The sequence below is a fragment of the Medicago sativa genome, chromosome 5 (assembly GCF_051527215.1).
Source record: "Medicago sativa cultivar Bolivia chromosome 5, Bolivia_mono, whole genome shotgun sequence".
Lineage (NCBI taxonomy): Eukaryota > Viridiplantae > Streptophyta > Magnoliopsida > Fabales > Fabaceae > Medicago > Medicago sativa.
The window spans coordinates 59,504,087-59,576,175 of NC_140753.1; the positions used below are offsets into that span (position 1 = coordinate 59,504,087).

At 32.7% G+C, this 72,089-nt stretch overlaps 6 protein-coding genes, 1 long non-coding RNA gene and 2 other non-coding genes across 9 annotated transcripts in view; 4 read left to right on the forward strand and 5 right to left on the reverse strand.

The window, feature by feature from the left end:
- Positions 1-2,799: 2,799 nt before the first annotated feature.
- Positions 2,800-5,246, reverse strand: LOC146923585 (2-methylpropanoate--CoA ligase CCL4-like). Its single transcript, XM_085708754.1, has one exon. The coding sequence runs from the start codon at positions 4,733-4,735 to the stop codon at positions 3,053-3,055; it is 1,683 nt and encodes a 560-aa protein (XP_085564880.1). The 5' UTR covers positions 4,736-5,246; the 3' UTR covers positions 2,800-3,052.
- An 11,348-nt stretch (positions 5,247-16,594) lies between these two features.
- On the forward strand, positions 16,595-20,854 carry LOC146923586 (protein LEAD-SENSITIVE 1-like). The gene is made up of 2 exons (XM_085708756.1): positions 16,595-16,792; positions 19,933-20,854. Exons 1-2 carry the CDS (start codon positions 16,699-16,701, stop codon positions 20,646-20,648), a joined length of 810 nt encoding a protein of 269 aa, XP_085564882.1. The 5' UTR covers positions 16,595-16,698; the 3' UTR covers positions 20,649-20,854.
- Positions 20,855-23,584: 2,730 nt separating this feature from the next.
- On the reverse strand, positions 23,585-23,656 carry TRNAC-GCA (transfer RNA cysteine (anticodon GCA)). Its single transcript has one exon. It is a non-coding gene; the product is annotated as a tRNA-Cys (tRNA).
- Positions 23,657-26,180: 2,524 nt separating this feature from the next.
- LOC146923588 (embryonic abundant protein VF30.1-like) lies at positions 26,181-27,652 on the forward strand. The gene is made up of 3 exons (XM_085708753.1): positions 26,181-26,260; positions 26,385-26,490; positions 26,725-27,652. Exons 1-3 carry the CDS (start codon positions 26,222-26,224, stop codon positions 27,384-27,386), a joined length of 807 nt encoding a protein of 268 aa, XP_085564879.1. The 5' UTR covers positions 26,181-26,221; the 3' UTR covers positions 27,387-27,652.
- A 5,371-nt stretch (positions 27,653-33,023) lies between these two features.
- On the reverse strand, positions 33,024-33,571 carry LOC146923589 (uncharacterized). The gene is made up of 2 exons (XR_015009799.1): positions 33,409-33,571; positions 33,024-33,301 (listed from the first exon to the last, which is right to left on the reverse strand). It is a non-coding gene; the product is annotated as an uncharacterized LOC146923589 (long non-coding RNA).
- Positions 33,572-33,857: 286 nt separating this feature from the next.
- LOC146923590 (embryonic abundant protein VF30.1-like) lies at positions 33,858-37,603 on the forward strand. Its single transcript, XM_085708755.1, has 4 exons — positions 33,858-34,103; positions 34,453-34,861; positions 36,286-36,394; positions 36,633-37,603. Exons 2-4 carry the CDS (start codon positions 34,823-34,825, stop codon positions 37,292-37,294), a joined length of 810 nt encoding a protein of 269 aa, XP_085564881.1. The 5' UTR covers positions 33,858-34,103; positions 34,453-34,822; the 3' UTR covers positions 37,295-37,603.
- Positions 37,604-42,871: 5,268 nt separating this feature from the next.
- On the forward strand, positions 42,872-47,083 carry LOC146923591 (protein LEAD-SENSITIVE 1-like). Its single transcript, XM_085708757.1, has 2 exons — positions 42,872-43,121; positions 46,149-47,083. Exons 1-2 carry the CDS (start codon positions 43,028-43,030, stop codon positions 46,844-46,846), a joined length of 792 nt encoding a protein of 263 aa, XP_085564883.1. The 5' UTR covers positions 42,872-43,027; the 3' UTR covers positions 46,847-47,083.
- A 1,971-nt stretch (positions 47,084-49,054) lies between these two features.
- On the reverse strand, positions 49,055-49,129 carry TRNAC-GCA (transfer RNA cysteine (anticodon GCA)). The gene has a single exon. It is a non-coding gene; the product is annotated as a tRNA-Cys (tRNA).
- An 18,690-nt stretch (positions 49,130-67,819) lies between these two features.
- LOC146923593 (auxin response factor 8-like) overlaps positions 67,820-72,089 on the reverse strand; it is a 9,971-nt gene continuing 5,701 nt past the window's right edge. Inside the window, exons 10-14 of the mRNA XM_085708758.1 lie at positions 70,860-70,935; positions 70,202-70,349; positions 68,931-69,928; positions 68,647-68,837; positions 67,820-68,292 (exon numbers count right to left, since the gene is read on the reverse strand). Coding sequence (XP_085564884.1) covers positions 68,115-68,292; positions 68,647-68,837; positions 68,931-69,928; positions 70,202-70,349; positions 70,860-70,935 — 1,591 coding nt within the window. The 3' untranslated portion in view covers positions 67,820-68,114. The remainder of the gene's footprint in view (positions 68,293-68,646; positions 68,838-68,930; positions 69,929-70,201; positions 70,350-70,859; positions 70,936-72,089) is intronic.

Consider the following 72,089-nt stretch of genomic DNA (forward strand, 5'->3'; position numbering starts at 1 on the left):
GAGAAGAAGAACGACACAAAGCAATTATACTGGTTCCTTCCACAATCCGGAAGTAGTCCAATCCCCCTTGCACTTCCAAGGAGATTTCACTAAGAGTAATATCTGATTACAATTGCTCAAGCACACCTGCAAGAGACTTCCTTTGCTCAAGCACACTTTGCAAGAGTCTTCCTTTGCTCAAGAACACAATCAAGAGACTTCCCTGCTCAAGCACAACTGCAAGAGACTTCTAACTAAACAAAATTACACAGAAAATTGTTTAAGGTTGAACACTTGATATAAAATCAGAGGTGCTCACAATACAAATCAGATACAGACTCAATAACTTAAGAATTTCTAAGATGAAACTTTGAGACACAGAAATTCTAAGTGAATGTAGAACAATTTCAGCAGAGGTTTGACACTTGTAAAAATGTTGTGAGTCTTTCGTTCAGCATTGCCAATTTTCTAAGTCTTCACTCCTTTATATAGAGGTGTGAAAGAGACGTTGTGAAATTGCCAGCACATCAAAGAGTCGTTGTTGAAGCTTGATCTTTCACCAATGATCTTTTGCCTGATTTGGTTGTTGTCCTATGAAGAACCAATTTGAAATCCATTCCTTATCCAAAGGAACATCTATGCAGGCGAAGCCGTATTCTGGAGCTGTTTTCTTGTCTTGTAGCGTGGACACAAAACAGAGTAGTGGAGAAGGTGGTTGTACAGTTCGTACAAAGTACAATGTCAATGCTTTCGTCCAAAATTGCAAGCACATGTCTTCAAACACCTTTGAAATGACCGTTGCAAAATTCCACTGATCTTTTGTTGTCCTTTGATAAATTTCGATCCATGACACAACTCTTGAATCCTTGAATTTCTCAAATTCAGTTGATCTTCAGCTTCTGGTGAAATGGCTTCTGATGAGGCAGCTTCTGATAATGCAGCTTCTGATGATGCAGCTTCTGATAACGCAACTTCTGGACCTTTTGTCTTCAGGAGCACTATTCTTCAGGAGCACTTTACTAACTTCAGGAGCGGCTTTACTTCAGGAGCGCTTATTCTCTTCAGGAGCAAGTTGCCTTCAGGAGCGTCTAAGCTTCAATTTTGTTGATTCCTTTTTGCTCTTTATTTGCTCATTCAGAACCAATAAATGATGTAACATTTTAATTATGGTCCTGTACACTTGAACAAATATTAGCTAGTCCAATTTACAATTTTTAATACCTTGTTATCATCAAAACTCCTTAAGGTTCATTGTTAAACACATTTTGTTCCAACAGTTTTTATTTGGGAAAGAACGGATTGTTGCGCAAAATTTCTTCTACACGTCATGTACATGTCACTCGGGACACTCTCGCGATTGGTTTTGTTGCGAGATATAGCATCACTATTGTTTATTTCTTAATTAACCCATTAGATGCACGTTCGTGAAATTCCACGAAATCTGTTTTCGCTGGAAATAGCAAAGCTCGCTCGTAAAAGTTTATAAGTTGCTTGAATGCTTCTCTAAATATGATGTTTGTCGTGCTTTCTTTATCCCTTTTCTTCGGTCTCTCTCCATTTTTTTCAAGGAAAAAATCTATTCCACATATGCACTTTTTTAACAGACTTTGATGTCAAGGACCAAAACAAAAAACATTTGATCTTTCAAGGACCAAAACAAAAAGATATACAAAGACGAAAACCAAAATCTTGCTAAATTACAAGGACTAGCCACATATTTAAGCCTAAATATAGATAAGATATACAAGACAAGATTTTGTCGTTGATCAAATATAAACATACAAGGGACAAATATATGTCATCAGTACATAAAAACACGAGGACTCCCTTATTTATTGCTAAATATAAAAACCATGGGACACATATTTGTCACAAACAAAAAAGAGAAAACTATTTTTTATTGATATTTAAGAAGGAAAACATCAAACAAGCTTTCGTTATTGATAAATATAAAAAATCCAAAAGATAAATATATGTCGCTGACACATAAAAAAACATGCGGCAGCCACTTTTTACTGACAAATATAAACAAACAAAAAAAGATACCTATTTTTGGTTGATACTATGACAAATATATATATTTTTTAAATATAATCAACACTTATTTCTTCTCCATTCCTCTTATACCAAAATTTGTTTACAATTTAGGATGGAGGGAGTAGAAGACGATTCGAAACTGATCCCTAAACCCTTGGGGAACAATTTTTAAGGTTTAGGCTACACTTCGCAACTAAAGTTGAAAAGAGAAAATGTTGTAAAGGAAAAAAATTGATCACATTTTTTGTATCATGTGTTTGATTTTAATTTTGGAAGGTCAAAAGTAATTTTGAAAGTTGTAAAATAAATTTTATCATATTTGGATGATTTAAAGGATAATGGATTTTGTTTGTGAAATTGATTATACTTGAAACTATAATTTGTAGACTTATAGTTTTTGGCTTATACAATTGATTTTTACTTAATGTATAATTTTAAATTCACTTATATAGAAATACATCCCAAACATAAATCATTTATCTTTTACTCACTTTTATCTGAATCAGTTCACTCAAATCTTATTTAAAATCAATTTCACGGGATCAATTCACTCAATCAAATCAAAACCAAACACAAACATAATTGGTTTTTGTCATGTTACATCCTGTTTTTGATGGAAGATGGTGGTGTTGTGGTCAAAATTATTTACAGCACTCGTATCACCAGAATGTTTAATTTTTTTGACTGAAAGAAAAGAATAAGCCCCAACAAAAACAAGAAAAAACTAGAAATTATTAGTAAAAGCCTAAAGAAAAACACAAACAACTTTAAATTCTGAAGCCATAGAGATAAAACTAAGAACTTGATTGTCTTCATCACATAGTACAAAATGACAAACCCCCACTCACTGTCACATAATGACATAAACATGATGAATAGGAAGAATCGTGCAAAACTCGACAGCACATTATTTAATTGTTCTTCATTGTATTCATTTGTTCAGCATCTTATGAATTTTATGGCATAGATTCATTTCATAGTACTATCACTATGTACTTTGGACCCACCCACATTTACAATACAAAATTCCCTTCATTCACATACGACTTTTTGTGACTGGATGCTTCCTAAGTGGTCCCATGTCCTTAGCAATTTTTCTAAGTACAAACTTCTGAATTTTCCCGGTAGAAGTCTTAGGAAGTTCATCTTTAAACACCACCGTTTTTGGAACCATATAATGCGGCAAATTCTTCCTACAGTACTCAAATATCTCTTTCTCCGTTGGTATATCCCTTTCCTTCAACCCTTCTTTCAAACTCACAAAAGCACACGGTGTCTCCCCCCAAAACTCATCCTCCCTCGCCACCACCGCCGCCTCATTCACCGCCGGATGTCCATACAAAACCGACTCAACCTCCACACTACTCAAATTCTCACCACCACTAATAATAACATCTTTTGACCTATCTTTAATCTCTAAATACCCATCTTCATGCATTACACCTACATCACCAGTGTAAAACCAACCCTTCTTAAAACAATTCTTTGTTCCTTCACTATCTTTCAAATACCCTAACATAACACAACCACCTCTCATAACAACTTCACCAAGCGTTGCTCCATCTCGTTTTACACTTTCACCATTGGGACCCACTACATCAACCTTTGTCATCCCTAGGGTTCTCACTCCTTGCCGTGACTTCAACCTTGCTCTCTCCGTCGCCGGTAACAAATTCCATTTCTTCTTCCATGTACAACAAACCACCAATCCACCTGTCTCCGTTAGCCCGTAACCATGACTCACTGTAAACCCTAAAGCTTCAGTACGGTGGAGAACCGCCGCAGGCGGCGGTGCTCCAGCTGTTAAAATATGGACAGTTTTTTGCAACGGTTTATTATCAGGTGAGTTAGTTAACATATTAAGAACCACCGGAGCACCACACATGTGTGTCACGTGATGTTTTCTGATGAGAGAAAAAACAATTTCAGCGTCGAATTTTCTTACACAGATGTTTGTTCCACCAACAGCTGCAATCCCCCACGGGAAGCTCCACCCGTTAGCATGGAACATAGGTAGCGTCCATAGATAAATCGGTTGTTTTGGAACCGTCCATTCGATTAAGGAATCAACGGTTATGATGAAAGTTCCACGGTGGGAATGAACTACACCTTTTGGTGACGACGTTGTTCCGGATGTGTAGTTGAGTAACATTGGGTCCCACTCTGAGTTTGGATAAACCCAGTTAAAATTTGGATCACCGGAAGCCATTAGATCTTCGTAAGTTGAAATGAAATCAACGGTGGAAGATGAAGAAACATTTTCGTATGTTTCAAATGTTTGGTCTTTGATGAGAATAAGGAGAGGTTTATGTTGTTTTGAAGGGAATAAGGATAAAGCTTGAAGAACAAGGTCACGTGCGGCGATGTCTACGAAAACGAGTTTGGATTCGCAGTGGAGGAGGATGGTGGAGATAATACGCGCGTCAAGGCGCGTGTTGATGTTGTTAAGGATAGCGCCGGTGAAGGGGACGGCGAAGTGGAGTTCATACATGGCGGGGATATTGGGAGCGACGACGGAGACGACGTTGCCACGGCGGATACCTAAGGAGGTGATGGCGGAGGCAAGTTGGAGGCATCGTTGGTGGGTTTGAGACCATGTGAAAACGGTGTCATTGTAGATGATGGAAGGTGTGTTTGGATAGATTGTTGATGTTCTTTCTAGGAAGGTGAGAGGGGTGAGTGGAGAGTTGTTTGCTTGGGTTGGTTTTAGTTGTTCCATTGACTTTGGTTTCTTGATAATTTGATGATGATGGTGGAAGATAAAGTGTGGTGAGTTAATGAATGATGATGGTGTTCCAATAAAATAGATTATCTAAGTGTTGGAGATAAGATAGATGACAAAGTGAAGGTGGGTGAATGGAGAAGAACAAAATGATATACTAGTAGTAGTGATGTGTCCGTGATGATGTGTATATTGGTTGGAGATATACACGTCATTTACAAATTTTACATCTCGAAGATAAATGACATTTGTATAAATTATTTTGGACAACAATTTTTAAGTTAGCTTCTTTATATCAATGTTATTTTTTTTAGACGGGGTATCATTCGCGTGCAATTGTGAAGACCAATTCTTCAAATATTGTGAGAGATCCAAATGGACGATAAGTTTTCTCTTTATATTGATGTTATTTTTTTGTAGACAGCGTATCATTTGTGTGCAATTGTGAAGACCAATTCTTCAAACGTTGTGAGAGATCCAAATGGACGATAAGTTTTCTCTAAAAGTTTTAACGTTCGTACATGTTTAAGGCTGGATTTGAACATATAATTTTTTTTATATTGATGATATGTTAATACTATTTTATTTTTTATTGTTTTTACCTAAAAAAATATATGGAAAAAGAGTTGTTCTCAAAATGTCTCGTGAATGCGTGTACGAATAATTTCTTTGGTCATTGAATAATTGATTTATTTGATCAAATAATATAGATTAGATACGTCAATTTTTCAATAAATATAAAAAATAAATTTTACTTATAATAATTATCGGAAGGAACACATTTTTAAAGAGAGAGAAGAACTTGGGTAGATGATCCTTAAAAAAAAACTTGGGTACATGATATATATATACAAATTTGATATTTTATTATTAATTAAAAAGATTCGTTGTTATACCCAAAAAAGTCCACATGAATGAGTCAAAACTATAATTTATTATTTTTCTGCTAGCTTTTTATTTATATTTGAATCTTCCCATTTCAATCTAATGTCGTGAATAGGGGTGTTCAAATCTAAATCGATTCAAAATAAAATTGCAAACCGATCTAAAAAATTGAAAACCGCTAAAAATCGAATATTTTGGGATGTTTTTAGATGTGGTTTTGTAAAAACCGCTGGGATCGGATTTCGGATCACTTTCTCAAAACCAAACTGAACCGTAAAAGTAAATATTAATACTAATTTATTCTTTTATTAGTATTATATATTGCATTAATACTAATTTTCATATTGTAATTTTATTTTTTTAATATATTTTTCATCAAACCTATTATTTTATCGTGTTTGTGTAATGTTAATATTAATATTAATAAAAAGTTATATTGTTTAATAAAAGTAAATAAAAAATATATATTTTGCATTTTGGATATCCAAAAATCGATCTAAATTAAACCGCATATATTTGGATCTGATCGGTTCGGATTTTTTTAGAATAGTCATCCAAACCGAACCGAATCGCATATGATTTTTATTTTGGATCGACTGACATTTTGTGTCAAAACCGATCCAAACCGCACAGCAAACACTCCTAGTCGTGAATGTGTTTGGATTATAGTACTGCATTTAGATTTTGATTCCATGCAATCTAGTTCCAATATAATGAAGGACTTTCTTTGACAAGTATTATGGAAGACTAGTAAACGAAAGTATGTTTAAAAAACAGAATTGATTAGAAAGAAAAAAAAAAGTGTTGAATGGCACAAGACTGCAGATTAACATAACTTATCTATTCTTTATACCGAAAAATTCCCAAATGAAAAGTCAAAACTATAAAAAGTACTAAAATAGACACATATTTGGATGCTTGATTAGATTCACTGTTCAGATATAAAATTCACATTTTTAGAGGCTTGATTAGTAAAAATGTTAGTTTTGACTACATGCAATGCAACCTGTATCCCATATTGCGGAAGATTATTTTTTGTCACCAAGTGGAGGACTAGCTAGCAAGCGAAAATATGCTCACAAAAGGGAATTATTTAGAACAAAAAGAAACAGATGAATACAAGTGATTGAACTCAAATAGTTAACAAATTTCATCAAAGAACGAGTTGTTTGGAAGAATCGAGTTTGATTTTTGGATGGAACAATTTTTTGCTAAATTTTATTTACCTTATAGTCGAACTCTAGACAAGTATGGTCGGTCTTTTCTCACCAAAGAAGCAAAGGGCTAACGAAAAAAGAAAAGGGATCTGTTATTTTAAAAAAATAGAGAGAGATTCTAGCCATTTTTTTATATGTAATTTAAATGTTATGCAATTTCGAATGATGTAAATCAATTTTTACAGCTTCATCTAACCAAAATAAATTATTTTGCTATGTCAACTTAAAAAAAAAAAAAATTATTTTGCTATGCACTCTATTCTTAGATGCGGAACACACAACCTTCCTTCATTCTTTGATGTCAATTCATGTCTTTTGTAGTTGTTCTAACGGCGTTACAAGACCAATGATCCATAAGGACAATCTGTTCAATAAGGGGGGAAAAAAATTAACCTTGGGTCAGTACATTCATACTAACTTCTATCATACCATGGAAGAGCTTGTCAGTGTTGTCACCATGGTCAGAAAAAGGTAAAAAAATGTCAATGTCAGTTTTCTTATTTGGCTTCTCAAACTATGGTTTAATGCTATTTCACTCTTACACTGTGTTTGGTAGAGGAGAATTAGGGGAGAGAGAAGTTGAGGGGAGAGAAGTTGAGGAGAAGTTGGCAATTTCTCTTGTTTGGCAGACAAAAGAAATAGGGGAGAGAGAGTTAAAACACGTGGGACCCACATGTTTTTATTTCTCTTCACATGAGCGAAGAAAGGCTGAGAAAGGGGTTTTTTTTTCAAATTTCCATATTTGCCCTTGTCTTCTTCATGTTTCAAACTCTGCAGAAATTTCAAAGACTGGTGGCTACATCCCCTTGTCTTCTCCGATTTAATTACCAGATTTTTATCTTATTTAATTTCTTGAATTGCTTTGCTTTAATTACATGTTTCTTGAATTGCTTTGCTTTAATTACATGAAAAAAGATAAGGGAGTAGATTTTTGGTAATAAACAAGCTTACGAGGGTGGGTGTTTTTTTTCTTCCTTTTCTTTACCTGTGAGTTCATTTTTTTTTTTAAGGTGTGAATTCCTTTCTTATTTTTTTGAAGGCGTGAGTTCATTTTTTATTAAAACATTACATTTGTCAAACTCATTGATAATTAAAATAACTAAACTATCTTAAAAAAAAGTAATATAATAACTTGTATTAATTAAATTATTTTTATGAGTTTTTAATCTCAAGGGTATTTTTGTACTTTTTGATATAATCAAAACTTCTCTCTTCTCTATTTCTTTTATCTTTCTCTTCTATCAAACAACCCCTCAAATCTACTCTATTTCTCACCTTTTTCTCTCTTCTCATACTCTCTCTTACCTATTTCTCTCTTCACAACTTCTCTTCTATACCAAACATACCCTTAGGTCTGCTGGTATTCCATCGAGTTAAAGTTTGTGCAGTAACACATGATTGAAATAACCATCGTGTTCCCCACCATCCCATCCATATTTGTAGGAAGAAGGAGTTGTGACTTGATATTCTACATGATCATGTTTCGTCAACCCTCTTCTTTGCCGATCTCGTATTCGTTGTGAAATCTTTCTCTGGTTCTTAAAAGTTATTGACTCGAGGTCCTCTTCGACAAACTTTAGTTTTCACCAGCAACAATATATTGACTTAGAAGTTGTGAGTTTGTTCAAAGAACTATTTTGCCGTTGTTTAATAATGTTAAATTTGTGTTATTTTAGATATATTTTACTAATTTAAATGAATGAATGTTAAAAAATTTAATCAATAAAAGTTAAATAATTGTAGTATTAATTATTATTTTTTTGGCTAGTAGTATTAATTATAGTCAACACTACATCATACAAAACTTATAGTCAATATACAAAATTACAAATAAACTAACTGTATCAATTAGAAGTATATTTTAAAAATGAAAACTGGCAAGCCTATACTAATATTAATTTAACAAGGCAGGCTGGTCTTTCAAAATAAAAAAAAAAAAAAAAATAGGGTGGTGTGGGGGCAATTTTTGCCTCTCCCTTCCCAACTTTGTCTCTAAAAAAAATGCACTCGTTTTAATTTAAGATTGAAATGAATGTTAGCGAATAGCAACACTCACTTTTGAATACTCTCTTTAACACTAACTCTTTTATTGAATTGAATCAATGTATGTCCCACCACTTTATGTGAGTTCTATTTCCAATATATAGACTCGCAATAATTTAAACCAATAAAAAAGTGAGTATTAGAGAAAGTGTTCAAAAGAGAGTGTTGCTGATACTAGAATTGAAATTTGGATCCTCATCCTCACTTTTGAGGAGGTTGTTGACTTTCTTACTGCACCTTAGTTGGATATTAAATAATAAAATTATAGGGTTAATTAAGTTTTTAGTCCCTATAAATATTCACAGTTTTGTTTTTAGTCCCTACAAAATAAAATCACACTTTTTAGTCTCTGTGACATTTTCCTTAAGCATTTTAGGGACCAAAACTGTCGATGGAAATTTTTTTTTTTGAAGAGACTAAAATGAATTATATTTCCACAACAAAAGCTCCCCCTAGCACAAGGTGCACCAGGGTGGAAACAACAAAGTCAGAACAATATTTACAGTCACAAAACAGTAAAACAGAAACAGAAATAACAATTAGCCTATGCCCAGAATGGAGAATGGACTAAGCCACCACGCATGATAATTGAAGGGAAGAGAAGTGTGTTTCTCCTTCAACCACATGAAAGATAGGGACTTAATTTTTTCTACAACCTGAGGAATTGAGTTGTGCTTGCCGTTAAATAACCTGTTATTTCTTTCCTTCCAAATCTCCCACGTAGTTGCAAACCAGATAACTTGGAGAATAGCACCACGAGCCTTCACATTACCACCATCTAAGGAAAACTGATGAAAATGATCAACCACACCAAGAGGGAAGGCCGTTGAGAAGCCCAGCCACCTCAATAAGAATTGCCAAACCGAGCCAAACGTAGAACAATGTAAGAACAAATGAGTGCTAGTTTCGACTGTGTTACATCCAGCAATACACAACCGAGAGTCAAAAGGAATTACACCACGATGAAGGAGATTATCCTTCGTTGGCAACCTATCACGAAACAGACGCCACACAAACAGCACGACCTTAAGAGGAACTTGTTGATTCCAAAGATTTGCCACCGCCACCGTAGAAACACCAATCGGTTGGGAAATTTGCGCTTTGTAAGCACTACGGACGGAAAAAACATGAGATGTTTCCAACTTCCAATGCCAAATATCAATTTTATCAACCTGTAAAGACACACTTTGAAGTAATAGGATTAGTTCCCCCACCCCATCCTCTTCCCACGCAAAAAGCCTCCTCCTCCACGACCAAGCCTGACCCTCCACCCCCCAACCTAACTGACACATATCAAAAACAGACAAGTCCTGAAACAGCGATAAATCAAATAATCTAGGAAACCTGTCACGAAGGGAGACTTCACCCACCCACACATCCGACCAAAAACGAGTATTTTTCCCACTGCCTATAACACGACTGACATTATGTCTAAACCAATCCTCCCTACAAAGAGCATGAACATCACGCCACCACAGTGATGCCTCACGCCCACCACCCCTCAACCTACCCTCCTCCATACCGTATCTAGCAGACAACATCTTAAACCACAAGCTCTCCCTCTCCATCAACATTCGCCAACACCACTTACCTAGTAAAGCGGTATTAAACTCCCTAATGCTCCTTACCCCCAAACCACCAACCTCCTTACTCCTGCAAACAGTATTCCAATCCACCCAAGATATTTTCCTGTGGTCCTCACTCCCCCCCCCCAAAAAAAAACAATTAAAAATAGATTCAATAGAGGAGATTATACCTGCTGGAGCCTTGAAAAAATAAAGCGCATAAACAGGCAGAGATGACAGGACAGACTTCAGTAAAACCAAGCGACCACCGAAGGATAAATGTTTAGAGTTCCAACTTGACAGTCTAGAGTTAATTCGATTAAGTAGAGGTTCCCAAAAAGCCAAACGCCTCGCATTACCCCCAATAGGTAACCCAAGATACACAAAAGGAACAGAGCCAACCTTGCAACTCAACACCATGGCCGCTTCTGATAACCAGGAAGTAGTGACATTAACCCCCACCAACTGACTCTTAGAGAAGTTCACCTTAAGACCTGACAGATTTTCAAAAAGCACAAGTACCGCCCGCGTAGCACGAATGTTAGCCCAATATTTCGTTCCCAAGATCAACGTATCATCTGCGAACTGAAGATGTGAAACAGTCACAGGTTCAATACTACCCACCGTGTAACCAGTAAATAAATTGTTATCAGACAAAGACTTCATCAAAACATTAAATCCTTCTGCAGCCAAAAGAAACAAGAAAGGAGAAAGGGGGTCACCCTGCCTCAACCCCCTTCCCAAAGGAAACTCTTCCGTCGGAGAGCCATTAACCAAAACAGAAGCGGTAGCCGACCCAACACATTCTTTAATCCACTTCCTCCACAGAGTCGAAAAACCCAATTTCAACATCACCTCTTGTAAGTAACCCCAATCAATTGAGTCATAAGCCTTCTCAAAATCAACTTTAAATAGTAACAACTCCTTCTTACACCTACGAGCTTCATCCACAATTTCATTTGCCACCAAAATGCCATCTAAGATCTGACGCCCCTTTATAAAAGCGGATTGAGAACCCGAAATAACTGAACCAATCACCAATCGAAGTCTATTAGCAAGTACTTTCGCCAAAATTTTATACAAACTACCAACCAAGGAGATTGGACGGAAGTCATTGAGCCGTTGAGGACTATCGACCTTAGGAATAAGAGCTATGAAAGTACTGATTATCCCCTTGGCCAATCTCCCATTTCTATGAAACTCCTGAAGGAAACGCATCAGATCATCCTTTAAAATATCCCAATTTTTTTTTATAAAACCAAAAGAGATTCCATCAGGGCCCGGACATTTGAAACTTTCACAATCCCACACTGCCGCCTTCACCTCTTCCACAGAGAAGGGTTTTATTAAGCCAACCCCCTCCCTGTGAGATAACAAACGAAAATTCAAAGCCTCCATAGTAGGGCGGTCAACACTGACTCCCTGAAAATGAGTTGAAAAGTGGGAGAACACAGCACCGCGTACATTATCAACACCTTCAATCACCACACCATTCACCAAGAAAAATGGGATAGCATTTCGACGTTTCCTAGAAGACATAATACCATGAAAAAATTTAGAATTTGCATCCCCTTCACGGAGCCATTGCATCCTTGACTGTTGCCAGGAAATACTAGTATTCATCCGGACTAAAGAAAACAACTCTTCCGTAAAACCATGAAGGTCCTCAACCTCAGCATCAAGTAAACCATCTGTCTCGCCTTTTACATCCAGATCAGAAATTCTATCTTTTAGAGACTGAATTTTAGCAGGTAAATTTTGAGAATGAGATTGATGCCACTCCCGCAGTGCCAATTTAATTAATTTAAATTTTTCCTTCAGCACAAATCCACCCCAACCTTCAACCTGAAAAGAATTCCATTTTTCACGGACAAAGCTATTGTAACCAGCAAAATTCTCCCAACACTTTAACATCCGCAGCGGTCTCGGCCCCCAATTCTCTTCATCAACAGACAGAACTAAATGACAGTGATCAGACAAGCCACGAGCCGAAGCCAACTGAAAACAATCAGGCCAAGTCAAACACCAGCTTTCAGACAAAAGAATACGATCAATACGACTCATCGACCTCCCGTCCCCACGAAACCAAGTATAACGACGGCCTCGAAGAGGGAGGTCAATCAAGGAGTTGCCGACAATAAACTGATTAAAAAGGGCGCTCCCTGATTGACTAACTGCAATTCCTACACTGTCGTTCCTCAACACACCAGACCACATTAAAGTCTCCACAAATACATACATTCTGATCAGGTACTGACAACAAATAATTTGAAATATTAATCCAGAGTGGCTGTTGACGAGTAACATCACAAGGTGCATAGACATTTAACATAACAAACTGTTCTCCCGTCTTCACAAAATTACCCACAATCACCAAAACATGCTCAAAAGACAAAGACGACCACACCACCACTTCCTTACTATCCCACAAAGTTACCAACCCACCGGACGCACCAATCGAAGGTTGAAAAGAAAAATCGACATCAACACCACCCCATAAAGACTGACTCAACTGAACATTTATACTAACTAACTTTGTCTCTTGAATACACAAAACCAAAGGTTTCTTCTCCCTCACCAATTGACACACCTCCCTCCTTTTCTCAAAACCACCTAAGCCCCGGACATTCCAAGAAATTATCTTCATCTAGACACACACCACACCACACCACGCCTCACCCCACCACCAAATTCACGACCTAATCCCCCTTCCCTCCACTCTCTGAATTGTTTCTACCCATCAAACTTGTTTTTTTTATCTCCCTTAAATTTAAGACCCACCGTTTTGCCAATATCACAAACATCATCGTTGACCACTTTGCTATTACCATGTAGAACCAACCAATTAGACCATTCATTATTAACTGAGGGAGTAGAATCACCCCGAGAAGACCCTTCTTCAGAAATTACCTTCACCTTAGAAACATTAGAAACCGATCTTCGTTTCTTCGTCGATTTTCGTAAAGCTCGAAGAATTTCTTGACGGTCTTTGTCTGAAAGTCTTGCAATACGCTTCAAATTTTGAACGCCATTACGTAGATAACCACCCCCCTTTTTCCTTGTAAATTGCTTAACCCGAGATGAAGATGATACCTTTTGAGGCTTTGAAATTGTTGGAAGAACACCGGAAATCTCATGCTTATATTTATTTACCCACTCCAAGCTCTACGGACCATTTTTCAAAGAACGATCCCGACAAGGCGGGCAAGATTTAGTACGTTTGACAATTCTTTTAGCTGAGCTTAAAAATTTATGAGTGTTGCTTGATCCACCACGTTCACCAACATTAGCACTAGGAATATTAGGAAGATGTGTTTGTGCAAAAGTAACTGGAACAGATACCTCCTTAACAATAGAAGCTGAAGCCGCTCCATGTATTGAAGAAAAAACTCCCTGCTGAAACACGGGTGCAGAGGGTGAACATTTACCTTCTGTTTCCACAATATCCACCTTGGAAGCTTCCTTACATAAAGTGACATCATCCTTTTTAATAGATGAAGTGTGTACATGCTGATCAATGTCGTCCTGTTTCCATGCATCTGAAATGTGTTGCAACAATTCGTTCACGTCTTCCCTTCCAAAGCCGTCAGCATGTTCTTCAGGTGAACCAGAATTCGCATCGTCTTGTGACACTTCATCATCTAAAAGGCACGCATCTTCACCCAATGAATAACCCCATTCTTCAATTATTTGGAAATCAAAAAGCACACCATCTATCATAACCTGAGCCCTTGAGTGAATAATAGCCAAAGATGTTGTTGACAATAACACCCTCGCATAATCCAATCGATCTCTATCCATAGTACTATCATCAACCCTCAACAAACATCCAACATCAAGCACACATAATTTAAAAAAAATCAATATTCCAAGCGTGAAGAGGTACACCATAAATTCTAACCCACGCACCACGTTGACCAATCACCGTATCCTTATTCCACGACATAGGATTGGAAAAAAAATTATTGAAAAAATTAGCAGCTTCTGACAACAAAGATTTAACATCCCCATCATCAATAGATCTCAAGAATACTTTATTAGCACCCATCGGAGTAATAACAAGCTTGTCAAAACCCGCATCAAAAATCCTCCTTTGTAACACTGGTATAGCTTCACCATTCAAAACAGACACTACCACACCCTTCGATGCCCAAGTAACATCATTACCTGAAGAATTATATTTAGGAATAAATACATGTTTAGGTTGCTCCTCAATTCTACTTGCCTTCCCACCCAAGTTCACTACCTCATCACTCCCTTTTTGAACTAGAGACAAAACCACCTTACTTTTTACTCCCTCGCTCTCCTTAACTTCCCCCATCTTTCTTTTTTCTCCCTCTGTATTTTTTTCTCCCTCAACCCTAGTAGCAACTTCTAGCTTCTTATTACCAAACCTATCAAAACTAGCCACCTTCGCCACCACCTTACAGTCCCCAAACCACACATTATTCAAGGCTTTCAGTAATTTATTGACATCCCGCACTTTACAAAAACGAACAAAACCAAACAGCCCGCCATTGACGTTCCGCTTACGAGCCAAATAAACATCCTCCATTATACCACAAACCTCGAAACCTTTATGTAATGACACATTGGAAATACCTTCCGGCACATTCGTAAAATAAAAAGACACAAAGTTTTTAAAATCAGTACCAGAATGTTCCACGGTGATTTCCTCCTGTCGATGAGTTGTAGGTTGTTTCAATGCTTGCTGGGGTCGTGCAGTATCACCATGGTGTAACACTTGAATTTTCTGATCATGGTTTTGCAATTTGGGCCACTCTTCCTCATATAACAGTCGCACATCAGTATCATGTCTTTCCTGCTGTTTGATGCGTGATGAATGTCTACCATTTCGTGATCCATAGTGTCGACCTGAATGTGAATACTTCAGAATGACTTGTCCATCTCTTGACACATCTGATTCAAAAATCTCTTTTTCATCGTCGGCCTCCCTGTAGCTCAATTCGGAACCGTACCTAACCCTAACCCTAGACCGTCTTCGCTGATGCTCCTCCCATGCTCCTCCGCGCCGCTGATCATCCAGAAACCTGTCCCGCTGTCTATCCACCTGTTCAGACGCTTTCCTCCTTCGCAGCCTCGCACCAGATACCTCTCCCCTAACCCCCCCATATGGTGGCACTCTGCTTGGACCCCAATCCCCCCCATAGTACCTCTCATCCGGTGATGGTGAATACCGGCGCGGTTGTCGACGGTGGAACCGACGGTAACCGCCTCTCACTCCCTCTCTGGACCACGCTCTCCTCTCACTCATTTTTTTTTTATAACTTAAAAAAAAAAAATTCGATGGAAATTTTTGACAGGGACTAAAAGTGCTGATGGAAAAATTTATAGGGACTAAAAATGATGATGAAAAATTTTATAGGGACTAAAAAGTGTGATTTTATTTTGTAGGGACTAAAAACAAAACTATGAATATTTATAGGGACTAAAAACTTATATTATATTAAAAACATTCTATTGAAAGGTGATTAAAATTTGTGATACATAATTAAGTATTAAACCTCTCAAAAAAAAGTATTAAATAATATGAAAAAGTGTAACAATATAAAGAAATTTTATTTTACTAATGGGAGGGTTTGAGTGCGAAATGAACTACAATAATATCTTGACTATCAAGATGTTAGTATCTTAACTATCAAGATATTATCAAATCAAATCGTAACAATAATCTCTTAATATAAAAAATATATATTTTTTAAATATAAAAATTATTTATACATTAAATATAAAAGATATTTACATATTCTAATATCAACATCTCACCCCACACTCCTACTCTAAATATTTGAAAAAATCCACACCCACACCATGTGAAAATAAATCAGGGTGGGTTTGAAATTTATGTTGCCATGCCAATTGAGCTTATATTTGATTAAAAATAAAAAGAGGTTATAGAATTTTGTAAAAGGAGCTTATATTTAAGTAGTAATAAAAATGGTCAATGGTGTCATTGGTCAAAATATTATAAAAACAACAATGTTATTAAAATTGGAAAATAAAAGTGGACAAAATCCAAAGCATAGATTCTATATTATTTTGTACTAAAGTACTTGTCTGTCACAAGTTATGTATTACTATTTTATTTTGAAGGCAAGTCAATCAAAAATGAAAACTTAACAGTTACACCGTGTGGAATATAATCAGAATCATATCAGATTCTGTTCTTCTTTCTTTCCCTTCCTTCCTTACTCTCAAAGGAATCCATTTCCATTTCCATTTCCAAAAAATGGGAGTGTTTTCCAATAAGATCGATCGAGAACAACTCAATCCTGGTGATCACATCTACTCATGGAGACAAGCATATATCTATGCTCATCATGGTATTTTTTTTTAAAATTTTTCATCTTTTTTATGTTTTACTTTCTGGGTATTTGTTTATCACTTTTGTTTTTGCTTTAGTTTCACATTATTGATTCTGGGTATTTTTTGTTTTGTCAACTTTGTGGTCTAGTTGTTTCACTGCTTTGTTGTTGTGTTGGAAAATTTTGTTTCATTGGTTCGGGTTAGTAGCGTAATTTAACCGCAATAGTTTGTAGTTAACTTGAAATTCAGCATGCTGAAGTAACATAACATAGTTGTTGTTGAGTTAAGGAAAATTGGTCGGAGATTTAATGATCATAGAGATAAATACAGGGATAGCAATAATGCTTATATGTTGTAAGCTTTGGATCTCCCCATATTTTTGAGGGAGAGTTGGTTCTTGCTTTGTGATGGTTATTGGAGTGATCTCATTGTGTTGTAGAACTCTTTGTTTACCAAGCACTAACACAATACATACGCGAATACGACTTGTAAGGTAAATATTGTCCACGGACTATAAACACATTTTTAGACATTATCTCATTCAATGTGAGACTCTTAACACACCCCCTCACGCACAAGATTGGACATCTGGAGCATGACCCGAATGATCGGATAGTGGCAGTCCAAATAATTTGGGTTATACTCTGATACCATTTTAGAATTTGAATTGGGCCTAACTCAACCCTTACATAGCCGATTTGTAAGGTGATAATTGTCTACCACTTATATAAACACATTTTTAGGCTTTCTCTCACCGAATTTTGAGATTCTTTAAAACGATTATGTGTAACTTTGTCGGACACTGAACACATCTTCAATGAAGTGTCATTGCTACATTGCGCTCGTGGCTGCTATCTTCTATAAAGGTGATAGGAAAATGATAAGGCTGGTACGAACACCTTAAAATGTTGTTTTAAAACTGAACTAGACAGTTCAATCGGTTGAACTGTGAATTGGTACTGGCCACGGTATGGTTATATGAGTGGTTCGGTCGCGGCCCTGTCCACGGTTTGGTTATTTGAGTGTTTCGACTGCGGTTTTGTTCTGGTTCAAGCAGTTTAAAACAGTTGAACCATGACCTATATTTCTTGTCAGTTTGATGTTTGGTTTGATTTTTTAAGCATTGCCTTAAACCTTGTGGTTTTTGATATTTACTCAAGCCTCACTGCCCATATTTTTGACAGACACCGATCTTTTATATTGAGTAGGGTTTGGGAGCCTGTGAGTCAATTCCTACCAGGTTGAGATTCAAAGTTCACATTATAGTTTAAAAAACTCATGAATACTTGATATTTTTTTGACGATGGATTTGTATTATAAATTTGTTTTACATGGAATTGCAAGTCATTGATGGCACTTATCATTTTTTACCAGTTAGCAGCAGAGCATCAATGATTCTGGAAGAAAATTTCTGTTTTAACCTTAGAAGCAAATGCATAAACCCACCAATCTTTATTTTTGCCTAGAAGCCCTTGTGCTCATGTTTATTTTACTAACTTTTATGTAAGTTTGGGCATTATCTACCTATATATAAAGGGGATATCAGATTTTGGTGTAGTTTCTTTTCTTCCAATTTTACCCTTCATTTGAACTATCTTACAATTTTTCCTTTATCAAATCAAATCGGTATAAGTTTTAAACATCTATACCTGTACTGTACATAAAGAGGATACCAGGTTTTGGTACTGCCATGTATTCTTTCAATCTTAACTTTCATTTAAACTATTTTGTTTTTCAACTTTTATCATTCTTTACTCAATCAAATTGTTTTTTTTAAATAATTGCATAAAACTTTATAATTTCTATTACTTCGGTCAAGAAAGCGGACCTGCATGCCAGTCTTTATAATGAAAGTCTTTTATTCTAGTTATTTCTCAAGGTTTTGAAAGTTTAACCCTTATGAAATAAATTGTTGTCAGTTTAATTTTTCAATGGAATGTAGTGATTATGGTATACCAATCCATTTTTTAAAATCTAACTAGACTATTTTATTCCTTTTCACTTCATTCTACCGTATATTTCTAATCTAAACATATTCAGGTTTTGTGTGAGAGTTGGGCGAGAAAAGGAGACTGGAGGGGTTTGAGGGGAAAAGGGATGGGATATGAGTCTTGTCTCTCCATAACCAGAGTTTTTGGAGGGGAGAGGAAGACTTATGATTATAATATCTTTATTTGACTGTATTGCAAAGAGGGAAGTGATTTTGGAAATTTTCCAAAGCCCTTCAACATCCTTCACAATTCATTTTTTGAGTTCCTCAAAATTTGGAGATTTTAGTCCTATGAAGAAAAATAAACTCTTATGTAAGGTGGGGGACTATCCTACCTTCCCTTTCTTCCTTGCTCTCCTCTCAACACCTCCACACCTTTCCCCTCCCAACTTCAAAATAGACCCTTAAGGGCCACTTGGAAGTGGCTTAAAATAGTATCTACGAAAAATAAGTCTTGAAATCCGCAAGAAATCTTAGACTCATGAATTTCATGCTTATGATTTAATTGCATCTTGTACATTAAGATATAGAAATTATGTGTTCTTTATAATCTGGCACATTTGGTTGATGTATTTGGTGAATCGTGTGTGAACAATTCATCACTATCACCAATGGTGGGTGAATCTCAGTCTTTGTTGTTTTATATTGCGCTTTTGTTCCTTAAATATGATTGAACTACGAAACTATATGGTAGTAGGATTTTCAAGTTTCAAGATATACATATCTACATGTGGACAAACATACAAGGTAAACACACTTTGTTTTGATATTGATGTGTGTTCCCCAATATTGTATTTGATATTTAATTAAGCTGGAAACTAACACTGTTAGCTGCACATTACGTAATCTATATATATTTAGGAATGTATGTATTGAACATCAATGGGGACAAAAATGTTGAGGTTGAATGCTTTGCAAGGCTTTTTTTTTTTTTTTTGTCAAAAAATTACATGCAAGGTTGAGACATTTCTCTTCTGATACTCGAAATTTGGGTACTCGAAAACCATTGATATTGTTGTGTTTATTAGTCCTTTAGTCCTCTTCATTACTCTAATTTTGGATAATTCAACTTGAAATGGAGTTAGAATCTGTGATGTTTATTTCTGTAGCGTTTGATGCTGAATTTGCCACACTGGTTTTGCCAACTGCTTGTGTTCAAAATTGCAGGAATATATGTTGGTGATGGAATGGTGCTCCACTTTACGAGGGGAGGGGGGCAAGAAATCGGAACAGGAACTGTGTTGGACCGTTTCCTTTGCAGTTCATCACCTGCCAATGCTACCGACACTCCATGCCCAAAATGCGGCGACCAAACTAAGACTGATGGTGTCATCTCTTCCTGTTTGGACTGTTTTCTCTCTGGTGATAGTCTATATCTCTTTGAGTATGGTGTCTCTCCTGCATATTTTCTAGCCAAAGCACGAGGCGGCACCTGCACCCTTGCAGTTTCTGATCCAACTGAAGATGTCCTTCGCCGCGCTTCATTTCTTTTTGAAAATGGATTTGGCGGTTACAATGTTTTCAATAATAATTGTGAAGACTTTGCAATTTACTGCAAAACAGGTCTGCTTATCATCACAAGCATCAGTGTAGGCCGTAGTGGACAAGCTGCGTCTTGCTTGGCAGCTGCTAGTGCTGTGATTTCTACACCACTTCGTTTTATGACCACTAGTTTCAGTGGCTTGGCTGCGGTTGGTTACGGCATGTACTGTGTCAGCCGACTGGTTTCCGATATTGGAGTTCGCCGCGATGTTTCCAAAGTTCCGGTGGAAAGGCTTGTAGCTATACCCGACATGGATGAACCTGAGAACGTGGGAGCGCTTATAGCTTCATCAGGCATCGATGAACCTGAGAAGACACCTGAGGTGACCAAAGAAGATTAGTGTTGGTTGGAACAACTCTCATGTTCAATTTTAATCTTATATGTATTTTAAATGTATGCTTTGTTGCTGAAGTTTAATTATCTCCCTCCAATATTTACTATTTACATTTGTGCATTTTCCTTACATATGGAAGATGTTATTCACAATCGATACTGTATCACTGACAATTAAGTTTTATTTAAGAACTGTGATTCTATGTTGCCTAACTTGGATGTAGGCATAGTATCTTGGTAGTTTTCTACATGTTCTGTGCTGGAAAATATTTCATATGAAATTGTTTAGGTGTTATTTTTTTGTAGGAGTAATAAATAATGCACACGGAACGAATATTCCATTAGCGAGAGAACATCCTCTCTATCACTAGCATTTTTGGTATGGGTCGTCGTCTCATATTAGGGTTATGTCATTCCTGTCTTTTAGAGACTATTTTACCTCCGTAATGGAGGCTCTTCTCCCCCGCAATTGGGGTATGCTTGCGAAAGATTCTTCACGACCCTTAATCTATGTCCACTCTGCCGGTTGGGTGTCTGCCCCACATGTAGATATGGGCATGTATCCTTAGGCTTGCGAAAGATTCTTCACGACCCTTAATTTACGCTTTTACATTGTTATGTTGGTATTTTTGTTTTTTTCAGTCTTATGTCAATTCTTGAATTTTGTGCCCAAGTTTAAGTTGTTTCATGTTACGCCATGGCGTTTGTTGGACAAGGATTCTCTATCTTTTGGGAGGGAACAAGAGTGACTTTAGGCAAAATTGAGGGTAAATAAAAGATTTAATGGTGTTAAAAATGGATGGAAAAAGAAGTGAGAGAAAGTAAGTCAAGAGAGAGATAGAGAGAAAGGTAGAGGATCCAAATCCGTGTTTGTTTGAAAGTCCCAATATTGTTAAACATTTTGGAATAGTATTTTGCACGACGAATTGTTAGTGTCCGCCACCAATTGCTGCATCCTACCCATCAAATAAATGGACTTTAGACATGTGGGGAGCTTGACTGAATCTGAGACAACATATAGTTGATTTATGCCTGCAAATGTAAAAAAAAAAAAAACTATTTATCAATATTAAATCATAGATCCTTTCTCCTTCGTCAATGATCAAATATGGAAGAAATTAGTTTAGTGAAACAAATTAGTTTATGCGTTAGGTTTTAGATATTGGTTTGATAGCGCCTTTTTTTTTATTTCTTACCTCTTAAAGTGTATATGATATTCAAGATTTGATTTGTTTGACTATTTATGTGATCTAAAATGTAGATAGGGAATGATCCAACACATTATGTCCAACCTATGTGTAAGAAAAATGATGTTTGAATATTAAAAATTTGATGCCACGTGTTTTTTTGTGTAATTTTAAAATGTGTGTAAAAACAAAAAATAGAAAACAATAGAGATATAAGATTAACACATAAAGTGTTTCAGAGTGTCACTATTACATTCAATGTCACGCTATTTTTTTTTGAATTTTTGTCAAAAAAAGAGATACAATACATGTAAAAGCAAATATTTTGTAGGAAGCTATAGCTGAATAATTCGATTGGTTATATAGTAAGATCTCATCCAACGAGATAAGGTTTGATCATAGTATAGTAGGTACTGTTTTTGCTTTTTTTATTTTCTTTTTATATATGCTGTTTTTGTTGTTCCAGTCACAAATTAGCAGTTGTTATTTATTTTTGAATATTCCATTATTAATTAGCAGTTGTTATTTATTTTTGAATATTCCATTATTAATTTTTGATTTTTTTAAAAAAGGTTCCGTCTACTGTAAACAATTTAAAAGGTTCCGTCTACTGTAAACAATTTACACGCTGTTATAATTTTTTGGCTTAATTGCACTTTTGCCCCCTATATTTTGCCAATTGTGCGATTTTACACCCCATTGTTTCAAACGAGCGATTTTGCACCCTATATTTTGCCAATTGTGCGATTTTGCACCCCATTATTTCAAACGAGCGATTTTGCACCCCATAGTTTTCCCCCTTTCTGCTTTTGCTCCCCAAAAAATCATAAAAATATTCAGTTTTTTTCCAAAAAATTTAAAAAATTAGAAAAAAAATCAGAAAATATAATCAGATTTTTTTTAAAATTCTGGAATTTAATTTTCAAAATACAAAAAAAAGTAAATATTCAAAATTTTAAAAAAATCTGACCTTTTTTTAAATTGGTATCCAGATTTTTAAAAATTAAATTTTTTTCCAGAATTTTTTTAAAAAATCTGACCTTTTTTTAAATTGGTATCCAGATTTTTAAAAACTAAATTTTTTTTCAGAATTTTTTTAAAAAAATCTGACCTTTTTTTCAAATTTTGAAAATTTACTTTTTTTGTATTTTGAAAATTAAATTCCAGAATTTTTAAAAAAATTTGATTATATTTTCTGATTTTTTTTCTAATTTTTTAATTTTTTTTTCGATTTTTTAAATTTTTTTGGAAAAAAACAGAATATTTTTTTGATTTTTTGGGTGCAAAATCAGAAAGGGGGAAAACTATGGGGTGCAAAATCGCTCGTTTGAAACAATGGGGTGCAAAATCGCACAATTGGCAAAATATAGGGTGCAAAATCGCTCGTTTGAAACAATGGGGTGTAAAATCGCACAATTGACAAAATATAGGGGGCAAAAGTGCAATTAAGCCTAATTTTTTTTAAATATAGCATAAAAATGAATTTTTAAAAAGGAGGGCTTTTATATATGCTGTTTTTGTTGTTCCAGTCACAAATTAGCAGTTGTTATTTATTTTTGAATATTCCATTATTAATTAGCAGTTGTTATTTATTTTTGAATATTCCATTATTAATTTTTGATTTTTTTAAAAAAGGTTCCGTCTACTGTAAACAATTTAAAAGGTTCCGTCTACTGTAAACAATTTACACGCTGTTATAATTTTTTTTTAAATATAGCATAAAAATGAATTTTTAAAAAGGAGGGCCTTAAAAAGGAGGGCCCAACCGGGTTCGAACCGGTGACCTCTTGATCTGCAGTCAAATGCTCTACCACTGAGCTATGGACCCAAGTGATATTTATTAGTTTCATTATCGTAATTTTATAAAAGAAAGAATAATAACTCATATTTAATGAAAAAATAGTCTACCTCAAAGATTTTAGAAATAAATGTACATCTTTTTTTTTAAGAGAAATAAATGTACATCTGTATTATATATAAATGAAAAAAAGGTTAAATATTATATATAAATGAAAAAAGGGTTAAATATATTTTCAGTATAAAAAATTTATTCACTTTTGGTCCCCTTTTTTTTTTTGACAAATCACTTTTGGTCCCTTGTTGCTTTTTATAGGGACTATTTTGGAGGATTAAAAGTATCCATTTTTTGTAAAAAGTTTTCAAAATAGGGATTATTTTTACAAACTACAATATTTGAAGGACTAAAATTACCATTAAAATTTTATAGGGACTAAACTTACAAATTCATGATTTTGTAGGGACTAATAACATATTTAACCTAAGAAAAATACATAAATTTTGTTCTCGTGATTTTAACTCAATTGATAGAAACATTGCATAATATATAGAGGTTGGGGTTCGAACCTCAGACATCCCATTTATTCAAATGTGAATTTATAGCCTCAAGGTTACTTAATAAAAAAAAACTCATTTTAAAAAAAATTATTTTATGGATATTATACAAAAATAAATATTTTTATTTTTTTAAATCTCTAATAAAAAACCTCTAATCATTTTAATATAAAATCTTTTTTTTAAAGGAAAATGATATTTCTCTAGACAAATAGCATCAAGAATTTTTCAAGACACAGCTGACAAGTTTTAATTGCATGATTTATTTGTGCACTTCCTATTTTTCAGCCACACCTCCTTGAATTGTGGCAAATAGTGCATTGTGATTGGCTGCTCCTTTTTCTTGAAGAATTCTTATTTTTCTAGAGATATAACATTGGGCAATTTCTACTGCACACTCGAAAATTTTGAGTGTACCGGTACACCCGTATATTTAAATAAATAGTTTAATGAATTATTTTCTTTAAAAAAAATATTTTCTATCATTTACAATTATAATAATTATATTTTATTTTTCAAAAGTGTCGGCAAAGAAAAATTCAAATTTTTTTAATTTTTATTACTCATAATAGTGAATATTGATTATTTTTTCAATAAAATGTTCAAAAATTTAGTATAATTTTTATAAAGTATGGAATGATGTTTTTTCTTATGGGATAATATTTTCTAAAATATAAAAGTCGATAAATATCTCTTTATTATATAAAAATTATCATTAACTTATTGATTTATGAAACAGGTGTACCGATACACCTTAATTTAAGGGTGTACCGTAGAAACTCCCATAACATTGCTCTTTTTTAAAACACCGAAACAATCGCATCTTTAGCCTTAAAATTTAATTTAGTCTTTTGATTCCTAAACACCTCGTTTACCAACTCGAGCCAAGCAGCAGGGTTGAGGCATAAACTAATAGACCGACCACTTGGGAGCAGGTAAGTTTGATAAAGTCTGTCTCCTTGATATAAATTTATCAACATGATACTCCCTGACACTCCATTGGAAAATTTGTAACTTTAGCAATTGCACACAAATTAAAAAATGTGGTTAATTTTTCACTATAAAGAAAAATTATGAATTATTTTGTTTTTTAAGGTGGAGTTATTTTGTAAAATTACTCTTTGGTATATGAATATGATAAGAGGTATAAAAGATAAAGTAAAATTAATATTTCATTGACATTGTAAAACGATGTACAAATTGAGATAATTTTTTTGTTATGATATATATTAAGAGACACATATAGTTTTTTATTTTATTTTGTTATCGGCCTAATAGCTATCACATACTCAAATAAAAACACACAAAAAAAGAGAAAATATGATGAATTGAATTCAAATTTGGGATTCCGTATAAAATATCCTCCCCATAAAACTACTTGACTGTCACAACGAGGTCGATACATCAAAGAGACGAGAAACTCTTCTATGGACACACCCACAAATGATAAATATTTGGGTACACTCACATCAAATGAAAAAATTTAAAACAAAAATTATTAGATCACATCAATCAACATTATTTAGTTTTATTCTCTTTTAATTTTTGCATTTGATGTGAGTGTGTCTAAATATTTATCTTTTATGGTTGTGTCTATAAAAAAGTTTTTCCAAAGAGACAACAATTAGGAGAATCAATGTGATGAATAATACCATAAGCTTTGGATGATATTATAATGACAACTTTCCTGCATGGAAGCCATTTGCACATAAAGTTGGTAACTCTATGCAATTGTACTGCACAAACTTTGCTAGAGAAATAATGAAGCTGAGCATGGACGCCACAAGGTAAAACAAATATATTTCACACCCTTTTGTAGACAACAATTAGGCTTGGAGATAATAATGAAGTTGTACTGCATGCACGACATGTGCTCAAGCTTTGCTAATTGCTACACACACTTGGAGGAAACAAAATAACAATATGACAAGTTTTGCATGCAACTATAGTACTGCATTTTCCTATATAATGGGAACCTTGTAACACTTACATACACACTTCACTAAACTTACATAGTTTTCACATCTTTATTGCTAGCCAAATGGAGTTTGCACGCGTCTCTGTTTTAGCTTTGTTTTGTGTATGTTACCTATTTTCTACTCTCTACCTTGATCATATGTATGCATGGATTTTGTTTGAAATAGCTCCTTAATTTTGAACCTAATGGCCAACACTAATATATAGTATGTGAACATTTTTTACAGCTGGTTTTTGTGGGAGTTGGTGCAACATCATCAGGAGAAGATTATTGGCAATCTGTTTGGCCAAACACTCCTCTGCCAAAGGCTTTCTCGGATCTATTGCTGCCTTGTTAGTAATATGCATTACATATTTTGAATTCTCATGATGATTATTTTTTTTGAACATAATTAATATATATATATATATACACACACACATAAAAATTACACATGAAAAAATGATAAGCGGACAACAAGTTGCACTGCGCCGCTAAACCATTTAATTAATGCATAATGAATTGGTGCCTTATAATAAAACTATTTGTAATGATTTGGAAATAATCATTTTGGCCTAATGTGGCAGATGGCAAAACTAATAACCTACCTATCAGAGCCGATGAATTGAACCAATACTCAACACTCTTTTTCGAACACGATCTTTATCCTGGAAAGAAAATGATCTTGGGTAACTCTCATTCTGTCGGAAAGATGGTACGCCCATTCACAAAACCAACACAAGGTGTCACAGATTCCATATGGCTCGCAAATAAAGAGAAACAAAGTCTTGATGACTTTTGTAACAGCCCAACTGCAACAGGAGAACACAAACATTGTGTATCATCCTTGGAATCGATGATTGATCATGTCATTTCACATTTTGGAACAACAAAGATCAAGGCTATTTCAAGTACCTTTGCCCAAAATCAAGACCAATATGAGGTGGAGGAAGTGAAAAAAGTTGGAGACAATGCAGTGATGTGTCATAGATTGAATTTCGAAAAAGTTGTATTCAATTGCCACCAAGTGCGTGCAACAACCGCTTACATGGTCTCATTGGCAGCCCTTGATGGAACTAAAACTAATGCTTTAACAGTTTGCCACCATGATACAAGAGGTATGAATCCTGAGTTGCTTTATGAAGCTCTCAAAGTCGACCCTGGAACCGTCCCTGTTTGCCATTTTATTGGCAATAAGGCTGCTGCTTGGGTACCTAACCATTCTGTTGATCATCCTTGTGTCATCTAGATGCTAACCAGTTATGCACATCATTTCTTTGTTCAATAATTTCGCACTAAATCCATGGTTGAGTTTGAGGACTTATGTTCAAACTTGACTTGCTTTATATATGTATGTGTGAAGAATATAATCATGATGTGCAAGTATCAGATGTACTCTAAATAAAACTAGTTAGTGCACTAGCATGTGTTGGTAGCTTAGTGTTCTATGGCCTGTACACTGATGTATGTTTGAAGTAGATAATGAAAAAAAAAAAAATGTTTTGTTTGATGTAATATATTGTTGATCTATATGCTTTTAAAGACTATGTTGTGGCTGCGAAATTGTTCATTCTTGTTAGGATTTAAATGATAACTGGCTATAAATTAATTGGTTGTTTCATTTTGTCAATTCAAAATAATAAATTGTAGCTCAGCTAGTAAAGTGAAATTGAACCGGGGTTGTGGTTCGAACCTCATATATCCCACTTATTTACCCTTTAAGTGAATTTGTTTAGCCGCTAAGCTACTTAAAAAAATGTGAAATTGAAACATAAAAGCATCAGAAATTGAATGACAATAAGTCAAAATATATTTCTTTATACATTTATTTTGTCTTAGTTTGACATGTTGGTTCTTTGGCAATTACGATGAAAGTTTTGTTAGCAATGAAAATTGTCAAGATAGATTAAGAAAACTGAATAATAAGTTTCTTACAAATAACTTCGGTGTTTACATCGAAAAATGTATCTTGGCACCGTCCCCTTGCCAATTAGTTTGGATAATTTACCCAAATTTTTGTCGCCTTATAACTAAATATCATACCTCACCATTGTAATTGTAAGAGTAAATTAATCTTTGAACAAGCTTTGCTGATGACTCTATTATAAAAGAATCAATTAACATGGATGGTACCACAAGCATTGTTGGATTTAATAACGAGTAAAAAGTAGAGAGAAAAAAAAAAGCAAATTGTAAATTCTAGCAAATACCCCTCTCAAATTAGAGAAAAGACAAAAAACTCTTTAAAATTGTCGCATGTCTTACGTCTTCCGTCGATTTTCTCTGTTAGTCAACATGACATGATCATTGAATGTTTATATGTAGCATTGTCACGTGGTCTAATAGGTAATGTCAAGTCATAGGGGTTATTTCAATTAACTCGATTTTTTTTCTTAAGACTAATTAACATTCAGACCTAAGAGCAAATAGCTCATGAAATTTTAGATTTATGTGCAAAACGTCTTATAAAATTGATAATAATCAAACAAATTGGTCCATGTGACAAACAATTTTTTGGCCACGTCATTATCTTTTGTTTTTTCTATGATCGGTAATTTTGCTAGTATTGGATGAAAGATACTAGTTTTTTGTCGCACAGGAAGGGTCATTTAATGCACATACAAGTCCAAGTTTACTTAATTTGCAGGAATGATAGCTAACATTTTGTTTGTGATAGTTTTAATTAGTCATGTTATTGTTAAGTTAATTTCTTCTCTAATTCAGGTTTATCAGGATATGACAGCTCCATTGTCCCATTATTTCATGTATAATGGCTATAACTCCTATCTCACTGGAAAATGGAAATCAACTCAGCAGTGATTTTAGTGATGTTCCCATTATTAAATGATGTGCTTGTTTTACATGACATTTTTATTGACTAGTCAAAACAATGCAAAATGGTTTTATGTTGATTTCCATGCAGCTATCGTGATTCATAAGATTATATGAGCATGAAAAATTACTACTTATTTGAAATATGTATGATTATGTTTCCCTTTTAATAACTCTACTTTATCATGCATGGTGTATCTTATATTAAGAGTGGAAGAATAAGTGATGAAACAAAACAAGTATTTTATATTTTAATTTGCAAAGCTATATTAGTTAGCTTATCACGAAGTAAATCACATGAATTTATATCTATATAAATCAAAATCAAAGGAAGTCACTAATGTTGTACATACACAATGAAGATGATAAGGTAATATATGTTATAGAAAATAATCTTGCTGCAGTAATATGAATTCAAATAAAATCTTCCATTGTAAAAGAAGTTGTATTCGTTGCAGTGCATGAGCGCCATTTGGACAAGGTAATACAAGCTAGCTTTGATACATTTTTGAAAACAACCACAAGCTAGCTTTGATACATTTTTGAGGCCATGTGCACAAGCTTTGCTACCAACTTTGGGTGAATGGTATAGTGGGTGCAATGTGCATGGACGACATATGGACAAGCTTTCACACCACTTGGATGGATCAATATCATTAATTGAACAATACGAAAAGGTACTTTGCATGCAAATGTAACTAGCTGTCCAATTTACCTATATAAGGGAACCTTATAACATTTTCAGATACACCTCACTAAGTTTCCATAGTTATAATTTCGTCATAGCCAGCCAAATGGAGTTTGCACATGTCTCAGTTTTACGCGTCAATCAATTTTTTATCAACTGCCAACTTTCATTGGCAATTATCTATTAAATTTTATAAATGCTATGATGAGTTTAATATAATTTAAACTGAAGATTAATGAAGGATAAAACTGAGAAATAAATAAACGATTAGAATTAAAATATAGGATTATATTTAAAAATTCAAAAAAATTGTGCGAGATGGTAAGGGATCTGTTCTATTTTATGGGTATTGGGTTTGATTCCAACCCTAGAAATGCAACAATGTTAAATCTTTTGGGAAGAGCTTTGCCAGCTCTTGTGATCCTATCCGATTCGAGGGATTAGTCTCACGAAAAAAAATGACCTTTAAAAAAATAACAGCAATGGTAGCCGTTAATAGGGATGACAAAAATTATAAGCGCATAAGATCAGCGGATAAAACCCACCATGGTATAAAGTAGATAGCTTAACTGTCATATGCAAATAAATACATTGATATTTTTAGTACTCTCAATTAATTAGTACATACGTGAAAGTAACGATATCCATACTCAGAGTTTATAACAATAATTTAGATATTCTTTAAAAAAAAACAATAATTTAGATATATAGTTTGTTGTGTTATTAATACTACATGAGAAATCAGTTTTTAAATTAAAAAAAAATGTGTTGGTAGCATATGCGCATAATAAATTAAATACAAAATTAAACAATACTTAAAAAATTAAAATTAAAATTAAAATTAATCTCATTGAATCAAATTATTTTGCAGTCAAAACTTGAACCCAGTTATGACGCTAAAAGATAAAGAAGTGATAACTAATTAAACCCTATTTAAAATTTTGGATATAAAGATAATATTTTGAAATGTGTAGGTGATTTAAATTTGGTGTAGTTTGTTGTGATATTTTTGCTAAATATAATATTTTATTTTCTGTTTTTCTGTTTTCTGTTTTTTGTCTGTTTTGTTTTTTGAGGGTCTTGGCTTAGTCCCCCCTCTTGTACTCTTTTTTCCCTTTTTTTAAATTTTTCTGAGATTGGCGGCATAGGATGGGAATTCTTCAGGGTGTCAACGTAGTTGAGATGTCGTTGCTTTCTCTTGATGCCTGTCTAATCTCCTGGCTTAGAAAAAAAATCGCTAAATAAAAATATTTAATTTTGTAAACATAAAAAAAAATTATGAAAATTCACATGAAAGTGGCATGCGTATACATAACAAGCAAAAAAAAAATATTAAAATTTGAATTATGATTAAAAAATTAAATTTATTGAAAAAATATGTTAAAATAAAACAAAAAAATATTAAAATTTGAATTATGATTAAAAAATTAAATTTATTGAAAAAATATGTTAAAATAAAATTAGAAAATTTAAAAATATAACGGGTAGTTTGTTGAGATATCTATGAATGATATATAAAATATTACTCCCTCCGTTCCTTTTTAAGTGTCTTTTTAGAAAATTAACACCAAAATAGCGATGTGTATTTTTGCATATTTTCTTTCTATTATACCCTCATTTTAATCCACCAATAAATTCCTATTTCACACACTTTATCTTTCCAATAAATTTAATATGTTATGTTTCTCTCGTAACAAACAATTATTATCTTTTCTCCAACAAATTTCTATTTTTTTGCGCGGTCTCTCTCTCATAACAAACAATTGTCAATTTTCTAAATAATTTGCACATCTTTTTAAGTATTGTAAGTCAATATAAAAATTATTTCAACTTCACATTTATCAAGTTAAGAAAAAATTAACTTTCTTCCAACTCCTTTAATCAAAGTTAAGGTTTCAACTAATGCTAGAGTCACTTGAAATTTTTAACAATTGTTACTCATCTTATTTATAGAATTTTAACTCTTCTTGAAACCATTGTTTGGAACAAAATTTTGTTTAAATTTGAAGATAACAAGAAACAAATTTTATTTAAAAAAAAAACAAACTTTGTTTAAAAAACAAACTTTAATTTTCCAAATAGATAGCATTGATTAGTTTTACTGAAAAAGATAAAAGTAATTGACAAAGGGTATAATTGACAAATTTTACCCATAAAATATCAAAAAGACAGTTAAATAGGAACGAAAAATTCACCCTAAAAAGATACTTAAAAAGGAACGGAGGGAGTAAAAATTAATTAAAAACTTAAATAAAATATTTATTGGATAAGATCAACGTAAAATATGAAGTTTGTTGAGATATTTATGCCAAATAAAATATCTGTTTTGAAAATAAAAAATAATAAAAATATTGAGAATAAACATTGAAGTGATTGTCATATTTTTTTTAATTTATACTAGCGCAAAGACGGGCACTTGCGTGCCTTTTTGCGCTAACGTTTGAAAATCATGAACAATATATTTTATAAAATTTTGATTTTGATTAAAACTAAAAATATAAATGTTTGTTGCTTTCAAGTTATAACAAACCAAACTAACCATGATTATCTATTTCAATGACACCAACAATGTAACAAAAAAAATAAATATAAATTCTTTGTTTTTAATAATGACACCAATAACAATCTTTATTATTGAAAAAGTTGTTTGAGGGTATAATTGGGATAATGAAAAAGTAAGTATAAATATACTCATCTAGTTTGTTACACTTTTTAAATGATTAATGAAAAAAAAATCAGACATATATATATATATATATATATATATATATATATATAGGGTTTTGTTACAAGTCACACCTTAAGGTGTGATTTTCACTTTTTAGTTATAACTTTGCTAAAAGACACCTTCATAAAAGTAAGTTGGTGTCTTTTCGCAAATGCTCATAGAGTAACTTGATAAAAGACACTTCATAAAAGGTGTCTTCTATCATAACACACACACACACACACACACATATATATATATATATATATATATATATATATATATATATATATATTCATATCGTGTTTGTTACATTTTTTTAATATTTAAATTCATTCTTATCTATTTGTTACATGTGTTATTTGTAATGAAAATTAATAGCATTTTTGAAAAGAGAAAAAAGTCAGTCCAAAAGAGTTGAAAGATGTTATTTATCTACTAGCGATGTGTCTGTCTTTTCGCTCTTTTTATTGCGTTACCGTGAAAATTATGAACGATATTTTTTTTATTAAAAATAAATTTATAAAATTTGAAGGAAGACAAAAAAATTATTAACTTAACTATCGAAGTTAGTGTTATAGATGGTAGGTTGGAAAGAAGGTATGATATGCTAGAATTGGAAGTCATTGTGATTTCACTAAATTAAAGAGAGAAGACTATTTAAATAATGCTACCTGCACCCTTATTTCATCATCATTGTCTTAAAATACAAAACGATAACTGATCAGTGAAAATACAATTATTGGGTGCCATCAATATAACTAATTCATCAAGAACTCATTGTCGCTACAAAACGTTTTTGTGCTCTCTTGAGTATGATACTCATAGAATCAAAGATATCTTCCAATAGTAACGCATTTCTGTTTAATGCACTTAATAGCAAAAAGCAAGGAATAGTTTGGTGGACAATCAATTTCTGATTGACACGCAATATATGCTGTAATGGAAAAAGACGATAAAACAATATTAACAAAACATGATTTAAGATTGTGTACAATCTACGATAAAGAAGGAATTTTTAGAAGGATAAATAAAATGGCTTACCACCAACTTCCGTTGCGACAAGAAATAAGAAAAGCAATAAGATCATAGCATAAACAAACTTGATAATTTCTGCCATTTCCCCCCAATTTGCATGTAAAAAAATAGAATATGATTTGATATATTTTTTTTTAAGCAAATATGATTTGATATATTTATAGTGTATAAAGTTCGCGTTCTCCTAAAAATAATTAAATAGTTTATATCACTTACAAAGTTGTAAAAACCCTTTTATAAAATTAGAATTGCTATTAAATGTCTCGTAAGTATAAAAATAATTAAATATGTTGTGTTTGTCCCTTTAACACACTTAGCAAGTAACACAACATATTTGTCAATCATATGAATTGATTTTCTTTTAACTACCTTTTCAATACATTTTATAACTTTTCATGATACTAAAGAGGAAAAAAAAAGGGTCATATATAGTAATTTGTTGGAATAATGTACCATGGGCGTGAGAACATATTTATGCACAACTAAAATGTATTGCATGAGCACAACTCAATTGGCAGGGGCATGACAATATTTTTCACATGTCTCACTTCTCCAAATTTAAAATGCGTAAGCTTTAACAACTAAACTACTTAACCACTGGGCTACTCCCTTTGCACATCCCTCCAAAAAAGTTGTAAATTTTTATTTCTGAAAATAATTTGATTGAAGTACTTATTTTGTTCGTGTTGTACTTTGATAAGGTATATATTACAATCTTTGGTATTGACATATCTGATTTTGATTAATTTATACAAAAGAATTAATACTTTACCACTTAAATATTAAAGTTTGTAGTAAGTCATTAATTTGTTGTTAATATTCCTATTGGTCATTTTTTTAAGTGTAGTGAGTTAACCAAATAACATCTTGTATTAACTATGTATTGACTGAAGTTCAAAAGAAAATTTAAAATTAAGTAAAATGAAATTTAATATATTTAGAGGAATGAAAAACATATTTAGCCCATGAATTAACCAAACAATTTTGACTCTAAATTAAATTGATCATGTACTTATTAGAATTTCATTACCCTTAATTTATTAAAATAAGTTGAGAATGGTGCCTCTACTCTTGGAGAATAAACATGAATGGTAGCACAAGCTTTGGAGATTAGCTGCATGGACACCATGTGCACAGCAGATTTCATAACTTGTGGAAATAACTATGGCATTACACAAACTTTATAGTGCATGGAAGCCATGTGGACAAGGTAAAACAAGCGCTTTTACACCTTTTTGGAGACAACCTCAAACTTTGGAGAGGGTCATGTTTTTGTGCTGCATGTACGACATGTGTAGTAATTTTTGCATGCAAATGTAACTACTTGTGCATTTACCTCTCTATATAATGGGCACAGTCTTAACAGTTTCATATACACCTCACTAAGCTTCTCTAGTCATCACTTCTTAATAGCCAGCCAATGGAGTTCGCTCATCTCTCGGTTTTAGCTTTGTTTTGTGTAAGCTACAAATTATTTTCTACTTACACATTCCATGCACTTAGGAAGTTTTTTTTTTCTTCAATATTAAGTAACTTTAATGTTGGTTTAAGAATTAATTTGTGAGTAGTGCTATATGGCACGACACATTTGTCGCACCATATGCACGGAAGCAGTATCACTAGCTTTAGCTTCATAACTCATGGCCTTGTGCTTTTCTCCAATGCCACCCTTAAGCCTCAAACCCTCTCAGCATGTTCTATCCTCTCTCTGTCTTGGATTTGACATTGGCTTTTTCCATGACTTTTAGAATTTTTTAAATTTTTTTTTTTTTATAGCATTTTGTTGTAATCGAAAAATGGAAAGAAAAATAATTGTACTATTTTATTTGCTTTCAAGGATAAGGCAGTGGTGATGGGTCTTGAAATTCCAATCAATCTAAAAAAAAATCAAATATTATTGTTTATGTTCTCTTGTGAAAAATCATTCAAATTAGATCGAATTTTTGTTTAATTTTTCAATGCCGAATCAAACCGTGTATATATACTTTAAGGGGCTGTCTTACGTGGTCTCGATTCAATGGTGGACCCTCATATTTTTGGTAGGTTTTAATAAAATAGTTTTTATTATCAATTTTTTCTTATAATAAAATTTATTTTTTATCAGAAATGGTAAGGATTCATATTATATACTCCAATATTTTAATCCTTATTTACCTTTTATTTTTTTAGCGGTAAAAGTTCAAGTTATTTTATTGACCAAATACCTCTTTTGGTCCTTAAAGTTTGACAAATATATTGTGTTAGTCGTTTAAGTTTTTAATGTTTCAAATAAGTCTTTAAGTTTTTTTAAGTTTCAAATAGGTCTTTTATGTTGTTAATTTAATGCACCTATTTGAAGTTTTTATGTTTCAAATAGGTACTTCAAAAGGGTAACGATGCATTAAATTACAACTTAAATGACCTATTTGATAGTTAAAAAACTTAAAGGACTAATCAGATATTTTTGTCAAACTTAAAGGACCAACAAAGGTATATAGCCTATTTTATTAGACAATAAGTCAATAATGCATGGCGGTACATCAATAAACAACTGGGAGCTAGTATTCAATGGGGCTGCCTATGCTAATCCTTATTTAATTTTTATTAGTATTGATTTTTTTTTCTTCCGGATATTAGTATTGATATATCACATTAATATAATATGTTATATATGCTTTGATTTTATTTTAAAGCAATTTGTTGAATTAAAAAAGATTAAAAGAAAAAGTTGAGCAATGGCATCAAAGAGAGAGAAGTTATCTCAAATAGTCAGTCAATCGTACATATTACACGAAAATATTGTCGCACACTTTAGCAATTTTCTTAATTTCTGCATGTTGTTATTAGGAATATTACTTTATTTTAAATCATCATTAATATGTAACGTGAACATTTTTTTTGCAGTTGGCTTTTGTGAGAATTGGTGCATCACCATCTTCGGCTGAAGATTATTGGCAATCTGTTTGGCCAAACACTCCTCTACCTAAGGCTTTTTTTGATCTACTTTTGCCTTGTAAGTACTAATATACATATATATCAATATTGTTTTATTTATGAATTAGTGCAACCCAACAACAATATGTGTCATGCTAACTTGTGCCCTAAGACACAAGTTAAGGTTTAAAAACAAGAATGTTTAAACTTTTAAAACATTGAATACATAATTTCTAAAAAAATATTTCTATCTTTAGCTCTTAGCTTGTGCCCTAATATCATGACTTTGGAATCATTTTTGGTTGTTAATGATGTAGATGGAAGAACCAATAGTCTGCCCATCAAAGCTGAAGAATTGAACCAATACTCGACACTCTTCTTTGAACATGATCTCTATCCAGGAAAGAAAATGATCTTGGGTAACGCTCAATCTAACGAAAAGATGTTACGGCCTTTCACAAAACCAAGACAAGGTGTCACTGATTCCATATGGCTAGCAAATAAAGAGAGACAAAGTCTTGATGACTTTTGTAACAGCCCAACTGCTAAAGGAGAACACAAACATTGTGTATCATCTTTGGAGTCGATGATCGATCATGTCATTTCGCATTTTGGAACGAAAAAGATTAAGGCGATTTCAAGTAACTTTGTCCAAAATCAAGACCAATATGTGGTTGAGGAAGTGAAAAGAGTTGGAGACAATGCAGTGATGTGTCATAGATTGAATTTCGAAAAAGTTGTATTCAATTGCCACCAAGTGCAAGCAACAACCGCTTACATGGTCTCATTGGCAGCCTCTGATGGAACTAAAGTTAATGCCTTAACGGTTTGCCACCATGATACAAGAGGTATGAATCCTGAGCTTCTCTATGAAGCTCTCAAGGTCGATCCTGGAACCGTTCCCGTTTGCCATTTCATCGGCAATAAGGCTGCTGCTTGGGTACCTAATCGATCTGACGATCATCCTTGTGTCATGTAGATGCTAACTAGCTTTGCACATCATATCTCATTCAATAACTTCATGTTAAAACCATGCTTGAAATATGAGGATTTTCCAACTTCATGGAACCCTCATGTTTAAACTGGTCTTACTTTTTAAGTTGTCTATGTTTGTATTGAGAAATGTGATGTGCAAGTATCTTTGTATCTCAAATAAAACTAGTTAGTTCCAATCATGTTGTGTATGTTTGCATGTGCTGGTAGCCTGGTATCTTATGGCTAGAACCGGATATCATGTAGCTAGTGCACTGATGTATGTTTGAATGAGAAGGAAAAAAATTGTGTTGGATATCTCTTGTTTATATATGGACTTCATCATATGACTTAGTTGTGGTTGAAAATATATTAGTCATAGTTAGGTTTGAAATTAGGCTGAATTATATTTCTTATCATACCTTATTTTTAAAGTAACTAAAATAGATAAAATAATGAATCACCTTGAAAATGCATTGGGAATTTCGATCATGAATTGCACGTTTATATCAAACTCAAACACATCGATCAATATAATGATGTCTTACAAATAAAGTCACTTCAACTCCTCTCGTGCAATAGAGAAAAAAAGAAATGATTCATAAATAATTTTGAAGAATCAACTTGACTCATACAAATATGAAATTTGTATCAATTTTGGCCTTTAGATTACCTCTATTTGTAGAGAAAATCATGTCATTGGGTAGCCATTTACGAACAAATATATAGAAATAGTGTTCGCATTTTCAATCAAAGGCTTCGTTGGTTTGAAGGCAGACACCCATACCCACTCATTGCATATTGCATTCTTCCGTGTTCGAGTCCCAACCTAAATTTTCAAAACTCTCATTATATACGGTTTCAACCATTAAGTTAAGAGGAAGTCTTACATAATCACAAATATTTAGGCGCATAGAAACGCAAAAATGCAAAAATACTAATCTCTTTATTATTTTAAAAATAATTTTTCTCAAGTGTTGAGTGTGTTTAAATAGAGTATGAGTTTCACACTAGTGTACCTTAGTATGTATAGGCCTATGATCATCGTGAAAAAAGATACCACAAACTTCGGAGATTGAAACTATGGTGCATGGATGCCAAGTACACACAAGTTTATTTTTTCTTTTCAAATGACCAGGTGCACAGAAGGTTGAGTGGTGATACATGTACACCCCCATGTGGCAATACACCCCTTACATCCACACAAAATTCTGACATGTGGTAAGGGAAAGGGAGAGAAGATGAAAGAGAAAGTGTGATTTTGAGATGAATTTACCAAAATGACCCTGATGCATGGGGTGTACAATGGGGTGTGTGGTTAAAGGGTGTTCATGTAACATTTTCCCAGAAGGTTAGTTAACTCTTGGAGACAACACCAGTACCTACCACACAAGCTTTACAGTGCAGATTTAACTACTTTTGGGGAGTGGATCCACTCCGGTGGAGATCCCTCCTGTTTTCTGCAGTGTCCCACTATCCACCTTTAATTACACTCTCTCTCCTTTTTTGATATTACAAACACATTATCTCACTTATTTAATGAAGGGTCTGGATTAGACATGAGAGAAAACCACAGGAGACAATCTCCTCCCCTACTTTTGTGCATTTATTTAAAATGGACATTAACACTCACCCCCACTATGTTTTCTATGCTCATCACTATAACCAGCCAATGGAGTTTTCTACACTAGCTTGACCACTTACACCCTCCGTTTCAAAATATAAGCAAAATTCACTTTTTAGGTTCATTCATTTAATGATGTATGTGGTTCATAATATGGACCACATACATCATTAAATGAATGAACCTAAAAAGTGAATTTTGCTTATATTTTAAAACGGAGGGAGTATACTTTTGGGTGCTTAAAAATAACGATGATTATCTCTCTTTATTTTTTGTGGGCATATGGTTTTTTTTTCAAATAGTTTTGTGGTTAGAATTCACCTTTTTCAAGGTGAATAAATGGGGTAAAATTTGGTAAATTTTTTAAATATGTTAGGATATTTGGTAAAATTGCTATGACATTTGACTACTTTATTACATTCATTAATATGTGTGCAGTTGGCTAAAGCGACACTCATTTTAAAACGGAGGGAGTATATCACAAAATATGTGGCTTATTCCTATCATGGAACAAGAAAATTACGATAAACATTTTGTTACATGAGATATAATTAGTGGATGGTAATTTTTCCGGCATGAACTTGTGTGGGAATTGGTACATCACCACCATTGGCATAACATTATTGACAATCTATTTGACCAAACACTCTTCAGCCTAAGGCTTTCTCATATGATAATATGAAATATATTTCTACTTATTTATGAGTTATGACGATTAATTTTTAACCATTTTACCTTTGAATTTTTTTTTTACCTTTTTAAATATGACTATAGTATTGGATATTAGATTAATTACAATGTTAGATATCAAATATGAAGTGGTGCCTCATGGTAAGATTATACGTAGTATATATCATAACTTATGAATCATTTTGCTCTTTAATGTGGTAGATGGCAAAACTAATAATATTATCATCGACCAGAGCTCAAGAAATAAACCAATAATACTCTTATTCCTCTCCAAAAAAAAAAACCAATAATACTCTACACTCTTTTTTGAACATGACCTCTACCTTAGAAAAAAATGATCTTGGCTAACACTCGTTCTATCAAAAACAAGACAATGTGTCATAGATTCCATATGACTGACTAGTAAATAAAGATAAATTAGTCTTGGATGACTTTTTACCTAACTAACTACTACAAGAGAACACAAACATTGTGTATCATCCTTGGAATCGGTAATTGATCATGTCATTTCATATTGTGGAACCGCAGAGATTAAGGCAATTTTAAGTACTTTTGTCATAAATCAAGACCAATATATGGTGGAGGAAGTGAAATGAGTTAGACAAAGTTGTGATGTGTCATAGATTAAATTTGGAAAATGTTGTTTCAATTTCCACCAAGTGCATGCCTCAACCATTTACATGGTCTCACTGGTGGGCCCTATGGAACGAAAGCTGAGACATTAATAGTTTGTCACGATGATGCAAGAGGTATATGAATCATGAGTTGCTTTATGGAATTCAAAGTCAGTCCTCAACCATTCTTGAATGCCATTTTATTGGAGTTGTCATCCGCTTCATTTTTCCTCTTCATTACTACAGTTTTGAAGAGTTTTGAAATACATGTTAAATAATTTAACCCACCAAACATCACATTATTATATTTATATTCTCAAAACATTAGCAATAGGAAAAATGGAGAGGGTTAAAAATGAAGAGGATATTGAATGTTTGGTTACTCAATCATCATGTTGACCATTCATGTGTCGTATAGATGCTAACTGGTTGGGTACACAATATCTCTCTTTCAAGAATTTCATGCTACAATCAGAAAATAACTCTCTAGGCTTTCATTTTTTTCCATACCATCCCTAAAAGATCAAAATACTCCCGTTGTCAGTTAACAACCGTTCGAGACTTTTTAAACCGATTTAAAAAGTAATTGAACCAAACTAAAAAGTGCCAAACGGAAGTTAAGTGTTATCCGGCCAACGATACCTGCGAAAAAGAGAAGTTTTTGAAGCGTGGAGAGTAATGTTCCTAAAATCATGCTTGACAGTTAAGGATTTTCACCTTCATGGAACCCTCATGTTGAAATTGGGCTTGTTTTGAAAAGTATATGTTTAGAGAACTGTGATGTGCAGGTATCAGATTCCATGTAAACTAAATAAAACTAGTTGGAATATGGTGTACCTTTGTATGTGCTGGTAGCTTATTCTATGGTCAATACGTTAATGTATGCTTTAAAATGATGATGAGAAAAAAATATTTTTTTTTGAACAAGCAATGAGAAAAAAATATTGTGTTTGGTCTTGTTGATATATGTGCTTTTAAAAGACTATGTTCTGGCTGGAAAAAATTCCATTCTTGTTAGGATATAAATTACAACTGGCTAAACAATTATAGATAAGTTGTTTGTTTTATTCCCTCGAAAAAAAAAAAAAAGTTGTTTGTTTTATTTTTAACTCAAAAGAATAAATGGTATCTCACATGACTTGTTTTAAAAATAAATAAAAATAAAATTAGCCAAAGCTTACACAAAATAGAATATTAACTTAGTTTTATATAAGATACTTGTAATAAAATGAAGGGTAAATTAGAAAACTAATTTTACAGATAGCTTTACCTGGAATTCTAACTTTGGTCTAATATTAACCTAGTTCAAAATAGTTCATTTGACTTACTAAATAGGCTAAACGGGCCTTAAAGCATACTTAAAAGTCCATTTCACTCCAAACAATTTTTAACAACATTAAAGCCTACTTAAAAGCATGTAACAACAAAGCCTATTACGGCAACGATAGCTAGAGAAAAAAGTGTTTCTATTTTTAATGCATGTAATTATTTTAATATAAAAAGTATTTTTTTAATAGATAGATAGATAGATAGATAGATAGTAATAGGCTGGTCTATCAAGCTTAACATGTTTTTTTGAAAACTTAAGCCTGACCTATTTAATTAAACATGCTTTTTATAAAGCCTAAGACTGGACCTCTATGTTAAACAGGCCAGACCAAACTATAGCAGGTCGGGCTGTACGCCCTCGTAGGTCGGCCTGACCTATTCCTAACCCTACCCACACCATGTGAAAATGGGAATTCTTGGCCAAAATCAGGGTGGGTTTGACCATGCCAATTAAGCTTATATTTGATTTAAAAAATGAAAGAGGTTTATATTTTGAAGAAATTTGTAAAAGGAACTTATAATTTAAGTAGTAATAAAAATGATCCAATGTTTATGGTAGTAATTTGTGATCCCATTTTTTAAGTAGTAATACCATGTTTCAATTATTAGAAAAGGTTAAGTCTTCCTAAAAAAAAATAAGTCTTATTCTTTATGGTGGCTTCAACCTTTGTTTTTGGGATTCATATGTGGTGGTCGAGCCTCCTTGTATGTTTGGGCATCAACTGATTTATATTTGTATTAAGTGCTGACTTTGTAAATTTTCCGGGGTCTCTTTAATACATCTTATGTCGAAGAGATTGTTTGTTAATGTTAATATATAGCATTTTTGCTTGTTAAAAAAAATCCCTTAAAAAAACGAAAGAAGTGTCATTCGGTCAAAATACAAAGATGTTTATTCCTTTTAAAAAAGAAAACAAAAGTGGACAAAATCCAAAGCATAGATTCTATATTAATATTATTTTATTTTGAAGGCAAGTCAATCAAAAATGAAAACTTAACAGTTACATGTTACGTATGAAGAAGAAATAGTTCAGCCTAATGAGGAGGTGATTTAAGCACAAGTTGAGAAGGAATTGGACTTGGAAGAAATTATTCCACAGACACGGGCCAAGAGGACTAGGCTAAGGCTCAAATGGTTGAATGGATATGTGATGTGACACTCAAATGGCTCAAATGGTAGTCCTAGTCCACTAGTAAGAAGGATCTAGAATAAAGTCCCCACTCTTCATTACTGTTTGGCTAAGAAGGATCTAGAATATGTAATAGCTTTAGTCTGTACTATCTCATATTGCTATATATGTATTGAATATTGGATGAAATAAAGATCAGATCAGAAAGAAAATTAATTATCTAGTCTCTTATTTGTTTTGGAAAGGAAAGGAGAATCTTTTATCCTTTTAAGCTTTGTTATTCCTTTCATTACACCGTGTGGAATATAATCAGAATCCATTTCCATTTCCATTTCCATTTCTGAAAACCAAAAATGGGATTGTTTTCCAATAAGATCAATCGTGAACAACTCAATCCTGGTGATCACATCTACACTTGGAGACAAGCATATATCTATGCTCATCATGGTATTTTTTTATTTTTTATGGTCAACTTTGTGGTCTAGTTGTTTTATTGCTTTGTTGTTGTGTTGGAAAATTTTGTTTCATTGGTTCGGGTTAATAGCGTAATTTAACCGCAATAGTTTGTAGTTAACTTGAAATTCAGCATGCTGAAGTAACATAACATAGTTGTTGTTGAGTTAAGGAAAATTGGTCGGAGATTTAGTGATCATAGAGATAAATACAGGGAGGGATAGATAACAACAATGCTTATATTTTGAAACCTTTGGATCTCCCCAGATTTTAGAGGGAGAGCTGGTTCTTGCTTTGTGGTGTTTCATTGCTTTGTTGTTGTGATAGAACTCTTTGTTTATCAAGCACTGACACGGACACATACTTGAATATGACACTGGCATATAGACACACTGGTAATAAATTTAAGGCCTAATGCATCTAAAGGTCAAATTTAATAAACAAGTCCTTTTTTATCCACCATTTGCCATGCCTAAAAAGATGACTAATTTTAAGTGGGTGTTAGGAGCCAGATTTTAGAATTAATTGGATAACATTTTAATGGTGGTCCAATTAATTGGATAGTGGTGGTCCAATTAATTCCGGATAACATTTTAGAATTTGAATTGGGTCTAACTCAACTCTTACATAACGGATTTGTAAGGCGATAATTGTCCACCAATTATATAAACACATTTTTAGGCTTTCTCTCATCGAGTTTTGAGACTCTTTAAAACGATTATGTGTAACTTTGTCAGATACTGAACACATCTTCAATGAAGTGTCATTGGCTCATTGCTACATTGCGCTCATGGCTTCTATAAAGGAGATAGGAAAATGATAAGGCTAGTACGGACACCATAAAATGCTGTTTTAAAACTGAACTAGACAGTTCAATCGGTTGAACTGTGAATCAGTACTGTCCACGGTTTGGTTATGAGTGGTTCAGTCGCGGTACTACCCACAAGTTTGGTTGTTTGAGCATTTCGATTGTGGTTTTGTTCTGGTTCAAGCAGTTTAAAACAGTTGAACCATGACCTATATGCCTTGTCAATTTGATGTCTGGTTCGGTTTTTTAAACATTGCCTTAAACCTTGTGGTTTTGATATTTACTCAAGCCTCACAGCCCATATTTCTGACAGATACCGATCTTTTATATTGAGTAGGGATGGGGAACCTGTGAGTTAAGTCCTACCAGGTTGAGATTAGAAGTTCACATTATAGTTTAAAAAACTCATAAATTACTTGATATTTCTTTTGATGATGGATTTTGTGTTATAAATTTGTTTTACATGGAATTGCAAGTCATTGGTGGCACTTATGATTTTTTACCAGTTAGCAGCAGAGCACCAATGAAACTGGAAGAAAATTCCTGTAAGCCCTAGTGCTCATGTTTATTTTACTAACTTTATTTAATTTGGGCATTATCTACCTATATGTAAAGGGGATATCAAATTTTGGTGTAGTTTATTTTCTTCCAATTTTACCCTTCATTTGAAATATCTTATAATTTTTGCTTTATCAAATCAAATCGGTATAAGTTTTAAACATCTATACCTGTACTGTACTGTACTGTTCTGTACATAAGGAGGATACCAAGTTTTGGTACTGCCATTTATTCTTTCAATTTTAACTTTCATTTAAACTATTTTGTTTTTCAATTTTTATGATTCTTTACTCAATCAAATTGTTTTTTTTTAAATAATCGCATAAAACTTTATAATTTCTATTACTTCTTCTGTCAAGAAAGTGGACCTGCATGCCAGTCTTTATAACGAAAGTTTTTTATTCTAGTTATTTCTCAAGGTTTTGAAAGTTTAACCCTCATGAAATAAATTGTTGTCAGTTTAATTTTTCAGTGGAATGTAATGATTATGAGATACCATCCATTTTTTAAAATCTAACTAGACTATTTTATTCCTTTTCACTTCATTCTACCGTATATCACTAATCTAACCATATTCAGGTTTTGTACGAGAGTTGAGCGAGAAAAGGAGACTGGAGGGGTTTGAGGTGAAAAGGTGTGGGATATGAGTACAGACTCTCCATAACCAGAGTTTTTGGAGGGGAGAGGATTCATTTTTGAGCTCCTCAAAATTTGAAGATTTTAGTCCTATGTAGAAAAATAAACTCTTATGTAAGGTGGGGGACTATCCTCCCTTCCCTTTCTTCCTTGCTTTCCTCTCAACACCTCCACACCTTTCCCCTCCTAACTCCAAAATAGACCCTTAGGGGCCACTTCGACGTGGCTTAAAAATAGTATCTAGGAAAAGTAAGTCTTGAAATCTGCAGGAAATCTTAGACTCGTGCATTTCATGCTTATGATTTAATTGCATCTTGTACATTAAGATATAGAAATTACGTGTCCTTTATAATCTGGCAAGTTTGGTTGAGGTATTTGGTGAACCGTGTGTGAACAATTCATCTCTATCACCAATAGTGGGTGAATCTCTCTCAGTCGTTGTTGTTTTATATTGCGCTTTTGTTCCTTAAATATGATTGAACTATGGAACTATTTGGTAGTAGGATTTTCAAGTTTTAAGATATATGTATCTACATATGGACAAGCATACAAGGTAAACCCATACTTTGTTTTGATATATCTACATATGGATAAAAATACAAGGTAAACACACACTTTGTTTTGATATTGATGTTTGTGCCCCAATATTGTATTTGATATTTAATTAAGCTGGAAACTAGCACTGTTAGCTGCACATTACGTAATCTATAGATATTTAGGAATGTATGTATTGAACATCAATGGGGACAAAAATGTTGAGGTTGAATGCTTTGCAAGGCTTTTTTTTTGGTCAAAAAATTACATGTAAGGTTGAGACATTTCTCTTCTGATACTCGAAATTTGGGTACTCGAAAACCATTGATATTGTTGCGTTTATTAGTCCTTTAGTCCTCTTCATTACTCTAATTTTGGAAAATTCAACTTGAAATAGAGTTGGAATCTGTGATGCTTGTTTCTGTGGTGTTTGATGCTGAATTTGTCACACTGGTTTTGCCAACTGCTTGTGTTCAAAATTACAGGAATATATGTTGGCGATGGAATGGTGCTCCACTTTACGAGGGGAGGGGGGCAAGAAATCGGAACAGGAACCGTGTTGGACCGTTTCCTTTGCAGTTCATTACCTGCTAATGCTACCGACACTCCATGCCCAAAATGCGGCGATCAAAATAAGACTGGTGGTGTCATCTTTTCCTGTTTGGACTGTTTTCTCTCTGGTGATAGTCTATATCTCTTTGAGTATGGTGTCTCTGCTGCATATTTTCTAGCCAAAGCACGAGGCGGGACCTGCACCCTTGCAGTTTCTGATCCAACTGAAGATGTCCTTCACCGCGCTTCATTTCTTTCTGAAAATGGATTTGGCGGTTACAATGTTTTCAATAATAACTGTGAAGACTTTGCAATTTACTGCAAAACAGGTCTGCTTATCAGTGTAGGCCGTAGTGGACAAGCTGCATCTTGCTTGGCAGCAGCTAAAGCTGTGATTTCTACACAACTTCGTATTATGACTAGTTTCAGTGGCTTGGCTGCGGTTGGTTACAGCATGTACTGTGTCAACCGATTGGTTTCCGATGTTGGAGTTCGCCGCGATGTTTCCAAAGTTCCGGTGGAAAAGCTTGTAGCTTTACCCGACATAGATGAACCTGAGAACGTGGGAGCGCTTATAGCTTCATCGGGCATCGATGAACCTGAGAAGACAACTGAGGTGACCAAAGATTAGTGTTTTGTTGGAACAACTCTCATGTTCAATTTTAAGCTTATATGTAAAGCTTCTATGTATTTTAAATGTATGCTTTGTTGCTGAAGTTTAATCATCTCCCTCGAGTATTTACTGTTTACATTTGTGCATTTTCCTTACGTATGGAAGATGTTATTCACAATCGATACTGTATCACTGACAATTAAGTTTTATTTAAGAACTGTGATTCTATGTTGCCTAACTTGGATATAGGCATAATCTCCTGGTAGTTTTCTACATGTTCTGTGCTGGAAAATATTTCATATGAAATTGTTTAGGTGTTATTTTTTTGCAGGAGTAATAAATAATGCACATGGAACAAATATTCCATTAGCTAGAGAACATCCTCTCTATCACTAGCATTTTTCATATGGGTCGTCGTCTCATATTAGGGTTATGTCCCTCCAGTCTTTAAGAGACCTTTTTACTTCTTTAATGGAGGCTCTTCTCCCCCGCAGTTGGAGTATGCTTGCGAAACATTCTTCACGGCACTTAATCTATGTCCACTCTGCCGGTTGGGTGTCTGCCCCACATGTAATTATGGGCATGTACCGGCCACTAACTAAGCCACAGTGAAAATTTTGTGGTTTGTTATTATTATCTCTTGGTTTACGCTCTTACATTGTTATGTCAATTCTTGCATTTTGTGCCTCAGATTAAGTTGTTTCATGTTTGCACCCATGGTGTTTGTTGGACAAGGATTCTCTATCTTTTGGGAGGGAACAATAGAGTGACTTTAGGCGAGGGAAAAAGAAGTGAGAGAAAGTAAATCAAGAGAGATAGGTAGAGGATCTAAATCCGTGTTTGTTTGAAAGTCTCAATATTGTTAAACATTTTGGAATAGTATTTTGTGCGAAGAATTGATGTCTGCCACCAATTGCTGCATCCTACCCATCAAATAAATGGACTATAGACATGCGGTGAGCTTGGCCGAATCCGAGACAACATATAGTTGATTTGTTCCTGCAAATGTCAACAAAAAAAGAAACTATCAATATTAAATCATAGATCCCTTCTCCTTCGTCAATGATCAAATGCGGAAGAAATTAGTTTAGTGGAACAAATTAGTTTATGTGTTAGGTTTTAGATATTGGTTTGATAGCTCCTTTTTTTTATTTCTTACCTCTTAAAGTGTATATGATGTTCAAGATTTGATTTGTTTGGCTATTTATGTTGATCTAAAATGTAGATAGGGAATGATCCAACACATTTATGTCCAACCTATGTGTAAGAAAAATGATGTTAGAATATTAAAAAATTTATGTCACGTATTTTTCTGCGTGTAAAAAGAAAAGAAAACAAGAGATTAACACATAAGGTGTTTCAAAGTGTCAATATTTTTTTTCTAACATGACAAAATGAAATATATTACCACATAAAAACAAGTCTCCTCCCTAACACAAGGTGTGTAAGATTGAGCAAAACAGTGTTACATCATGGAACCGAAAGAAAAAACAGAATATTTCAGTCAAGACCAACACAAGCATAGGGATGTTTCAACCACATTAAATGACCAAAATGAAAATTAATATTTTGAACTTTCAGCCACCAATAGGTAAAAACTTTCACTTTATCCATCAACTTTGGAATAGATTTAGATTTATTGTTAAAGAGTCTGATATTCTTTTCTGTTCACTATATTGAAACACAACAAAGCCATATTAGCTTTAAAAATGAACGTCGTCGTTTTGAACCTTCTGTAGAATAAACAAATTGAGTAAAATGGTCTTCAGATAATATGGTTGACTTGTAATGATTGATATTTGTTTTAGCTAATGAATACATTACTATTTTGGGTGAATGAATAAACTTGTTTTACAGCAAAAAAAACAAGTATTTTTGTCAAAAACAAGTAATTTTTGTCAAAAAAGAGATACAATACATGTAAAAGCAAATCTTTTGTAGGAAGCTATAGCCGAATAATTCGATTGGTTATGTAGCAAGATTTTTGCTTTTTTTTTAGATGCTGTTTTTGTTGTTCCTCACAAATTAGCAGTTTTGATTTATGTTTTTGGTTACATATTTATTTTGAAAACATGTAAATATTTTTTTTCAAATTGTCCTTAAAAAACCATGTAGATCTGAATATTCCATTATTAATTTTTGAATTTTTTAAAAAAATTTCCACGATTTACACGTTATAACTTTTTTTTTTGTCGAAATTGTTATAACAAAAATGAATTTTTTAAAAGGGCCCAACCGGGTTCGAACGAAGGGTGACCTCTTGATCTGCAGTCAAATGCTTTACCACTGAGCTATGGACCCAAATGATATTTAATAGTATCATTAGCGTAATTTAATAAAAGAAACAATAATAAATCATATTTAATGAAAAAATAGTCAAATTATGAGACTTTACTCGAAGATTTTAGAAATGTACATCTGTACTATATATAAAAGAAAAATTGGTTAAATATGTTTTTAGTCTCTATAAAATTACAAGTTTTTAAGTTAGTCTCTACAAATTTTTTATTTACTTTTGGTCTCTATTTGCATTTTATAGGGACTATTTTGGAGGACTAAAAATATCCATTTTTTTGTAAAAAGTTTTCAAAATATGGACTATTTTTACAAACTACAATATTTTGAAGGATTAAAATTACCATTAAAATTTTATAGAGACTAAACTTAAAAATTCATGATTTTGTAGGGACTAAAATCATATTTAACCCCAAGAAAAATACATAAATTTTGGCTGATTTTTTTCCCATTTCAGTTTTACCTTTCATTTAAAATATTTTTCATTATTTATCCTTTTTATAATATCACTTAAATTATTAATTAAAAAATAGTTAAATATCATTAAAATAGGAACAACCTTACTATAATAGGAACAATATTATCTATAACAATAATATGCAGGGGAATGAGAGATTTTGGGTTAGATTTTTCGTTATTCCAATTATATTCATAAACACGTGCTCCTACAATAATGATATATCGATTGTAGGACAAGAGTTTAAACGTCACAAATATCTATACATATAGTTTTAATGAAAATTTAAATCTTATAAAAAAAAATATTGTTCATAATTTACACATGTTAGCGTAATAAAAAGAGTAGACAAATGAACACTAAATGTCCGTGTAACGCTAGTGTGAAATAGTGTACATAAACAGCATCAAAATATATGATTCCTCGAAAAACACCACGGTACATGCATCAATTGGACATGTACCGGTATATTAAGTTTTTAAATCAATTATCAAATGAGATTTTTTTGAAAAAAAAACTACTTCATGTTACTGAATAAATTATAGTAACTTTTTTTTAAGAAGGTAAAATGGAATTATAGTAACTAAAAATTATTTTTTAAAATGTCAATGAAATAAATTTAACTTTTTGTGAAATTTTATTATTCATAATAGTGAATGTTGAATTTTTTTACGATAAAATGTAAAAATTTAGTATATTACTTATAAACATTGACATTATATTTTTCTTATGAAATTATATTTTTAAAAATACAAAAGTCGATAAATAGATATTTGATATATAACAACAATGATCGTTTGTTTAGAAAGCAAATATATAAAAATACTGTAGTTTCTATCTTTCAAAAAAATACTGTAATTTCTAAATGTATAAAAAATACTTCTATTTGTTTATAACTGTTTGGTAAATGTCATTCTCTTGTGAATTTGTGACATTAATTTGTGTCATGACACAAATTTATAGTGTATTTTGAGATGTTACTTCAATCAACATTGTAACTTATAAATATACTTATCATTTTGTCCCTCATTAACTTCATTGGAATATATATATCCTTATTTATTAATTTTGTTAAGTCCGCAGCAACTTAACCTAATATTTTCCCTGTCATTTGCTGTATTAGATTAGCGGTAATTTACCTAACAAATTTCATCTAAAAATATGCATCGCACCAATTTCATTCCTATCCTCTTGCCTTTTATTTTGACAATATTTTGTCCACTTATTTAATACTAAAAAAAATGCATCTCACAAATTTCATGCCTTTTTTGACAATATTTTGTACATTTATTTAATGTACACTTATTTAATACTAAAAAAATGCATCGCACCAATTTCATGCCTTTTTTTAACAATATTTTGTACACTTTATTTTTTGAAGGAATATTTTGTAAACTTTTTTAATACTAAAAAAAATGCATCGCACCAATTTCATTCCTATCATGTTGCCTTTTTTTTTTTTACAATAATGCTCTTTGTTGCTATCATCTGAATCATCACCATCATCCTCTAAAATGACTTGTTTGAAACGATTCAAAAACTAAAAGGAGTTGTTTGGGACTTTTGAAACTTAAAGGACTTGTTTGAGACTTTTGAAACTTAAAGGCTCACTTTGAGAAAAACAAAAAACTTAAAGGACCTTTAGATGCATTTGACCTATTAAATCTTTATATCATTTTATATTTATCAATTAGTTCAACCGTTTATTTTACTAAATTTAAACCTTTAAATTCAATCAAATGTGTTATCATATAACTTTATATAATTTTATACTTGTCAAAAAAAAAACTTTATCCTACAATATTTCTCAAACAGAGTATGTATTCACAGCTGCCACTTTAACATTTATGGTCCTTTTGTTTCGGATTTTTTTTAAACAAAATAATTTTTGTCTTTTTTAAGTGTTTGTTTAGGATTTTAAAAAAAACTATTTTCTCATAAAAATTTATTTTGACTCTAAAATAAAAAGCTATTAGGATTAATTTTCCCAAGATCTTTTTTTTTTTCAAAAACAATAACACATGTACAAGTTAAAACTCGTGTTTTTTTGTTCTCGTGGGTTTAACTCAGTTGATAGGGATATTGTATAATACTCCCTCTGGTCACATTTATAAGCAACTTTTACTTTTTAAGATTCATTAAATAAGTGATGTATCTAAAACATAATATAGTCTAGATACGTCACTTATTTAATGAATCTAAAAAAGCAAAAGTTGCTTATAAATGTGACCGGAGGGAGTATATGCATAGGTCGGGGTTCGAACCTCGGACACCCCACTTATTCACCTTAAAAATGTGAATTTACAACCTCTAGGTTACTTAATAAAAAAAAACTCATTTTTAAAAAAATGATTTTTATAGATAATAAACTATTTTTATTTTTTTTAACCTCTAAAAAACTCTAAATCATTTTAATATAAAATCTTTTTTAGCCTTAAAGTTTAATTTAGTCTTTTGATTCCTAAGCACCTCCTTTACCAATTCAAGCCAAGGAGCAGGGTTTGAGGCATGAAACTCAAACCAATAGACCGACCACTTGGGAGCATGTAAGTTCGATTAAGTCTGTCACCTTGATATAAATTTATCAACAATGATACTCCCTCCGACCCTCCAGTGAAAAATTTGTAACTTTAGCAATTGAACACAAATTAAAAAATGTTGTTAATTTGTAAAGTTATACTCTTCATTAATGGTATATAATATGATAAGAGGTGTAAAAGAAAAGGTAAAATCAATATCTCATTGACATTGTAAAACGATATACAAATTGAAATGATTTTTTTGTTATGATATATATTAAGAGACACGTAAAGTATTTTATTTTATTTTTTTATCGGCCTAATAGCTATCATATACTTAAATAAACACACATAAGAAAGAAAAAAATATGATGAATTGAATTCAAATTTGGGATTCCGTATAAAATATCATCCCCGTAAAACTACTTGACTGTCACAACGAGGTCGATACATCAAAGAGAGAAACTCTTCTATAGATACAACCATAAATGATAAATAGTTGGACACGCTTGAAAAAATTTAAAATTAAAATAATTAGATCACATCAATCAACATCATTTAGTTTTATTTTTTTTTTATTTTTCCATTTGATGTGAATGTGTCACAAAACCAAGACAAGGTGTCACTGATTCCATATGGCTAGCAAATAAAGAGAGACAAAGTCTTGATGACTTTTGTAACAGCCCAACTGCTAAAGGAGAACACAAACATTGTGTATCATCTTTGGAGTCGATGATCGATCATGTCATTTCGCATTTTGGAACGAAAAAGATTAAGGCGATTTCAAGTAACTTTGTCCAAAATCAAGACCAACTAGTGTAATGACCCGTGCCAAGCACGGGAAATAAAAAAACTTTTGTTTTATCAAATGTATAGATTTTATATTATTTTATCTTAATGTTATAAGTGGTTGTAATTTAAATTTGATATGGAAAAAAATCATCTTAATTTTGTTTATTTTGTATACATTTTGGAATATCTAAACACTGCACATAACGATTAAAGTATTTGGAGTTATACTTATACTAATTATTTGTAGTTTAAGATGTTGACCATTCTTAATCTCAGTAAACGTTAGATTTTTTTATATAACAGTTAGTGTCACATGCATACACTTAGTCGGTAAATGCAAACGTTAAATTTTTTACGGGTGTGTATAAACACAGTTTGGGCTACAGAAACGCCGATTGTTATTTGTTTTTAATTTTTACAAAATCAATGGTCTAATGTAAATATTGTATTTTAGGGTAACAACGATGTAAAAAAAAGGTTCCGCGGACTGTTACACCTGAAAAATGCATCAATTAAAATTCAATGGCAGGAGGATCTGCTTATATAGAAATTGCATGCCCTGTAATGACCAGTATGCCTTACAAAGAAATTAAAAAAAAACGACTTCCAAACAATACGCAACTTTAGTTTTCTAAATTATAGCAACAATAATTCTAAAACAAAACCAAGGATCATACTTTTTGAAAAACTTCACGATACACAACATTTGTGGTCTCCTTGCAAACATTATTATCTTCATCTAGGATGAGCATCTTCAAACCTTTTCTAGAAATAACTCGAGAGACATCGACATAAAGTTGTCCATGCGTGAAGACGGGCTTAGGAAGAAAAAACCCCACTCGAGATAAAGATTGACCCTGGCTTTTATTTATTGTCATTGCAAAACAAAGCGTTAATGGATATTGTTTGCGCCTGAATTTGAAGGGTAGTCCTGGATCACTCGGAATAAGATTCATCCTGGGAATGAATACCCTGGTACCTGCCCTTTTTCCTGTAATTACGGTAGCAGCTATCGTGCTCTTCCCTAGATGTGTAACTGTCAGCCTCGTACCATTACACAGTCCATTAGCCTGATCGATGTTTCTCATCAGCATAACTGGACATCCCACCTTTAGTTTCAACCGGTGATTTGGAATTCCAGAGCTGTTAATACCATTAAGAAATTCGGTTGTGAACCACTCGCTTTGGACATCAGAATTTTCACCCGATCGACAAACATAATCAGAGCTTAAATACTCTTTCTCTTCACCTGGAATCAGCGACATCATATATTCGTTAACATGCTGAACTGAATCAAGCGTCGGTGCGAGTATTCCCCTTTCTTGGAAAAATACCTGGTCACCAAGGTTATCATTCAGATCGGGATACACAAAGTCTATAAGTGACATCAATGGATTTGTTGTGTCCGATATCAGCAAATCTTCAGGAATTTCTACCTTCATTTCACCATTCTCATATGAAACATCGTTACCGTCTCCAATTGAGAGTATCCATTTGCCAAAATTAGCAATTTCTTCCTGCTCTGCAGGTATCAAAGATGCACCCAATCTCATATGAACAGTAAGCCTCAACACATTACAATAAGCCCATAACTTTGACGAATTGACTGAGGCATCAACAATATCTGGCCTCGTTCCTCCTCGGACAACAGGCAATATCTACCTAAAATCACCACCCAAAACTATTGTCATTCCACCAAAAGGTTTAAGTGTGTTTAGGGGATCATTCTTGGACATGATATCACGCAATGATCGGTCAACTGCCTCGAAACACCATTGGTGCATCATAGGAATCTCATCCCAAATTATCAACTTTGCAGCACGCACAAGGTCTGCCCTAGGACTATCCTTTTCCATCGTAAGCGATGATGCCTCATTAATCTCAATAGGGACTGTCAGCATCGAGTGCGCGGTTCTTCCACCTGGTAATAGAAGAGCCGTTATACCGCTGGATGCAGCATTCAATAAAATTAACCCCTTCGATCTAACAGCAGCCGACAATGTTTTCCATATAAAGGTTTTTCCAGTACCACCGTAACCATATAAGAAAAAAAAACCACCGTCTCAGAACAAACAGACTCCATGATCTTGTCATGCACGCATCTTTGTTCATCAGTCAGCATAAGTAACATATCAGCGTGTGTCTTTTCCAATTCATCTTTGTTGTAACTTAGCTCATCAACGATAAGCTTGTTTGTGAAAGTTGGAATGTCTGCTGCGTTTGGCCTGGGCATAGATTTGAACTCAGTAAGCGACTGTCTATTTTCCTGAAGCAGCATTTCAATTTGAATCAAACACAGGTTCTTCAAGTCATCGTCACCGATATGCAGATCTTCATATTAAATGTAAAGTCACGAAATTAATATTAACACCCTTGCATGCATATGTGTGCATGTTGAAGAGAAAGAAAAAATATTAGCTTTATATGAGAATCTTTTATATTTAAACATATCAGCTTAAAAAATATGGAAAATGTTGAATGGTATCGTAGAGTTAGTAACTCTTAGTTTGTTCTTTATTATATCCTAAAAAAGTATCTCTTAACTACTTAAACTACTCTAATCAGCCTTTACTATATCCTAAAAAACATACCCCTCAAAAACAACCTTGTCATCAAGGTTGGAATGTGCTAAATTTCTTAATGTTAATAGTCTTCAAATGTAACACCCTTTTCCCTATTTTTTTATTAGTGAAGTACTGTTTTTCTTCACATCTTCAACAATAACATGAGTAGTTTCTCTCCACTTCCTTTGCATAAGCTTTTCATTTTGAGTAAAAGAGAGATAATTGATCTCAGAACCATTTGAATTAAATTATTTGTCTAAGAAACTTTTATAAAAATAATTGCCTCGTCCATGTCATTTGCACCCTGATACTAAACTCGTTGTCACAGAATTCCAAGTAATTTTGACTTGTGTTGCTTCAAAAACAACAACAAAGGAGTACGCAAAGAGAAGTGCAGTGGAGACAACACTAACAAAGCGTATCTCAGTGGAGACATGTTTTTACTTTGAAGTTTTATGTTACCTCTTAATGCATTTTAAGTGCAGCTTTTCCTTTTAAAGTTTCATAATGACACGCCATTTGTTCTAATTCTCATCAATGACAATTACAACATGTTCTAGCCTTAAAAAAAAATATCATTAGTTCTTGAAACATGCCTATTTTCATTTCTGTCTTTGTCATAAAAACTAAAAATGATAGTAAGAGAATATATGCAATGCAACGGAAATTAACGTACTTATTTTATTTACTCGAACAATTTACGTATTTATTTAAGTTTAACTATATATATATATATATATATATATATATTTTAAATTGAATATCAATCTACACAAAGTTAGTGAATATTTAAGTTATTTGATATATAAATCAGTATAAATTTAAAGTAACTTTAGTATAAATTGTAAAGTTTTTTTTACAAAAAAATAGAACTCGTAATTTTGTGTAATTTTTGTAAAAAATATTATATAGTTTTATTAAGATATTTGCTTTTACAAATATAAAGTATATGTAGTTTACAACTATATTTTATTTTAAATTAGTATCTTTATCCTAACTAATAAATTGTTTCAAGGGGTTGAATAGTTCAAATGGTTTGAGTTAAGGAATAAGAAGTTTGAGATATTGTGGTCAAACTGAAACGAAAGAGTAAAGATTAATCTAACAACAAATTACTAACATTTGTCGATCATTAAAATAAAGGACAATTGTTTCAATCTCTCCAACATAATGATATTTGCACCAAGAATATTTTACATTGACATTTCAAACAAAAAAAAAAATTTACATTTACTATTGTCAAATTCACTTTTTAAAAATGGTTTTTTGATAAGATCCATGGTAGCTCATGTTCCTATTATGATTGGCTTGTGAAACTTAGACATGGCAATAAAACCTGTTCACACGGATACCCGTCTGAACTCATCTCGATTTGACGGGTTTTCTCCTTTAACTGGCTTTGGATTTTCCACAATTTCAAAATACGGATATGGTGCGGATAATAGAGATATAGATACTCACTACGAACCCGTATCAAATGTAGAAATATATTGATATGTAACATGCAAGTCTCTAAATATTATCCCTACTTTTGAGATATTTTTGAACTTTTAATCACTGTAATCATTACCATAGTTTAAAATTGACTGATTACCTTATGGAGAGGTCTGTTTGATATCAAATGTGGTATTGGGTGTTTTCCCATTTCAACACTTCTTTTAACTTGTGTTCTTGAATCTGATGAGAATAGTTATAGTTTCTATCCTCCTCTCTAATGCCTATCATGTTCAAGTATGATAATATATATCTCATAACATTCATTAAATAAGTTTTGAAAATACTACTTCCATTTACCCTTTATATCTCTTTCCTGAACAATAAAATTACTCTTTTCCATTATAATAAACTTCACTTGATCCATATATCTTTTCCTACTTTTTTGTCCCGTAGTAATAATATATAAACTTTTCTCCCTCATTGGCATGTAAGAATTGGTATAACTCATCAAAAGCTTGTGATCTTGCTGCGTTCAATGCCTCCCTTTCTTAGCTCTCTTATAATTTTCCTAAATATGTACTTTTGAACCTATGCCACACTTTAAAACATTCTCTTTTGATTTTCACTTTAATCTGAACATTTTGGTTCCACCAAGATTCTTTACTCCTAGCTAGGTTCAAAATCTATTAATTCTCCTAGTGTCTCTTTTGCTGCTTTGCTAATCACATATATCATCTTGTTCCACATATTATTTTCGCTTCTATGTAATTTTGCACAACCTTCCTTTAAAATCTTTTGTAGGAAAACATTATGTTTTTCATCCTTTAAATGCCACGACTTGATCCTTGTATCTCAATCATGACATCTCATCTTCGCTCTTCTCTTAACCCTTACATCCATAACCAATATTATATGTTGGATAATCAAACTCTCTCTAGGTAAAACTGTAAGTCTAAACAAATATTTATGTCAGAATTCCCAATAAGAAATAAATCTATCTGAGAACATGATATCTCACTCTTGTATGTAATGATATTCCCTTTTCTTTTCATAAAGTAAGATTAAAAGACAACACAAAATCTAGGATGGATTTACCGAATGCATTTTTCTCCCCAAGGCTATACCCTCATTCACGCCTTCAAAATTATCAAACACTCCTTACATGCTCATTTAGATCCCTTCCTAGAAAGATATTCTTATTGTGGTATATCTTGAATTAAGCCTTTCAAATCCTTCCAAAATTTTACTTTAGGATATTCTTCCAAACATACCTAAGGTGAGTAAACACTAATAACATTAAAGATGTCTTATTTCCTTTCAAAAAAATAAATTAAAGATGTCTTGTTAAACTACAAATTTGTGGGCTACAATCCAATCTCCTATCCTCTTTACATTCACAATATCTTTTTTTCATTCTTATCCTCAATAATGTCTACACCATTTCTCGATCTAACTATTCCAGTTTAACAATGCTTAAATACTGAACTATCTAATTCTTTCACCTTTTCACCCACCCACTTAGTTTCTTGTTGGCACATAAAATTAATCTTCCTCCTAGTCATAACGTCAATGATTTCCATATATGTTCAAGTAAGGGTGCCTTTATTCCATGTTCAAAAACAGATCATACTCTCATGAACTAACTTCTTTACCCACACTTGTTCACAAAGGTGTGGGACCCTTCCTTATTTTTTACTTCATTCAGGCATCGATGTATCCACCTTTGCTCATTTAACATTGTACTTGAGCTATACAACACGTTTCTTCTAGGCACTGACCTAATGTTCACACTATTATATACTTGGTCCATGCCATAAAGATTCAAAGTGTTTCAATTAAATTCAAGTGTTCAAATTTTAAACAGTAGAATCTAGTCCAAGTCTTGAAATTTTTATAACATTTAATTAAAGAGTTTTTATATCATGTATAAATTTGCACATGTTAAGAAGTTTAAAGTAGTATGGTTGATTTGGAACTTGTGTATTTTCTATTGCATCAAGTAATAGATTACAATGAAAACCGACCCATCATGTGAACACATGTAGGCGTGGATACAAAAGCATGTTTGCTTATTTTGAAATAGATCTCGTCATTGATAATTAATTTTTTTCATACCCATAACGATCATAAAATTATATTTGCTTAAATTTAATTTTTTTTGAATGATTTTTTTTAATTAGACGACGAATGAATTGAATGATTCTATTTCCTATGTTAGTGGTCATTTACATTGATATATCTTATTTCCCTCATCAATGGAACTCTATTCAGTTAATTAAAAAACAATGACATATTGAAAGTGCCCATCCCACTTTTACTAAAAAAAAAAAAAAACAGGAGAAAAACAGGTATATTTTTATTTTATTTTTTAGGAAAAAGAATTGTTTGCTTGGTATAATATGAGTTAGAGTGGCCATTGTACTCTCTTTTATTATGTATTATTTTTCATATTAAAACTCAAAACCTTTTTATATCAAAAAAAAAAACTCAAAACCTTTAAATATCCAATTTTATTCATTTTTCTTCTGATAAAATATATTTTTTAATTTCGATTTAATGCACATTAGGATAATAGAAATAATTTCCTTTTAATGATTTCTATAATAAAAAAATTCATAATAAAAACACTAAAAATGGAAATTCTTGTAAATAAAAAACTATAATAATCATTTATAAGTATAATAGAAATTTCAACAACTAATTAATTAGCTTATCATTAACTTTCATTTTAAATTTAAGGGTGGCCATTGTTTTTCTGTTAAACTTTAAATTAGCAACCACATAATATCAAATAAGTTATTTTTTCCAATTTTTTTATCAGTATGAAGTTCATAATTTGATTGATTCTCTTGATTACCAAGAACTTGCTTGGTTTGATTTATTTTTTTATTTAAAATATGGTTTAATGATCTATTGTTTACCAAGAATAGCAGAAACATGTATTGAAGATTCAGATGAGGGTCAAGAATAAACACAACTAAGAGAATGAGACATACCTATTTATTATTGCTTGATTTAAAATATTCCTTGAATTTGTTTTTTGTGATTGACTTGATTAAAGCATTTCAAATTTCTACAATTGTTTACCTTTAATGCAATTAATTCATGGGTTTTATTTTTTAAAAAATAAAAGAGGATTTTTTTTTTATGATGGTTTAAAAGTCATTTAAAGGTGATTGACTATGGAAAACGGAAAAATTGTTTTATATTCTCAAATAATTTAAAGAACTCAGTGAATTTCTTTTTTAAGATAGCTCTGATTGTAGCATGTCAAAGTTTCAACAAATCATTTATAATTAATACAATTAAAGTATGTGTTTAATTTTTGAAAGAACAAAAAAGGATTTTTTTTTATGCTTATTTAAAGGTTATTTAGAGGTACTTACTAACAATTTTTTATATTGTATTCACGCGGAAGTCAAGATCCCTTGCTATAAGCATACACAACAACTAATAACAATCACTTGAACTATTTTATTTCTCCCAAGTCTTTGGAATCAAATGTCGTGAAAAAAACAAAAAAAAAAAAAAGATAGCCTATTTAGAAAGTTTGTACTTTCATTCAAAATATTACAATGTTTATTTCAAATATTACAATGCGATCACTTAATTAGAAAGTTTATACCAAATTAATTACATTCAAAATATTGTTGATCCTTAGAGATATCTGTCTTAATTAAAAAATAATAATGTCTCAAATTTTCATAATTTATAAACATAAAATATAAACTCCTTAATTATTTGGTCAAAGGTTTATTTCATGGCACTACAAAATAAAAAAGGTTTATTTCATGATAGTCTTAAATTTTTCTCGAAAAAAGAGTTTTCTCTCTACTCTTTTGTGAAAATGACTAAATGAGCTGTAACTATATAAATCAATTAATATTTTTTTATTTTTTTATTAATTACCATTTACATTACAACATATATGGTGTTGTGATGGATAAATTAAATATGTCAATTAAGATTATTACTTCCCTCAACAAAAAAAAAATATTGCTATTGATTATGGTCCAGTAAACAAATGGTCATAACTTTCTTTGTCAACTACATAATGAAAAATAATTTTTTAAAGAAATTATTGAAATAAAATCATAACAAATAAATACTAAAATTTGTAAGCAATAAACGAATATACAATTTACCAAAGAAAAGAGGACATGAGATTGCTGGTTTGGAATTGAAACTTGGGTGTTGCCATTTGATAGTGTGTGTGCATGATGTTTATTTTTATTTTGACTAAACCGACTTTAAAAAATGGAGAAAATGATAAACTCCATTATAAACTAATTGTAGTAAAAATCATTAAAATGATAATTAATTTATTAACTAATTTCATCAATATAATACTCATTTGTTCCATTTTCAGTTCGATTACATATAAATTATAACAAAAAATTATACAATTCTTCTTTGTATATGAGACATATTTTCTATGAACGACTATTTTTTTTTTTGGAATCTCAAAGTTTGTCATAATGTCATCTAATTTTTCCTCTAGGCCCTCGCGTGAAGAATATGTTGTCTTGAACTCAACCACCATATAATCGGTTTCATCTATAAAATAATATCTCAATATTCTTATTTTTTTGTACTTGTTCGTGATTTCTTGATTCAAATCACCTGTATGCATCAGAACCACAAAAGTAAAAAAAAATAATATATAGTATTCATTTATGAACCATCCATAAATTTAAACAGAATAATAAAGAAAACAAAAAAGCATAAACAATGTCATAAAAACATAAGGAAGAATAAAATAAGTCACTGGAAAAAAATTAAAGGAGAGATGAAGATTTTTTTTATAGGAGAGACGAAGAAACTATTATTATGTTGTGAACGTTTGATTCATCAAAATCGCAGCATGAAGGAAATATTACTCTTGAAACATTGACATCAATGAAAAAAATATGAAGAAAAAAGAATAAAAAAACTAAACAATCTTTGTGTGAACATTTGAATTATCAAAATCACAACATAAAAGAAATATAAATCTTGTAGCATTGATATCACAACATAAAAGAAATATAAATCTTGTAGCATTGATATCAAAGTAAAAAAAAATGAAGAACAAAGAATAATAAACTAAACAAAATAGAAAGAAAAAGAAAGAGTGATATAGGAAAAAAAACGGGGGATAAGAGTTGTGAATTGTGATGTGAAATTATGCTAATCCAAATTTCTAATTTATAGACTTGTTTCACACCGTAATTTGGTATAATAACATTATTTTTTTAACATTCTTAAAAAACAATTGTTCTATATAGGGTATTCATTTACAAAATTATTTGGTCATGAATCAATTTTAATGTCCATAAATTATTTTAATAGCCATTAAAAGCGTATCATAAAAAAGTGTCCTATTCTAAGTTTTTTTTTTTATGAAATCTCCTATGCTAAGTTTGAAGTGATTTTGACATATATATTTAACATAATCATTTAAAAATATCGTAAAAATAGAGGCCATTTTTTTCTTCTTCTGACTATGTGTTTTTTTTTTATTATAATATATGTAATGATCCAAGCATAATGATATATATTTTTGGCACAGGGATAAATATCAGCGTGCTAAATAGGAATATGAATTTTACGTGATTCAATTTGTTTAATGGTTTTTGCGATTTTAGAGGAAAGGTCTTGAAATATTATTTTTTTTAGCTATTAAGCAATTCCGATTTTTTTTTTTTTGGTTTAAGGCTATTTTTTTTAGGTAAGGTTTAGTGTTTATTTTAGCAAGTCCATTAAATAAAATCAACTGAAATCATGTTTTCATATTTGTTGCCAATCACCCATTTATAATTTTAATTCCAATTAAATACCTCAAATTCCAAAAAAAATTCCGTCCTAAAAATAAAGTATCCAATTTTTTTTGGTATATCACTATATCGTGCCACTTTTATAATTGTGTTTTTAGATTGACAATAAAATATGGAGGAAGAAATTAGTGTAATGGGGTGTCAGTTTATGTAAAGCTAATTTATACCGATCATATATGCTCATTAAACTCTTTTTTCATATCATAATGCCAATTAAATACCTCAAATTCCAAAAAAAAATTTGTCCTAAAATAAAGTATCCGATTTTTTTTTCTCTCCTAAAATAAATATTCAACGAAATTTATTAAAAAAAAAAATAAGGCGGATCACGGTCACTATACTTGGCACAGGGATAAAACAATTTTCATATTTTTGGCACAAGGATAAATATCAGCGTGGGTTAACCTTTTATATTCAACGATATTTTTTATTTAATCTGCATGTATTTCATTCCTTAATACCAACTATAAAATATATGATAACTAAACACTACATTGCACGATTAGACAAATAATATAGTAACATTTCCATAAAAAAAATAACATATAATAACACTAATTAAGTGGTCTTCCAAAAAAAACATTGAATTATAACATTTCCATAAATAAAAATTAGAATAGAAGAAGATTAGAGCGCCACATGTCGTTGGTTGAATGAAACTCTAAAACCTTTAAAAATGGTGACACTTGTCAAGAAAAGAAGAGAAGAGGCCTTGGAATAGGTGGTAAATTTATATTATATAGATATGTGGTTGAAGAAGTGAAAAGAGTTGGAGACAATGCAGTGATGTGTCATAGACTGAATTTCGAAAAAGTTGTATTCAACTGCCACCAAGTGCAAGCAACAACCGCTTACATGGTCTCATTGGCAGCCTCTGATGGAACTAAAGTTAATGCATTAACAGTTTGCCACCATGATACAAGAGGTATGAATCCTGAGCTTCTCTATGAAGCTCTCAAGGTCGATCCTGGAACCGTTCCTGTTTGCCATTTCATCGGCAATAAGGCTGCTGCTTGGGTACCTAATCGATTTGATGATCATCCTTGTGTCATGTAAATGCTAACTAGCTTTGCACATCATATCTCATTCAATAACTTCATGCTAAAACCATGTTCGAAATATGAGGATTTTCCAACTTCATGGAACCCTCATGTTTAAACTGGTCTTACATTTTAAGTTGTCTATGTTTTGTATTGAGAAATGTGATGTGCAAATATCTTTGTATCTCAAATAAAACTAGTTAGTTCCAATCATGTTGTGTATGTTTGCATGTGCTGGTAGCCTGGTATCTTATGGCTAGAACCGGATATCATGTAGCTAGTGCACTGATGTATGTTTGAATGAGAAGGAAAAAAATTGTGTTGGATATCTCTTGTTTATATATGGACTTCATCATATGACTTAGTTGTGGTTGAAAATATATTAGTCATAGTTAGGTTTGAAATTAGGCTGAGTTATATTTCTTATCATACCTTATTTTTAAAGTAACTGAAATAAAATTACTAAAAACCCTCACAGCATAGAACATCAACTTAATAAATTCTTTTCCACTTTGTTAACCAAATAAATTCTGGAAAACTAGTGGTCACACAACTTAAAAAATATGGTCACACATACCATATTTAATTAACTGAAATTTTTCACAGTGGTACAAAAGGTGTACACATTAAGATGTCTATCTATCATTCATTAAATAAAGTATGAGTTTCACATGCTAGTGTACCTAGTATGTATAGGACTATGATCATCGTGAAAAAATATACCACGAACTTCGGAGATTGTAACTATGGTGCATGGATGCCAAATACACACAAGTTTATTTTTTCTTTTCAAATGACCAGCACAGAAGGTTAGATAACTCTTGGAGACAACACCAGTACCTACCACACAAGCTTTGCAGTGCAGATTTAACTACTTTTGGGGAGTGGATCCTCTCCGGTGGAGATCCCTCCTGTTTTCTGAAGTGTCCCACTATCCACCTTTAATCACACTCTCTCTCCTTTTTTGATATTACAAACACATTATCTCACTTATTTAATGAAGGGTCTGGATTACACATGAGAGAAAACCACAGGAGACAATCTCATCCCCTACTTTTGTGCATTTATTTAAAATGGACATTAACACTCACCCCCACTATGTTTTCTATGCTCATCACTATAACCAGCCAATGGAGTTTTCTACACTAGCCTGACCACTTATATTTTTGGGTGCTTAAAAATAATGATGATTATCTCTCTTTATTTTTTGTGGGCATATGACATTAAATTTTAATAAAATAACAGTGATGCTATTGCCAGTGACAAAAAACTCACGAGGGTATTGCGAACTGTTGAAATCATGATTTAGAGTTACTACTCCCCTCGCAAGGCACTGCACCCACTGTTACGAGTTACTACTCCCCTCGCAAGGCACTGCACCCACTGTTACGAGTTACTACTCCCCTCGCAAGGCACTGCACCCACCGCACTGCACTGTTACTCACAAGCTTAATCACTAGCCCCCTCACCATACTAGTGTTTTTGCCTCCCGTGGGAATCGAACCTAGTACCTGGAGATAAGTACTACTTCAATGCATTCCTACTACCAATTGAGCTAGTAGCTCAATTGGTAGTGGGAATGCATTGAAGTAGTACTTATCCCCAGGTACTAGGTTCGATTCCCACGGGAGGCAAAAACACTAGTATGGTAGTGCGGTGGGTGCAGTGCCTTGCGAGGGGCCCACCGGGCTGTTACAATAATAGTAAAAAAAAAATTAAGGTGCCCTGGGTTGGAGAAATTGAGTATTTATTACGTATTTTGAGTTAAAAAAAAATTATACCATATTAAATGAATGATGTGTGTAAGAGGGACTCATTTAAGCATTCAAGTAAGATAGCTCCAATGTATATGATCTAAAGTAATTTTAATAATTAATACATGGCAAAATATGTGGCTTATTCTTATCATGGAACAAGAAAAATTACGATAAACATTTTCTTACATGAGATATAAGTGGATGTTAATTTTTGCGGCATGAACTTGGGAGGGAATTGGTACATCACCACCACCATTGGCATAACATTACTGACAATCTATTTGGCCAAACACTCTTTTGCCCAAGGCTTTCTCATATGATAATATGAAATATATTTCTACTCTTTTATGACGATTAATTTTTAACCATTTTACCTTTGAATTTTTTTTTTTTTTTACTTTTTTAAATACTACTATAGTATTAGATATTATATTAATTACAATGTCAGATATCAAATATGAAGTGGTGCCTCATGGTAAGATTATACGTAGTATATATCATAACTTATGAATCATTTTGCTCTTTAATGTGGTAGATGGCAAAACTAATAACATTAACATCGATCAGAACTCAAGAAATAAACCAATTAATAATCTACACTCTTTTTTGAACATGTCATCTACCCTGGAAAAAAATGATCTTGGCTAACACTCGTTCTATCAAAAACACAAACATTGTGTATCATCCTTGGAATCAGTAATTCATCATGTCATTTCATATTTTGGAACCACATAGATTAAGGTAATTTTAAGTACTTTTGTCTTACTTAAATCAAGACCAATATGTGGCGGAGGAAGTGAAATGAGTTAGACAATGTTGTGATGTGTCGTAGATTAAATTTGGGAAATGTTGTTTCAATTTCCACCAAGTGCATGCAACAACCATTTACATGGTATCATTGGTGGCCCCAATGGATCGAAAACTGAGACGTTAATAGTTTGTCACCATGATACAAGTATGAATCATGAGTTGCTTTATGAAATTCAAAGTCAATCATGAACCATTCTTGAATGCCTTTTTATTGGAGTGGTGGTGATCCTCTTTATTTTTCCTCTTCATTACTACAATTTTGAAGTGTTTTGAAATATATATTAAATAATTTAACCCACCAAGCATCACATTATTGTATTTATATTCTCAAAACTTTAGCGATGGGAAAGATGGAGGGTTAAAAATGAAGAGGATATTGACTGCTTGAATACTCAATCATCCCGTTGACCGGTTTTGCACACAATATCTCTTCTTCCAATAATTTCATGCTAAAATCAGAAAATTACTCTTTAGGCTTCCATTTTTTCTCGGCCATCCCTAAAAGATCAAAATATTTCCTACACCAGTTAATAGCCGTTCGAGAGACTTTTTAAATCAGTTAAGCCGATTTAAAAAGTAATTGAACCGAACTAAAAAGTATCGAATGACATTTAACTACCGCTGGAGAGATGAACGTTAGTTACGTGCCGCTCGGCCAACGGCACTTGCAAAAAAGAGAAGTTTTTGAAGCGTAGAGAGTAGTGTTCCTAAAATCATGCTTGACATTTGTGGATTTTCACCTTCACGGAACCCTCAAGTTGAACTTGGACTTGTATTGAAAAGTATATGTTTAGAGAATTGTTATGTGCAAGTTTCAAATTTCATGTATTCTACTAAATAAAACTAGTTGGAATATGGTGTACCTTTGTATGTGCTGGTAGCTTATTCTATGGCCAATACATTAATGTATGCTTTAAAATGATGATGAGAAAAAATATTGTGTTTGGTCTTGTTGAATGTTGATGTATGTGCTTTTAAAATGACTGTGTTTGGTCTTGTTAGGATATAAATTACAACTGGCTAAACAATTATAGATAGGTTGTTTGTTTTTTTCAACTCAAAAGAATAAATGGTAGCTCATCATGAGTTGTTTTAAAAATAAATCAAAATAAAATTAGCAAAAGCTTACACAAAATATAATATTAACTTAGTTTTTTTTTTTTTTGAAAGGAATATTAACTTAGTTTTATATAAGGTACTTGTGATAAAATGAAGGGTAAATTAGAAAACTAATTTTACAGATAGCTTTACGAGTTGGTTCTCTATATATCTTCACAACTCCTATAAATAACCACTTTAATATTTGGTGCAAAACATTTAAGAGATTCTTTGTAGGAAGATGTTAAGTTTAAAATCAGTGAAATGTTGGGTCGTTGGAATAACAACGTAAAATCCTACAATGAAGTGAAAGAAATTTCGACTACTCGTGTGGGAAGCATATAAATATTGAGATAACTACACTACTCATACTTCCTAGATTTCTAACTGTACAATTCATGCAAGATTTAACCAAATGCTACAACAATAGCAGTAACACCATATTTCTGCTTTTGGCACACAAGTTTACAAATTGGTCCAAAAGTTTGCCCCAAGTTTTTCGTCTTTCTTTTGCGATAATTTCAACAATCCTGATACAAATAATAATAGTAAACATGGAATAGACAATACATAGTATATTCAGAATATGCAAGGTTGATATGTGGTGCTCAAACATAAGTAACAAATACGCGATAGTAGTAGTAATAATAGTAGTTGTCGATTTGACCGTGGGATCTGAAGGAATGCTTTATGATATTATCTCAGTATTCAAGTGAGCCTAATGATGGTAGTCCAGAAACAATGTCGTGAGATTCTGCACCAGCGTTGTTCATCCTTTGTCCAGAACTTGGACCAAGGGATTCTATGGCTTCTTCTCCCATTTTCTGAATATCTTCAGGAGAAAGTATTTTGATATACCAAACATTATTGACAAATGATCTACAAGAGATTATCCAATAACCAAACAACAAAATGTCAAAACTTTAGTCATTTGAAATAAATAATTACCTATAGCATAGAATATGCCTCTGTCTCGTGTTAAGCGCATATAATAAGGTTATGCACATTTTTTAAGAAAATCACTAAATGTACTAATTTTTATGCTAAAATAAGCTTCATTTACTAAACTACTCTTATTAATAGTAGTTAGTGGAATAGTTGGATTGGTTAATATACAAAAAATAAGGGTATATTAGTGAAGAGATGACATAATATTGGACACAAATATATTGAATGTGGCACTTAATACGAGACAGAGGAAGTACTATTGTATAATTTGAAATCTATACTTACTCCCACGGATCGTCTCCAAGGAGAAGAACATCGTTCTCCCTGTCGACAAATACAAGCTGCCAGCCTGATCTAAGAGGATCTTCAAATTTCCCCTCAATTCCAAACATCTGAGCCAACTCCTCCCGCAGCTCGTGATAGCTGTTGAACCGCGAGATGTCAAGTGAGCGCCCTACTGAACCTGATTTGTATACCTGTGAAAAAGATAAAACTAAACAATCAATTAATTTTAAATAAAAGAAAGGCTGAAAAAGCCGGCAGGTAATAATAATATATATGAATAAGACCTTCACAAATATCGGTGTCTGGTTTTGCGCATCAACTTGCCCTGCACTTTGCAACAACTCCGATGAATCTTGCATGCAAGGATATGGAGAACCCTGGAAACTAGATTCCCCTAGCGGCATTGTCGATGCATCGGCATGAGCTGATGCAGTAGTATAACGGGGGACAGTGGTAGGGAGCAGAAGGCCAGACGAATCGATATTGACCCCAAACAGAACAGAATTTTGGGCATCTGAGTTGCCATGTGGTTGTACGATTGATGTATCTCTTCCGGAATACTGCACATGCGACATCGAATTTCCAATGGCATCGACCTGCGAAGGTGAATACTTTGAGGCCCATGATTGTTGAGGTGAATGTTCAGTCAGCATAGAATGACCACTTCTGGATAAATTCAACAGATTGCCACTCCCTTCAGAAGAAAGTGAACCAAGCATGTTTTGACCCGGTGAAACCGAAGCAGCAAACTTCATGCCTGAATCTATGAAATCTGGTTTTGAGTATGACGGTGAAGGCAAACTAGAGTGTTGCTTCTGATGGAGCGGATCACCTTGAATTAAAACTGAATCTTGATAACTTTGTTGCTGTGTTTGGTTTTCACGATTGTTGTGCGATTTCTGAAGGATGTGCTGAGAAAGATTCTCCGCTAACCCTTGGCCTTGTGGTTGCATGATATTATTAGTCGATACGGATTGTTGAATTGCTTGCTGTTGCTGAAGCTGCATAGGACTGAGGTTTCCTGATTGTTGATAGTTGAAAGGCTGTTGAAAATTCATCATCTGTTGCCTTAATAGATCTACATTCCCTTGGTTCTGCAAACCAGCAGCAGCCAACATGGCTTGGTATTGCTGATTATGATCATTTCCTAGCAAAGTTGGATCGAGTCTTGGCTGCATCCAGGGCAACAATCCAGCACCTTGAAAATTCATGGAGTTAAGACCATGGTCTCCAGGACCGCCTCGCATCCACATCAGTCCATTAGTTGCCTCATCTCTGCCATCTGTAACAACATCCTTTGTAAAGAAAGGAGACAAAAGAAGTGTGTCCTCAAAACCACCACAGCCAACTTTCATAATGAGGGGGTAGGAGACACTAGGAAAATTAAATGTAGATGAACATAAGGAAATTTAATGCCCTTAGGTTTTGGACACGATGAAAGGAGGAAATATGAATCGTAAAAAAAATTCATGCGACAGACTTAAACACTGATTCTACAATGCAGATCATAGTTAAAAGCAAGATAAGCAAATAAAAAAATATTAAAAATATGTACCAAGAAAAGAAGAAGTGCCAGGATGCCATGGTCGTTTCAATCTAAGGGGAAATAGTGATGGATACATTGGAAATGTAGTTAAGGGCTCAATTTCCCATAACGATACCCGTGGCTGTCTCTCCCCAGCTGTCGATTCATCCCAACCAACCTATGCACAATGGATGAAACAAGATAAACAGGTTAAAACTTTTAATGAAATTCACTAAGACCTTTCTAATATATGGAATACAAATTACGCTGAAACCTTGAACCATTAAAACCTAGTCAAGAAGGTGAACTAAAAAACCTATTGAATTTGAACATGATTTGTGTTGCTGTATTCCAGGTTATGTAAAAAGAAAATAACTAGTTGATCGAGAAGGTGAACTAAGATTACAGAAATATGCAGGTAGTGATCCAAACAAATTACAAAAAACCTCATGGTTTAAGGATGAAAAGGAATACAAAAGTAAACTTAATGAAAAAGGATTAGAGATTTCAAGTGTTTTTGAAAGGTTTATTTATCAAAGACAGGCCACGTCATGACTAGAGCTCAAAGTCCCAAGACAGCAAAGTTACCATTGTACTAACATTCTCCCTTAGTCTTATGTTTCGAAGGAACATTTTCATATAAACTGCTATCCAATTTTATCTATTACATTGTGATGATCTTACTTACCTTAACAGACCTCCAATGAGAATTTGGCCACCGAACAGGATCCATGTCACTTATGCTAGTTATAGTACCCATGTACCTGCACAAACAAGGTGGCACATGCATAAGTAGAGGGATTATAGTATTGTGCTGTCAAGTGTCAATAACGGATTGCAGAAAATAGAGGAATGCCAAAATTCGACTAATTGAAATAGCAGATAGCGTTGTGGAAAACTAAAGGAAGCCGCATAGCAGTTGAATAAGTCAATTATATGTCAAAAAAAGGTATGCTGCATACAAATAAAAAAGGAAATTGAGGCAGTACATGGCTTATATATTGAAATTTACATACCAAGGTGAATGTAGGAGTAATGTTCCGTAACTCTAGTTTTTCTATTATAAAAATAATAATGCTAGCAACACGCCCTTTTACTTACATTTTTTAACACGCTTTCTTTTATTGGTTAAAATTCATATTGATCCTGCTAAATTTATATGGGACCCACATAAATTTTAACCAATAAAAGAGTGTTAGAGAGTGTTGCTAGCACTTCTCTTAAAAATTAGGTCACGATTGGCACACATGCAGATTCTTCTGTTTTATTATTTTTAAAAACCTTAAAAATTGTTTTTTTCGGTATTTCGGCTGCATGAACTAGCAGAAACCGGAAGAATAGCGGTCGCTATTGCTTGGATATCAAACTAGAATAGTGCTGTGGTTTCCATAGCAGATTCATCAAAACCCACTGTCAATTACAGGTACTAAATTCAAATCCTAAGTTTTTTTGGAGCCACAGTAAGAGGCTCGCATCCCATAAACAAAACATGTAACACAGGCAAAGGCACAGTACAAGACAATGGCACTTAGCAGGTTGGTATCTATTTTGACTACCTTCAGGTGGTAACTGCTAACCTTTTTAGCTCTTCTCAGATCCCAAAATTTAAAGGTGATAAAAAACAAATATGAGCAAATGCTCTCTTTCCAGTTAATTAACCAGTAGCCTTGTGGGATCGGTCCCTTGGATTAGTCGGTTCTTGGACCGGATACCAATTTTTCAAAACAAAAATCAAACAGTAGCCTGGTGGATCTATTTAATGACCTTAAATCCAAGTTAAATTTACCACCTTAGAGAACATAGATGTAGTGTAGATGCCACATCAATCAATCTCAATAAAATAAAACAATTTCAAAAGGCATAACTTATGTAATACACGTTTATGATTATCCTACCAAATACTCCCTCCGTCCCGGAA

Excerpts from the sequence above, each read along its gene's own strand:
- LOC146923585 (XM_085708754.1), bottom strand. The coding sequence starts at position 4,735 with ATGGAACAACTAAAACCAACCCAAGCAAACAACTCTCCACTCACCCCT.
- LOC146923586 (XM_085708756.1), top strand. The coding sequence starts at position 16,699 with ATGGGAGTGTTTTCCAATAAGATCGATCGAGAACAACTCAATCCTGGT. Across the intron at positions 16,793-19,932 it reads ATATATCTATGCTCATCATG|GAATATATGTTGGTGATGGA; the intron begins GTATTTTTTTTT and ends TCAAAATTGCAG.
- LOC146923588 (XM_085708753.1), top strand. The coding sequence starts at position 26,222 with ATGGAGTTTGCACGCGTCTCTGTTTTAGCTTTGTTTTGT. Across the intron at positions 26,261-26,384 it reads CTGTTTTAGCTTTGTTTTGT|CTGGTTTTTGTGGGAGTTGG; the intron begins GTATGTTACCTA and ends CATTTTTTACAG. Across the intron at positions 26,491-26,724 it reads CTCGGATCTATTGCTGCCTT|ATGGCAAAACTAATAACCTA; the intron begins GTTAGTAATATG and ends CTAATGTGGCAG.
- LOC146923591 (XM_085708757.1), top strand. The coding sequence starts at position 43,028 with ATGGGATTGTTTTCCAATAAGATCAATCGTGAACAACTCAATCCTGGT. Across the intron at positions 43,122-46,148 it reads ATATATCTATGCTCATCATG|GAATATATGTTGGCGATGGA; the intron begins GTATTTTTTTAT and ends TCAAAATTACAG.
- LOC146923590 (XM_085708755.1), top strand. The coding sequence starts at position 34,823 with ATGGAGTTCGCTCATCTCTCGGTTTTAGCTTTGTTTTGT. Across the intron at positions 34,862-36,285 it reads CGGTTTTAGCTTTGTTTTGT|TTGGCTTTTGTGAGAATTGG; the intron begins GTAAGCTACAAA and ends TTTTTTTTGCAG. Across the intron at positions 36,395-36,632 it reads TTTTGATCTACTTTTGCCTT|ATGGAAGAACCAATAGTCTG; the intron begins GTAAGTACTAAT and ends TTAATGATGTAG.